The sequence below is a fragment of the Podarcis muralis genome, chromosome 17 (assembly GCF_964188315.1).
Source record: "Podarcis muralis chromosome 17, rPodMur119.hap1.1, whole genome shotgun sequence".
Lineage (NCBI taxonomy): Eukaryota > Metazoa > Chordata > Lepidosauria > Squamata > Lacertidae > Podarcis > Podarcis muralis.
In genome coordinates this window covers 4,154,973-4,219,741 of record NC_135671.1, presented here as the reverse complement: position 1 = coordinate 4,219,741, position 64,769 = coordinate 4,154,973, and the positions used below count along the sequence as shown (strand labels likewise).

The 64,769-nt window shown below is 43.8% G+C and overlaps 7 protein-coding genes across 7 annotated transcripts; all 7 read left to right on the top strand.

Annotated features, from left to right (window-relative positions):
* Nucleotides 1-134: 134 nt before the first annotated feature.
* Nucleotides 135-980, top strand: LOC144326006 (taste receptor type 2 member 8-like). Its single transcript, XM_077921594.1, has one exon. The coding sequence runs from the start codon at nt 135-137 to the stop codon at nt 978-980; it is 846 nt and encodes a 281-aa protein (XP_077777720.1).
* A 3,668-nt stretch (nt 981-4,648) lies between these two features.
* LOC114588006 (taste receptor type 2 member 1-like) lies at nt 4,649-5,560 on the top strand. The gene has a single exon (XM_028712921.2). It carries the CDS (start codon nt 4,649-4,651, stop codon nt 5,558-5,560), a length of 912 nt encoding a protein of 303 aa, XP_028568754.2.
* Nucleotides 5,561-15,407: 9,847 nt separating this feature from the next.
* Nucleotides 15,408-16,337, top strand: LOC114588004 (taste receptor type 2 member 1-like). The gene has a single exon (XM_077921593.1). It carries the CDS (start codon nt 15,408-15,410, stop codon nt 16,335-16,337), a length of 930 nt encoding a protein of 309 aa, XP_077777719.1.
* A 7,960-nt stretch (nt 16,338-24,297) lies between these two features.
* Nucleotides 24,298-25,230, top strand: LOC144326005 (taste receptor type 2 member 8-like). The gene has a single exon (XM_077921592.1). The coding sequence runs from the start codon at nt 24,298-24,300 to the stop codon at nt 25,228-25,230; it is 933 nt and encodes a 310-aa protein (XP_077777718.1).
* Nucleotides 25,231-27,029: 1,799 nt separating this feature from the next.
* LOC114588003 (taste receptor type 2 member 8-like) lies at nt 27,030-27,944 on the top strand. Its single transcript, XM_028712918.2, has one exon. It carries the CDS (start codon nt 27,030-27,032, stop codon nt 27,942-27,944), a length of 915 nt encoding a protein of 304 aa, XP_028568751.2.
* A 12,594-nt stretch (nt 27,945-40,538) lies between these two features.
* On the top strand, nt 40,539-41,450 carry LOC114587999 (taste receptor type 2 member 40-like). Its single transcript, XM_077921591.1, has one exon. It carries the CDS (start codon nt 40,539-40,541, stop codon nt 41,448-41,450), a length of 912 nt encoding a protein of 303 aa, XP_077777717.1.
* A 17,412-nt stretch (nt 41,451-58,862) lies between these two features.
* LOC114587998 (taste receptor type 2 member 40-like) lies at nt 58,863-59,768 on the top strand. The gene has a single exon (XM_028712912.2). It carries the CDS (start codon nt 58,863-58,865, stop codon nt 59,766-59,768), a length of 906 nt encoding a protein of 301 aa, XP_028568745.2.
* Nucleotides 59,769-64,769: the final 5,001 nt, after the last annotated feature.

Here is a 64,769-nt window from a genome sequence, read left to right as displayed (position 1 = left end):
AATATTCAACATTATAGTGGAAGAAACGCTCTTATTACGTGCTCAGAAATATGCCAACCTCATCTGAATTGTTCACCTTCATTCTTCTTGTTATTGAAACTCTCATAGGAATGGTGGGAAATGGATTTATCGCTATGGTTAACTTCATTGACTGGCATAGAAGCAGAAAACTTTCCCCAGCTGACATGATCCTGAGTTGTCTTGGCTTGTTCAGATTTCTATTTCATGAAGTTGTGATACAGTCGGCAATATTCAAGCTCTTTTTCTTGGACGCTGTTCGACCAACGGATGTAAAAATGGCACGCTACAGCAGCTGGACATTTGTTACTACTACTGACCTTTGGTTTGCCACTTGGCTCAGTGTCTTGTACTGTGTAAAAATTGCTAACTTCTCCCACCCTCTCTTTCTGCAAATGAAGCGGAGATTCCCTGGGCTGGTGCCTTGGCTGCTTCTGGGGACTGTGGGCTTCTCTGCAATCACCACCACTGTGGCAGTAATAGGCAGTAGCAAAATGACTAAATGTAATCTATTTGAATCATTCCCAAGCAATAACAGTGATTCGGAAATTAAAATGTCTAACGACTGTTGGTATGTTGCCCTCCTATATACTGCTCCAAATTTCCTTCCCTTCATGATATTTCTGTCCTCGTCCATCTTATTACTAACTTCTCTGTGGAGACACAAAAACCTTCTACAAAGCAGTGCTAGGGATGCCAGCACAGAGGTTCACCTAAATGCCATCAAAGCCCTGGCTTCTTTCTTCATTCTCTACATATCTAGTTTTCTCATGGAAATTCTGGGCATACTGAACAACTGGATAGGCATTACAGATGCTTGGGCACTCATACTTATTTTAAATGTGATAGCTTCATATTCCTCTGGCCATGCTGTTATCCTGATCTTCATGAATCCTAGACTGAAACAGAAATCAATAAGGATACTCCATCAACTAAAATGTTGGATGAAGCCTTCATCTTAAGGGTCTCCAAGACCTTATGGAAGTGACATCCCCTCGCAAGAACAATACCATCTGTGTAAGTGTGTGTGTGTGTGTGTGTGTGTGTGTGGGCACGCGCCCGCGCGCCCACATATGCACTGAGGATACAGTCTACCGGACATTCTCCCACACAAGACTGCCTGGCCATTGTAAGGAAGTTTGCACAGGAGAACTTCCTGCTGGGTATGCCCTTTTCTGCATTTTACTCTGTTTGCTTAATGATTTATTATTATGTCAAAATTTAACAACGATTGTTCTGCCAAATGGGGTTCCTTCCCTGTTCTGTGCTTTGATTTCAGATATCGATATTAACCTTATCTTAATTATTTACACAGAATTGTGGGGTGGCTGCTGTATGAGCCAACAGTGCTGTGGAAAAGTTGCTTCTGCCTCTCTCTTTGAGTGCTCAGTTCACCAGTGGAGTGAATGCCTCAGAGAGAGCAAGCAGCATTGAAATGGGAATTGACCGAGTAAGGTAGAAAGGGGGGACCCAGCACCTGGCACCTACAATTGGATACAGATGTGTTAAGGAAGGCAGTTAATGGGTTAAATCTCTATGAGTCAAATGGGCACATTTGAGTTACTGGGCACATTTGGTAATTAACTTTCTGTATAAAAGGGCTCAGTTTACAACATACTGTATGGGTCATAATAACAGTTATTGTTGAAGGCTATCTTTTGGAACTGTGGATTTGAGGGAAGACCTTTTGAAGAGATCGTCTAAGAAAGAAGTTGGAAAACTATCAGACATCAGAACTCAGAAAACTCTTATCAGTTGCAAGGCTGTTAAAAAATGGAATTTGGACTTAGCTGTGAACCTTAACACAGCAAGGACTTTGAAGCAAAAGGCCCTCTCTGGGCTCAGAGAGAGAAGGCATCATGTAACCTGTATAAAGTGTGTAAATAAAGTGTGTGTTTTGTTTGTACCAAGAAAACAACTTTGCTTAAAACAATTGTTTTGTGTTTGTGAGCTTAACTACTTGACTGAAGCATCTGTGGGGCATACAAAGATAACAAGATTTACAGCAGGAAAAACACACACCCCAACAAGCTGGTGTCAGGCATGCCTCCCTGGGGGTGAGCATTCTTTAAGTGAGAGAGCAGCACTGAGACACACCGCTCTTGTGTCTCCCCTCTCCAAATGACAAATGAAAACATCCCTGTCCCTTCTCTGGTCTGTGCATCAATAGAAAAATGTGCCTTGAAATGCAGGGGGAGAATAACCCTCCTGTATTTCAAGCCACTCATGTATATGTTATAACCCAACTCTGAGAAATGTGGTGGGGAAAAGGGTTAGGGTTAGTCGATCTCTGACAGGAACTTATAGTGCTCCCTCTCTCTCTAAAAATCTGATGGGGAACCAAGAGCTATGAGACATGTTAAGGTGTTTAATGTTGAGTTTTCACCTGTCTTCTAGCTGTATATTTCAAAACAAGAAAATACCAGCAAGCCCCCACTGACTTAATTCTTAAGGAGCCAGGCCAGCAAATCACTGGAACCTCTGAAGTGTCTCACTGCTTGGATAATTTGTGTGTATTTAACAGTATATTTCTGATTAAAATACCTATTGCAACGTCATTGCAAATCCCTGGTGCCTTTCTCACTCACTCACTCTCTCTTTTACCCAGACAAAACTGACATGGGGCTCTCAGAATGAGGAATGTGGCAAAAACAAAATAAACACTAGACCTCATTATCATGCACAATAAAAGGTTACTATCATCATCATCCTCATTTGTATATCACCCTTCATCCGAAGATCACAGGGCAGTTCACAACATAAGAATACAAAATGGAAACATAAAATACACAATAAAACAAAACATACCAATAACCCTCCTTCCATTGACACATTTAAGGGCAACAGAATGTTAATCAGCCAAATGCCTGGTTGGTGAGAAACACTTTCGCCTGGCATATAAAGATTTTGAAGGCACCAGGCGAGCCTCCCATGGGAGGGCATTTCACAAACAGGGAGCCACCACAGAAAAGGCCCATTCCTGTTTTCCCACCCTCCAGACCTCTTGTTGAGGCAGATGAAGATGGGCATTACGTGATGATCGCAAAGTTTAGGTCGGTTCACATGAGGAGAGGCGATCCTTGAAGTATTACACCCCTGAGACATTTAAGGCCTTCCTCCAAGGTCTTACTCCTAGCCAACCTGGAATTTAGGAGCAACAGCTACAGACCCGAGGCAAGGCATTCTGCAAGTTGGAAGAGGGGCTGGCATCCATCACAGACACCAATTGCCTGTGCTGTGTGCCCCTTACCCAGCCTGCCCCACTTCCCACACCATAGCTCCCCCTATCCCAAACCACTGTAATTAGGTCCCCCTTCTTCTCCCCAGCTCCTCTCTTGCCACACACACCCCCAACTGCCCTCCAATTTAATTATCTATTAGTTAAAACCAGTTTAAAAAATTTAAAACATTTTAGGCAATGGCAACAATAATAACAAACCTGAAACCAGCTGAACCATGTCCCAACCAAGATGCCTATTCAGCTGCCTCAGCTTTCAAAGCTGTAGTCAGTGTGGGCCCACCTTGCTAGGCCAGGTGGAAGAGGCCCGCAAGGCCGGGAGCAGGTCTCCCAAGACTCGTAGCCAAGATATATCAATACGTCAATAGTTATAAGGAAATTCAAGGAGAGCTCATATCAAGACTGAAGAGGAATGGCCTGAAACCCAACAGAGAGCCTGGGAGGGCTACATTTACTCCCTGGGTCTGATATTCCTTATCCATGATCTAACCCAGCACCCTTAATTACAATTACCAGGGCAGGGGAGGCATTTTCTTTTTGACCTCAGGTAGCAGTGTGGTGTAGTGGGAGAGCCAGTGTGGTGTAGTGGTTAAGAGTGGTAGTCTCGTAATCTGGGGAACCGGGTTCGCGTCTCCGCTCCTCCACATGCAGCTGCTGGGTGACCTTGGGCCAGTCACACTTCTCTGAAGTCTCTCAGCCCCACTCACCTCACAGAGTGTTTGTTGTGGGGGAGGAAGGGAAAGGAGAATGTTAGCCGCTTTGAGACTCCTTCGGGTAGTGATAAAGTGGGATATCAAATCCAAACTCTTCTTCTTCTTCTTCTAGCAAACTGTATTGGGCAGGTTTTGACTTCCCCTCTCCTTTACACGTCTGTAAAATCTCTCTACACTTCCTGATGTTTAATTCCACCAATTCCTGTTTACCAGGGAGTGTAATTGTAAACATTCCTCCATTGCCCTGACAAATATAACACCCTGCTTTAATTATTCAACCAATTAGAACAACTTGACGTAGAAACTAAGTCAACTTATTGAACCTTTGAAGAAGAAGAAAAGTATGTTTTTGGATGGATTGGAGACATTGATACTGGTGAACAAGCATTAATCAAAATAAACAAATTGTAAAATAATCACATATCCTTGTTTGTTAAGCCAGATGCAAAGATGATATTTAGCACCTCTGTAGAATTTGCAAATATGACAACAGGACAGATGATACAGATTTAGTAATAGAATCTTTCCAGGTGTGATTTGCATCTGAACAGAATCAACAAATGAAACTATCTCCCTCCTGTCTCTACAAGTTTTTCTGTTGTAAGGAGAAGGCAGGAGTAGACCTTGCAGATATTGCACATTACGGTGGAGGAAACACTTTCATTTCATGCTCAGAAAGATGCCGACCTTATTTCAATTGTTCATCTTTGTTCTTCTTGTTATTGAAACCCTCATAGGAATGATGGGAAATGGATTTATTGTTATCGTTAACTGCATCGACTGGTTTAGAAGCAAAAAACTATCCCCAGCTGACATGATCCTGAGCTGTCTTGGCTTCTTCAGATTTCTATTTCATGCAGTTGTCATACACTATGGAATTTCTATCCTCTTTTTCATGAAGACTGATCAATTCAAGCACCTAAAAGTGGCACATTACATCTCATGGTCATTTATCAATACAGCTGATCTTTGGCTTGGCACTTGGCTCAGTGTCTTGTACTGTGTAAAAATCGCTAACTTCTCCCACCCTCTCTTCCTCCAAATGAAGCGGAGATTCCCTGGGCTGGTGCCTTGGCTGCTTCTAGGAACAGTGGTCTTCTCTGCAATCAGCACCATTGGAACAGGTACATCCAAAGCCAATGTTTCTAAATGTAATTCTTTTGAATCACTTCTGACCAATAATAGTGACTCGGAAAATGAAATTTTCAACTCCTGTAAGTATCTTCTCCTTCTATATGTTGTTCCGAATTTATTTCCCTTCATGATATTTTTGTCCTCGTCCATCTTACTACTCACTTCTCTGTGGCGGCACAAAAAGTTACTACAAAACAGTGCAAAGGATGTCAGCACCAAAGCTCACCAGAATGCCATCAAAGCTCTGACTTCTTTCTGCATTCTCTACGTAGCTAGCTTTTTTGTGGAAATTTTGTCAATAGTTTTATTTCAGATGGGCATGAAAGGCATTGGGAAGCAATTTTTTCTTTTCAATTTGATTATTGCATATTCCTCTGGCCATGCAGTTATCCTGCTCTTCATTAATCCCAAACTGAAACAAGAATCAATCAAGATGCTACATCAACTAAAATGCTGATTGAAGCCACCGTCTCAAAGTCTACCAAGACTGTATGGAAGTGGCTTCTTCTTCTGCAAGAACAATGCTGCTTGCCTGCCTGCCTGTGGGTGTACATGTGACACATATGCAGTGAGGACAGTCTAGCAGATGTTCCTCTGTAGAAGACAGCCAAGCCATTGTATAGGCGTATGCACAGGAGAACTTCCATCTTGGTGTGGAATTTCTGCATTTTTTGATACTATATTCACTCTGTTTTCTTAATGATTTATTATTATATCAAAACCAGACAAATATTCTTCCAAAGGAGGTTTCTTCCCCCTTCTGTGTTTTGATTTCTGATATCCACATCAACATTCTCCTAATTATTTACACAGAATTGTTGGGTGGCTGCTGTATGAGACAACAGTGCTGTGGAGAAGTTGGTTCTACCTCTTTCTTTGAATGGTCAGTTCACCAGTGGAGTAAGTCAGCAGAGATTACTCATGCCCCACAATGCAGCTGCAGGCATTTCGTGACTCTCTTATCTGTGTTACTGGACACATTTGGCAATTAACTTTCTGTATAAAGGGGCTCAGTTTACAATATACTGTGTGGGTCATGGCAGCAGGAATTGTTGAAGGTTATCTATTGGAACTGCAGATTTGAGTGAAGAATTTTTGAAGAGATTGTCTAAAAAAGAAGTTGGAAAACTGACAGACTTCAGAACTCAGAAAACTCCATCAGTTGCAAGGCTCTTAAAAAAACTGAATTTGGACTTAGCTGTGAACCTTAACACTGCAATGACTTTGAAGCAAATTGCCCTCTCTGGGCTCAGAGAGAGAAGGCATCGTGTAACCTGTATAAAGTGTGTAAATAAAGTGTGTGTTTTGTGTGCACAACTTTGCTTAAAACAACTGTTTTGTGTTTGAGCTTAACTACTTGACTGAAGCATCTGTGGGGCATACAAACATAACAAGATTTACAGGAGGAAGAAAAACACACACCCCAACAAGCGGGTGCCAGGCATGCCTCACTGGGGAGAGCATTCTTTAAGTGAGAGAGCAGCACTGAGACACACTGCTCTTCTGTCTCTCCTCCCCAAATGACAAATGGAGGAGGTGGCACAAGGAGAGGAGTTTCTTCATGTCTGGAGACACCGTTAATGTGAGATGTGTTACCAGCTGACCACCTCTGCCCAACTGGCCGGTTTTTGAAACCAGATGTTGAGAACTAGCTCCTCATCAGAAATCTGAACATCCTACAATAACAAGCCCTGGAGAACCGTCCTTGTGCTGGCTCCAGCACCACTTCACCCACATGCAGTGCACCCAAAAACACAATAGAATAAGCTGCTGAAAAGAGTCTCGCCTCATAAGTGGATCAGCGAACAATTCTTAACTTGCTGCGCATCTTAGATAAAAGGACAAATGTGACTGGCTTCCTACCTGGCGACATAGGTGGCTGCAATCTACCCTAACCCTCCAGAGCCTTGCACACTACAAACTTTGCACAAGGATCTCTAGAATAAAAGGATTTACAGAAAAATAAAATGGCAGAAGACTGAATTCTAATGGACTTCACAGCACGACCCACGTACCACAATTGAGCCAAATACTGCAACACCTGATGCGTGGATGGCGACAAAGTATTGTCGATTGTCAAGTGCTGCAATTGAAATGCTAAGAAGTCCATCCAGGCCTTCTTATAAGCCCTCAAAGTGGAAGGAGAAACAGAAGCTACTACTTCCTGAAGGACTAGCTGCTGCCAAGGTTCCAAAGCTGAACCGGGAAATATTTTGGAAGCTGCTGGGCATCCGGAGCCAGCGATCTGAAGCGCTCCATCTGAAAACAGGATAGGGCATCAGCAATATCATTAGTAGCACCAGGAATAAATCAATCAGAAAACACAATATTGAATCTGAAGCACCACAGCACAAACATATGCAAAAGGGCAGAGACTCTGCTGGAGCGTGACGACTGCCTTGCCAAAATGCTCACCATGGCCTGATTATTGGATCAAAAACTGACCCACCGGTCCTTGAACTCCATGGTCCAGATGTGCACTGCTACTACAATAGGGAAAAACTCAAGAAATGTTAAATCACAGGTAATGGCTGTGCCCTGCCAGTGCTCAGGCCACGGCTGTACACACCAATGGCCACAGAAGTAAAGCCCAAATCCCAAGGATCCAGCTGCATCTGAATGGACCTGGAAATCAAAGTGTAGGTTCAAAGTATCGTGTCACAGTGATACCCCATTGAACTCTCTCAGGAATTCCAGCCACAACTCAAGGTCTGCCCTGACCTCGGCAGGCAATCACACCCGATGATGGGGTAACCGCAGGCCTACAGAAAGTCTGGGGCAACCCGAAGTGACCACCCTGCAGGCAAAATTTAAATGGCCTAATAGGGACTGAATCTGCCTCAAGGTAACCTTCTCCTGTGGCAAAAACTCCAAAACAATGTCACAGAGGGCCACCAATTTTTCCTCAGCCAATGAGGAAATCTGTGCCACAGTATCCAGCTGGATTCCAAGGTAAGGCATCCTCATGACTGGACCTTCAGTTTTATCAGCCACCAATGGAACACCCAATTCTGAGGTTAAATCATTAAATGCATGCAATAATAGCAAGCATTGGTCAGAATTGGCTGCAGAGCTTAATAAAAAATCATCGAGATAATGGGTCATGCCCCTTGAACCAGTCTTGGCACGCAAGGCCTAGTCCAAAAATGTACTGAAGGCTTCAAAAGCTGCACAGGATATTGAGCAGCCCATAGGCATGGCCTTATCCACATAATAAGCTCCATCCAACTGGAACCCAAGCAACTTAAAATAATGTGTATGAACAGGAAGTAAGCGGAATGCAGATTCCACGTCACACTTCACCAAAAGTGCATCCTTCCCAAAGCTCCTGATCAACTTGACCACCTGATAAAGGTGGCATACTTGACAGAACATAACTCAGGAGGAATAGCATCATTTACAGATGAACCCTTTGGGTAAGATAAATTGTGAATTAAGCAAAATTCCTCTGGAGCCTTCTTGGGTACCACACCCAAAGGGGAAAGGTGCAAGTCAGGGTAAGAAAGGCACTTACCGTATTTTTCGCCCTATAGGATGCACTTTTTCTCCTCCAAAAATGAAGGGGAAATGTGTATGTGTCCTATGGGGCGAATACAGGCTTTCGCTGAAGACTGGAGAGTGAGAGGCATTGGTGCACACCAACCCCTCTCGCTCTCCAGGCTTCAGGAAGCTATCCACAAGCCTTGCGAGCCCGGTGGGAGTTCCTCCCAGGCTCGCAAGGCTTGCGGGCTGCAGCCTGAAGCACGGGGCACGCTCCAGAGCGCGCCCCGTGCTCCGCGCAGATGTCTGCAAGCCTTGCAAGCCCAGCAGGAGTTCCCCCCGGGCTCACAAGGCTTGCGGGCAACAGCCTATTCTGGGGTCTGGGGTCGAGGGAAGCTCGGGCTTCCCCCGCCCCCAGCCCCGCAAGCTCCGAGAGCGATGGTGAAGCTGTGCACAACTTTGCCATAGCTCTCGGACCTGTTCTGGGGGCTGGGGACAGGGGAAGCTCGGGCTTCCCCCGCCCCCAGCCCCACAAGCTCTGGGAGCAATGGTGAGGTAGCGCAACCTCGCCTTCGCTCCCAGACCCCCAGCCCCGAGGCTAAAAACGATGCCAGGACAGCGAGCAGGATCCATCCCGCTCGCTGTCATGGCTTCTTTACTCTTTGGGGCTCAGAGGGGAATATTTTTTTTTCTTTATTCCCCCCCCCCCAAAAAAAATAAGTGCATCCTATGGGCCGGTGCGCCCTATAGGGCGAAAAATACGGTAAATGGGCCAGCCTTCCTTCACAAGGCTAGTTCCTCCCTGATCTTCTTCCTAGCAATATATGGCATCTCCCTCACTGATTTTTAATTTTCAACTTTTCCAGCCCTGGGCAGGAACACCACTGGAATATGAAAGCCCTCTGAAAATCCCAGCCACAAATATGAGGCAGCAGACGTGTCAGGATACCTGAGCAGCCATGCAGGCAATGCAGGCAACTTAAAGGGAGTGCGAGCTAGGGTCAATAAGACATCACTTAGCATCGCAGGATGCTTGGGGAGAGGCTCCTTTTGGTTCCTGCTGGGAGCCTCTCCTCATGCCTTGAAAGGGCTGCTTAGCCCCACATGAGGCAGCAGGGTGGACCCCAAAACACTTGCCGCATGCATGGGAATACCTACAACCCTGACGCTGACAAGACCCTTTATTGTATTCCCAGCAAAAGAGTCACATCCCTGACTTCTTAACATCCTGCTTCAGTTTCAGCTGCTCAGTGGACTTATGCTCAAAATTAGGAGAGACATAAGTAGTCCACACATCGAGATCCTTTTGATCCCATCGAGCAGAAGGGATCCTGGCGGCCAGACGTCTAAAGCTCTCATCATAGCTTATAGCTGCTGCTTCTCCGGCCAATGTGCAAGCCTTACGCATCAAAGATTGATAAATCCACAGGTGCAGGCTTCTTTTAGGATAGGCCGCAGAGAAGACCCCAGCAAATACCTGAAAGGCATTGAGCCATTTTTCAAAGGTTCTCTCCACTTTGTGAGAGCTGGCCTTACCCCTGCCCATTGACACCTGTTTATCTTTATCTGGGCATTCATTAGGGGGAAGGAGCTTAAAAATGTCAACGTAACAACCTTAAGTATTCTGTTACGCATTCTAGATGGCAAGTGTGCACCAGGAATATCTCTAACTACATTGGTCAAAACTTTGCCGTCCTTGACCATCAATACACTCCAAAGGAAGGCCGTATCTGGCCCTGTGTGTATTAGCTCTGTACTGCCACGCCTGAAGGCCTGAAGCACCTTCACCGTGACCCCAGTACAGACCCAGAACCACATCTGAGTCACCATCAGAGGTCTGAGAGGACGTACCGCTAGTTGAGGTGGAATCGCCATATCTGCACCTGTTGGCCCCGCTCTTGGAGCAACGACTCCACTGTCGTTTGCCACCAGATTAAGGGACTTTAGGCACTGGGAGATCCTCCTCTGAAGACTAGACACTGAGCGCCTCCCTCAAAGGAGCCGGCCCAACCCGCGCAGAACTAAAAACATGTGAGGTGCTTGGCTGGGCAAGGACTCCACCTCCCGCATGCGGTGCCAATTGAGGCCCCTATGGGTGCTGACTGCAAACAAGGCAGCCCAGAGTGAAAGGTCTGCTGTACCATAGCACCCAGATTCCTAGGACGACCCCTAGGACTAGGTGGTATTGGAATCCTGGAACTGAGAAAGCTAGGCCCCCGAAGGGTCATAACCCTCACTCGCCTTGCTCACGTCTGCAGGACCATGAGCTTCAAAATAAGTGGATGATGTGGAAGGGCCAGACTGCAACTCAGGCTGCCCCCAAAATTGTTGCACCAGCATCTCGAGTTCATTATTGAACCTTGCTATGGCAGCAGGGTCTGAACCTATATTAGCAACAATTGTCCCCAAGTGATCCAGCGTATGCTGGGGGACTGCGGAGGCTGGCACTGAACATAGGGATTGCAATGGGCCCCTAATTACCCTCTTAGAAGGGAGAGCAGGACTGGGATTCTGTTTAACAGACATCTCGATCCCTTCCTTACCAGGCGCTCCTGCCAAAACACGATGGCACTGGACCTCTCCTAATGCAGAAGGGAACCCAAAATGGTGGCCTGGCCAACAGCGGGGGGGGGGGAGGGGATTCCCACCCTTAGAAAATCCCAGCCAGCCTATGCAAAATGATTAGACAGAAATCACTGCTTTACAGGAGAGGGAACTCTCAAGCTTGGAAAGCAATGCGATCAGCTGGACGCAGCCACCCAAGGCAGCGACAATCCCAAATTCCCAAGGCTGCGCTAAGGCTATAAGCCCCAAAGTTGCAGCCGCAACTAAAATTAAACTAAGAACGAAGCCACTGTGAAATTGAGCCCCGTGGGCAGCAAATAACCAAGAAGCGGCAAGCTCCCTTAGCGAGGAGCACTCAGGGGCTCAAAGCCCAGTGGGGCAAAAGCCCCTCCAGAGGAAAAGAGAGGGGATAGGGGAAGGGATCAAAAACCAGGGAGAAACAAAACTAAACAATTAAACAAATGGGGGGGGGGAGGAAGGGGATAACAAGAAAGATATCACCAAAAGATGATCGTCGCAGGTGAATCTCTCGGCTGGACACAGGACATGCTGTTTGCTGTTCCAATGCATGAGCCGAAGGACGAAGCTCTGGGTCACGTGCATAGGTATATATAGGTCCCTCGATCCGTTTAGACTGCACCCCATTGGCCAGATTAAACCCTAGCAACAAGGGACCTATCAACCGGGTGTTGCAGCTGTCCAATATAACCACCCACAACCAGGAGGTCAGTCTCCAGGTCTAACTGCAACACATGCCCTCTTTTAGGGAGGACACGATTTAGTACACATGCTCATACTGTTTGTAATTTGGACCAATCATAGGGAGACAGCATGGAATATGCTTAAAGTGCCTTAAAGGGAAATGGGGTGAAGGAAACTAAGTGTTTTGATTGGATTGGAAATTTAAACTTTGTGCATTGTCAATTTCCAAACATTCCATTAAGTTTATAAAATGGTAGGGAATCTATTGGCACATGGCCAGTTAATTTGGGGAAATATCCCTGCTGGTCCTTTCTGCGCAGAAAAGAAAATACTCTGGACTGCTTTTTCACTCACTGTTTCATTTGGTTTTTGGCTATTTGTGAGACAGAGCAGGCTCTTGCACCAATTCCTATTTACCAGGGAGTGTAATTGTAAACATTCCTCCATTGGCCTGACAAATATAAATCCCTGCTTCAATTATTCAACCAATTAGAACAACTTCACATAGAAACCAAGTAAACTTCCTAAACCTTTGGAGGAAAAAGTATGTTTTTGGGTGGATTGGAAATGTTGATACGGGTGGAAAAATATCATTCAAAATACACAAATCGTAAAAGATTCACATATCCTTGTTTGTTAAGCCAGATGCAAAGATGATATTTAGCCAGATGCAAAGATGATATTTAGCACCTCTGTAGAAATTGCAAATATATTATCATAAGAGATATTACAGATTCAGCATTTGAGTCCTACCGGGTATAATTTGCATCTGAACAGAATCAACAAATGAAACTATCTCCCTCATCTCTCTCCAAGTTTTTTCTGTTGTAGGGAGAAGGCGGGAGTAGACCTTGCAGATATTGCACATTACAGTGGAGGAAACACTTTCATTTCATGCTCAGAAAGATGCCTACCGTATTTCAATTGTTCAACTTTGTTCTTCTTGTTATTGAAACCCTCATAGGAATGGTGGGAAATGGATTTATTGTTATCATTAACTGCATTGACTGGTTTAGAAGCAGAAAACTATCCCCAGCTGACAGGATCCTGAGCTGTCTTGGCTTCTTCAGATTTCTATTTCATGCAGTTGTCATACAGTATGCAATTTCTATCCTCTTTTTCATGAAGACTGATCAATTCAAGCACCTAAAAGTGGCATATTACATCTCATGGTTATTTATCAATACAGCTGATCTTTGGCTTGGCACTTGGCTCAGTGTCTTGTACTGTGTAAAAATCGCTAACTTCTCCCACCCTCTCTTCCTCCAAATGAAGCGGAGATTCCCTGGGCTGGTGCCTTGGCTGCTTCTAGGAACAGTGGTCTTCTCTGCAATCAGCACCATTGCCACAGGTACATCCAAAGCCAATGTTTCTAAATGCAATTCTTTTGAATCACTTCTGACCAATAATAGTGACTCGGAAAATGAAATTTTCAACTCCTGTAAGTATCTTCTCCTTCTATATGTTGTTCCGAATTTATTTCCCTTCGTGATATTTTTGTCCTCGTCCATCTTACTACTCACTTCTCTGTGGCGGCACAAAAAGTTGCTACAAAACAGTGCAAAGGATGTCAGCACCGAAGCTCACCGGAATGCCATCAGAGCTCTGGCTTCTTTCTGCATTCTCTACGTAGCTAGCTTTGTTGTCGAAATTTTGTCGATAATTTTGTTTGCGATGGGCATGCAAGGTATTGGGAAGCTTTTCTTCCTTTTAAATGTGATTATTGCATATTCCTCTGGCCATGCCGTTATCCTGCTCTTCATTAATCCCAAATTGAAACAAGAAGCAATCAAGATGCTACATCAACTGAAATGCTAATTGAAGCCACCATCTCAAATTCTACCAAGACTGTATAGAAGTGGCTTCTTCTTTTGCAAGAAGATTGCTTCCTGCCTGTCTGCGTGTGACACACATGCACTGAGGACAGTCTAGCAGATGTTCCTCTGCAGAAGACTGCCAAGCCATTGTATAGAGGTTTGCACAGGAGAATTTTCTGCTGCTTGTGCCCTTTTCTGGGGTTTTTTGATACCACATTCACTCTGTTTTCTTAATGGAACAGCAATTATTCTGTCAAAGGAATTCCCTTCCCATTTCTGTGTTTTGCTTTCATATATCCATATTAACCTACTCTTTACACAGAATTGTGACTTGGCTGCTGTTTGAGACAACAGAGCTGTGAAGATGTTGGTGTTTCTTAATGGCTGTGTCTATTTCCTTGAACGGTCAGTTCACCTGTGAAATATGTGCCTCAGGGACAGCAAGCTGCATTGAAATGGGAAAGGACAGAGTGAGCTAAAAGTGGAGGATCCAGCCTTTTTGTGTGATGTTCTACCAGTAATAGGAGAGCACTGAGTGGATCTCTGAAAGGAGCTGGTGGTGCTGGCTTTGTCTCTGAAAATCTGGTGGGGGAGCCAAGAGATATGAGACATGTTAGAATGTTTAAAGATTAGCTTTCACCTGTCTCCTACCTGTATGCTTCTAAATCGGAAAATACCAGCAAGCCCCCACTGACTTCATTCCAAAGGAACTGAACCAAGAAAACACCAGAATCTCTGAAATGTCTCATGCTTGGATATTTTATGTGTGTTTTAACAAATCAAATAGCAATTGTAAATCCCTAGTGCTTTTCTTTCCTTATTTACCCAAACAGATCTAAATCCACGATGCTCTCAGAGTGAGGAGAGTGGAGAGCATACAACGACCTCATTTTTCATATGACATTAAAGTCACAATATATCAATCTGTTGGTAGTTTTAAGTAATTGAAAACAATGTTATGAATCGGGTGGGCAGGAGAAACTCCTCAAAATATCTGCATTCAGTGAAGGGTCAGTGTTTGTGGATTCCTGGACTAAGCAAAGGCTGGGAATAACACCAGCTAACTTTCTCATGGGGCCAGCCTGGTGATGGTGGGACATTGACGATACAATGCAGCTGATGGTCAGCCATTAGCCCCTCAAGGGAAGGCATCAACCAGACCGAAGGCTCTGCCAGGCACAGAGGGAGGTTGCTAGGGTAACCACAGGGAGAGCGGTTGTTGCCTTCCAAGAGAGGTTTTGAGAGCACGGGTTTTGGGAAAGAAGAATGAGGAAGTGATGGAGAACTCCAGGTGGGGACTGAGGGGCAACTGGTTGGTTGGAGCAGGCTGCTACACATGTGGGTGGTGCCTCTGAATAGAATGTTGAGGAGGACAATCTTGAGATGTTAACATTAAAGTTTGGTGAACAAACTTTAATCAAAATATAGAAATCATAAAAGAATCATCTATCATTCTTTGTTAAGCCAGATGCAAAGAGGATATTTAGCACCACTGTCGAATTTGCAAATATGACAGTAGATAATATGATATAGATTTAGGAAGAGAATCTTTCCAGGTGTGATTTGCATCTGAGTAAAATGAACAACTGAAAATAGCTTGGTCCTCTCCCTGCAAATTGTTCTGGTCTTGAAAGAAGGCTGACGTATTCTGCTCTCCACTGCTCATATACAAGGCGGCATAAGCACCAGACTGTGCTAATATTACACTGGAAGAAACACTTTTACATCAGGCTCAGAAGGATGTCTACCTTATTTGAATTGTTCGGCTTCATTCTTCTGGTTATTGAAACCCTCATAGGAATGGTGGGAAATGGATTTATTGCTATCGTTAACTTCATTGACTGGCAGAGAAGCAGAAAACTGTCCCCAGCCGACATGATCCTGAGTTGTCTTAGCTTGTTCAGATTTGCATTTCACGCATTCGCGATACAGAATGCAATTTTTCTCCTCTTTTTCATACATACTTTTCTGAAGAAGGTACATATTGCATACAGTGCCTTGTGGCTATTTGTTAATTGTGCTAACCTTTGGTTTGCCACTTGGCTCAGTGTTTTGTACTGTGTAAAGATTGCCACTTTCTCCCACCCTCTCTTCCTGCAAATGAAGCGGAGATTCCCTGGGCTGGTGCCTTGGCTGCTTCTGGGGACAGTGGTCTTCTCTGCAATCACCACCACCATTGAGACAATCATGACCATTAGACTCATGTCTGAATGCAAGACAATTGAATCACTTCTAAGCAATAACACTGACTCAGGAATGAAGACATTTAACTTTTGTAAGTATTCCACGCTTCTATTTGTTGCTCCAGAGTTCTTTCCCTTCCTGATATTTTTGTTCTCATCAATTTTACTACTAACTTCTTTGTGGAGGCACAAAAATCTTCTACAAAACAGTGCAAGGGATGTAAGCACAGAAGTTCACCTGAATGCCATCAAAGCTCTAGCTTCTTTCTCCATTCTCTACATATCTAGCTTTTTTGTGGATATTTTGCAGTCGTACTTCTCTTGGATGGGCATGTCAGGCATTGGGATGAATATTTGGTTTACTGATGTTACTGCTGCATATTCCTCTGGCCATGCCATTATCCTCATCTTCCTTAATCCCAAACTGAAACACGAATCACTCAAGATGCTACGTCAACTAAAATGCTGGATGAAGCCACTATCTTAAAGGCTACAAATTTCGCCAACACTTTTGCAAGAACTATATTGCCTGCCTGTGGGTGTGCAGGTGCACACATGTGCTGAGGACACAGTTTAGCAGAAGTTCTGCTGCACATGACTGCCAAGGCCTTGCAGACATAGAATCCTAGAATCCTAGAATTGTAGAGTTGGAAGGGACCCCGAAGCTCATCTTGGCCACAGCTGCCCCTGGGTGGGTTCGAACCACCAGCCTTCTGGCTAACAGCCAGATGCACTCACCCATTGCTCCCTTGACCCATTGTGTCATTCTGCAGGGTATGCCATTCTGCTGGGTATGCCCTTGAAGTTAGGTTGGTAGTTTTAAGGAAATTCTTTATTAAAAAAAGTTTTAAGGAAATTCTTTATTAAAAAAGATTTAAAATAATGTTATAAATGGGGGGGGGGGGGCTTGTCATAATGTCTACATTCAGCGAAGGGTCAGTGTTCATGGATTCCTGAACTAAGCAAGGAATAACACCGGCTAACTTTCTCATGGGGCCAGCCTGGTGAAGGTGGGACATTGAAGAAACAATGCAGCTGATAGTCAGCCATTAGTCCCTCAAGGGAAGGCATCAACCAGACAGAAGGCTCAGCCAGACACAGAGGGAGGTTAGCAGGGTAAGATCGGTGCATGATGTCACCACAGGAAGAGGGGTCTTACAAGAGAGGTTTTGAGAGCAGGGGTTTCTGGGAAGAAGAATCAGGAAGTGGGGAGAACTCCAGGTGGGGACTGAAGGGCAGCTGCCATGTTGGCTGGCTGGAGCAGGCCGTTACAGATAGACATGTGGGTGGTGCTTTGGATGCCTCTGAATCCAATGCTGGGAAGGACATGGCCTTCTTGAGATGTTAATGCTATGAACTCCACTTCCATTGAAGACTTCAGGTGTAAACATGTGTGAATAAACCATATTTATAAGAGACTGCTGACTCCCTGTGCCCTTCCCCCACCCCCAAGATAACACAAACTCTGGTTAATTGCCAAGACCCCTGAAATCTCTTGCTACAGCTCAGCAGAGATTGGGGTGGCCCATAACAATAAAATTAAAGGAATAGCAAAACGAGGTGGATGACCAATGTCTGCTTTAACATTTTAGTTGTTTGATAATATTTTAATCACTTTTCTTTTCTTTAATTAATTGGATGGTTTTGAATGGGTGTATTCCTTGTATATCTTTCATATATATGTGTATCTTGTATATCTTATATATCTTTGTATATCTTATGATATCAGTTTAATAATACAATCTTTCTAGGTGTGATTTGTATCTGAACGCAATAAACGATTGAAAATAGCTTGCTCCTCTCTTGACAAGTTTTTCTGTTCTGGGCAGAAGGTAGAAGTATTGTGCTGTACACTGGTCATATAAATAAAGGGCAGTATCAGCGGCATCTTGTAAATATCCAAATAATTAGAACAACTTGCCTCACAAAAACGGTAAACTTATTAAATCAGAAAGACCAAAGAAGATTTTACAGGATTTTATTCATCATGATCAATGTGGATTTCTGCCTAAAAGACCATTAAGAGATAAAATTATAAATGTGTTAAATATGTGGGAGTACCTGGACTGCCACAATGAGAAGCAAACTGTGTTAATCCTTTTGGATGCAGAAAAAGCCTTTGACAATGTGAACTGGATGTCTTTGTTTAGAGATATGCAAGAAATGAATTTTGGAGATAACTTTATTAAATGGGGAAAGTTTTAAAAAGAAATATCAATTACAGGCCTTTGCGGGTGATTTGATGCTAGTTCTGGAAAACCCACTACAGGGAATAATAAATACTCTTATGGATAAACTCAGTGATTTTGGTATGTTACCAGGCTTTAAGGTTAACCACCAGATGATGAAAAAAACAGGATTTCAATTTGAAAAAAGTAAAATATTTGAATTTTGCTATAACAACTATGAATTCTATGATGTTTCAAAACAATTACAGTATGTTAAGACATGGACTGGAATGAAAAAATATATGTCAAGATGAGAGAAGCTAAAATTGTCATTGCTGGGTAGAGTGATAAAGAAGAATGCTTAGCCTAGAATGATATTTTGGTTTCAAACAATACCTACCTTGGCTACTGATTTACCATTTAAACAATCGCAAAAATAATTATCCAAGTTTTTATGGCATGGAGGTGGAACCATGAGCTAAATTTAAAGTACTGCAAAATGCAAAGGAATGGGGACAATTGATTAGTAATTGTATTTAGCAGCTTGTTGTTTAGTGTGGTTGAAGGAGTGGGTGACATTGAGAAACAAGAGACTTTTGGAATTAGAAGGGCATGATTGAAGGTTCGCATGGCATGTTTATTTGTGGTACAATAAAGTTCAAGCTAATTTGGATTTCAAAAATCACTTTATTAGACACACCATATTAAGAATCTAGGCTATGCCCAAAGACACCTGTCAGGGCTGCCTCAGGTCCCAGCTCACAGAGGACCAACGCCAGTCCGTTGCTATATTAAATAGTCTTTATTGAAGTCCAGTTTTTCATTTACAGCCACGGCGCGCAGCTCTACGTCTTAAACGCTAGACCGCTGAAGCTCCGTCTGAGTCTCCTCCCCCCAGACACCAGTTTAAGACCCTAGCCTTGCTCCACCTCTTTCTCTGCTCCCTTTTCCTCTGGGTCCGCCTGTCCGTCGGGGCTTTCCCCTTTCTAGACTCTTCTGACGCTGACTCCCCCGAGTCTTCCCCCTCCCTCCGGCGGGCTTTAGGACCTGGTTCCCAATCCGGGCTTCCTGCTGTCCGGCTCGCCTGTACATTTGAACTTGGCGCGCGCGCCCAGCCTGCCACCTTCCTTCTGACCGTTATACTGCTCCTGTCACTGCTCCCCTCTTCGGGAACGCTAGCTGGGCCTGACTCCTCCTCCCTGCTTGCCGGAGGAGACACTGGCCCTGACCTATGGGACTCTTCCCCACCACTACGCTCCGGTGGGGAAGCTGGTCCTGATTTCCAGCTACTGCTCTGGGAGTCTCCGCTGGCCCCCTGCTTCTGGTGTGTCCCCCCTGGGACCCCCCTTGCCCTGGCCATCGGCGCCCCCTTCTGGGAATCTTCTGATTCACTGGAGAGGCTCATGGAATCTCTCGGGTCACTGTCATTCTGCTCTCCGCTGCCCTCAGATTCCTCCCCTTCGCTCTCCATTTCCTCTCTCCCCTGCGCCTCTGCTCCTGAGCCCCTGACAACACCTTTATGGATTTCACCACAAGAAGCTCTCTATGGAAAAGAAGTGACCGGCAAAAAGAAATGGTTGACCTAGCAAGAATGACTACAGTTGCATCCAGGAAATTATGTATTTTGTGGTTTTATATTGTGACCGTCCTGAGACCTGTGGGACTTGGGTGGTATACAAATTCAATCAATCAATCAAAAGTTAAAACCAGGGAATAGTTGACAGTGGAAGGTTATAGATTTGAGTGGTTTTCGCATCTAGTAGAGAGATATAAGTTCAATTTTAAAAACTTCTGGTATAGAACAAAGAAAGATTTTGATCTGTATAACTATGCACAGATGAACATGTTAAAATTTGTTGAAATTTGAAATGCAAGAACAACTTAAATAATGTATATTAAATGGGCAAAAAATGGTTAAAATATAGAGATGGAACAGTAGGAACATATGCGGACTAAAGGGTTAAAAATTACACTACGTCATGATCTTAAACAGAATTTTTATAAAATGGCATATGATTGGTATTTAACTCCGGCAAAATAATTTAGAATGTATAAAGGTGTTTATACGCATAAAGATGGCAAGATTCATCATTACCCACTGTCAGGCTTTGGGGAAATCAAGTCCCTCCCACGGGGCAGCCCAGAATCAGAGAAACGAAGAGAAACGATAAGAGTTCTTACCAAGCCATTTATTCAATAATTCACAGAGAACGATGAAAGAATGCAGCCTTCCTAAAAATAGAGTTGCTCCAACTGAGCTCCTCCCCCCTCTCTTCCTAGTAACAGCACTTCCCATTATGGTGGCCACCAGGGGCTCATTGTCTCTGAGCCCTTCATTCTTCAACTTTCGATGCACACTGAGTTATAGGAGAAGGGGGCTCAGAAATGCTCTCCAGTGATAACATGTCAGCTGGCTGCAGGGCTGTCTTAAGCATATGCGGTGCTGGGGTGCAACCTTTTTTTAGGAAATGTTCCCCTGAGTTGTCAGGCGCCTAGGGGGTTGGGCAACCAATGCAAGCAGCAGAGGAGCCCAGAGCAACAAACCAGCCCGAGGTGTTGGCGTTGGCAACAGAGTGAAGCCGGGCACCTCATGGTGTAAGCAGCGTGCACTGGGCAGGCCTCTCCATGGCCCTACACCAAGCCCAGGGGCATAGGAGGGTGGAGCTGGCTGGCCACCTCAGTGCCTCGCTGCCTTGCTCGCCCCCAAACTTGCAGCACAGAGCCACCCGCAGCAGAAGAGCCTGATGCAGTGCTCTGACCGATGGACGGGCTCTTCCCCAGACTCAACTCTTGGGCCCCAGATTCTCGACCTGGCGCCCCTGAGAGCCCGGCACCTGGGTGCCCTGCACCCCTAGCGCCTATGGGTAAGACGGCCCTGGCTGGCTGCTCTAGCTCCCCCTTCTCTTCTCCCAACACCTCCCAACTCTTCTGTTCACCAGTCTCTGAGCTGGGACCTTCTTCAAACCACTGCTGTGCTTCAATACTGCCTTGCTCTTCTCTGGGAAGTTCAGGAGGAAGGGGGACAATCTTCACCATTCCTCCTCCGTCTCGTCTCCCTCAGTCTAGTCCCTGACACATTCTACAGAGGAACGGCTGCTGAAATTCCTGGACTTGGCTGAGATGGCAAAGTTAACATGTTTAACTAGAGAAAAATCATTGCTGATATTGATTAACGATTGGAAACGCTCTGTGGACTTTTTGCATGGAAAAGGAACTTATCACATTTGGGCTTGAGGAGTGAAGAAAATACTCGTTTATATAAAGTAGAATAGTTTGGTGTTGCCTTGGAGCAAAGGTTTTTTAAAAAATTAAACTATAGTTGACAGAGGGTGGATCTACATTGATCTTCTAAACATTATTAAATTGAACGTTCTGTAAGGTTCAATGGCAGTTTCCCCTTGTTGGTGGCTTGCACTCTGGCGTCACATTTTAATAACACACTATGAGTGTAGATCTATCCAGAGTTCCTTCTATGATTCTATTATTTTGAAGCCCTCCCTTCCCCCTCTTTCCTCTTTTCCCCCCTTTGTATTTGTATTTATTTATCTTAGTTTCTTTTATCTTTTTGCACCATAAAATATATTTGATATTATTTTTTGTATATTTTCTTTTAGGCTTTAATAAACTCTATTGGGGTGGAGAGGGAGGAAGCATTGACCACTCCCTTCACCCACTCAGCCAATCCCCTGCTGGCCCTTTCAATGAGTCATAAAGGGCAAGGATCTGGCACACGTGTAGTAGATCTCACAATTCCAGTGATCCTACCGCATTGGAAAGTATCCATTAGCACTGGACAAGCAGAGACCCAAGCTACATCCGGTGGATCTGTATCAACTATTGCTATTAGTTATAGTGCCAGTAGAAGATCTCTGATCTGACTCTTGCGCAGAAATCAAACTTCTTTAACACAAGTAATTATAAGGCTTTACTTGCAGGACTTAGTATTAAATGTTTACATTACAAAAGATATTGGTTTCTGTCTCACAAACTGCCTCACTCTGGTGCCAGTGTGAGCCTTTAAACCTCTTTTACTAAAAAGTAGCTTTCCAACTAAAAATAAAATCAAAATATTATTTCTCCCTCTTCCTCTTTCCGCATACCAGCCAACATTCAATGACCAAGCACCACACGGCATTCTATGTGTGTCTGTGTGATGCAAGCAGCTTCATCTGTATATAAAACACTAGCAAAGACATATAGTATGCTGGTCCCATGGGTTAACCATGAAGCGAGGTCCGAGTCCATTCTGAGGTCAAGGGTGCGGTATGGAGGCAGTCCATCAAAGCTGAAGCGGGGTCCAAGGCAGGCAGTCAGGTGAGGTCAGGAGCTCAAGCAGAAAAGCAGGACAGGGTGCAGGCAGGAACAGACAACCAACAATGTTGCTCCCGCAACCTGGGACTGGGCTGACTGGCCTTTATCTCCTCTGGGGCCTAGGGCAGTCCTGGCCCACAGGTGACTCGCCTCTCCTGGCCTTAAGGCAAGCACTCCTCCTAAGAGAACCTAGTTCCCTCCGCCTCTCTGCCCTGAGCCTCTGCAGCTCAGGAGAGGCTGGAGGGTTACCAGACCCAGAGGCAACCTCAGCTTCCCCTGACGGGGCTGAGAGTGGAGCCACCTGCAGGCAATGGGTCCTCCATCACCTCCGGAGCCAGAGCAGACTCAGCTGATGCCTGCACCTGAGGATCCAGCACAGGTGAGGACCCTTCAGGCTCAAGCCCCAGCCCCGGCTCAGCTGGTTCTGGAGGCGGGGAATCCTGTGCAGGCTGGGATTCCTCAGGTTCAGCCTCCGAGTCTGAATCCCAGGCCATCACATATAGCTTCTCTCATCACTGCCTTGTGATTTAACTCGTGATCCAGACATAAAACAAGGTAGCGTGCCACAGCCTTGAGTGGACAAACACCAGCCATCTGGGAAAATACTGCCTACATTCTTGAATACAATACTACTAAAATATAGCATTTAGTGTGACATTAAACATAATCTCCACAATAGTGTCTAAGTCAGAACAGATCTTAGTGATTCTGACAGTGAAGCGCTGAGCAAATTGTTCACCATGGGCCATCGTTTAGTCTAAATTCTCCTCATGTGGGCCAGAGGTTAAAAGGCCCCTGACCACTCGAAGCATTAATTCATTTCATTCATTTATTAAACATTAGTCACTTCTCATCCAAAGGTCTCCAAGTGACGTACAGCAACACACACACACACACACACACACACACACACACACAAACACACACACTACTATAGGGAGGAAAATGGGGGGAATAATATTATACATTAACATTTCATATATCATTTATATTAAAAAACTCTAATAATAAACAAAGCGATACTCAAATTCCCTGCTTAACAAATAAACAAAATAACTAAACCCTCAACTCCCCCTAGTCCAAAATTCATTCACATCAAACCATTTTATTTTTCTCCTTTAAACCTCTCCACCCCACCCAAAAGTCTGGTGTCAAGGCCAACTGTTATAAATCCGTGATAGGTGGATCCAGTGACCTTCAGGGATGACTCCTTGTTCCTGACGCAATGGAGGCAGAGAAAAAAGATTTTTCTTCACTCACTACCACAGAATAGGTCCTCAAAGCGGATCTATCCGGTGTTTGGTCAGACGCATTCTGAGTTTTCCACCAAATGTTGCTCTCATCACCATCTCACTTTATTGGCGTCATGATCTACAGAAATAAACCACAGAAAAAGTCCATATTGGCACATACCATTGCACAGCTTCCTTGTTCTTAATTCCTCTGGTTTCCACTTTTTAAAGAAAATATACTACTCTAAATATTTCACCTATTGGCCTACATAATTAAACACCCTGCTTTATCTCTTTAACCAATTAGAACAATTTCCCTCACAGACACAATAAATTTTATTAAATCATTTGATAAACATCTCTGTTTTCAGATGGATTAAAAATAAAAATACTGGTGAACAAACATTAATCAAAATATAGAAATGGTAAAAGAATCATCTATCATTCTTTGTTAAGCCAGATGCAAAGAGGATATTAGGACCACTGTTGAATTTGCAAATATGACAGCAGATAATATGATATAGATTTAGGAAGAGAATCTTTCCATGTGTGATTTGCATCTGAGCAAAATCAGCAACTGAATATAGCTCGTTCCTCTCCCTGCAAATTGTTCTGGTCTCGAAAGAAGGCAAAGTATTCTGCTCTTCACTGCTCATATAAAAGGCAGCATAAGTAGCAGACTGTGCTAATATTACCCATTACCTTGAGAAAACACTTGTACTTCGGTCTCAGAAGGATGTCTACCTTATTTCAATGGTTTGGCTTCGTTCTTCTGGTTATTGAAACCCTCATAGGAATGGTGGGAAATGGATTTATTGCTATCATTAACTTCACTGACTGGTTTAGCAGCAGAAAACTATCCCCAGCTGACATGATCCTGAGTTGTCTTAGCTTGTTCAGATTTGCATTTCATGCAATTGGGATACAGAATGAAATTCTTCTTCACTTTTTCATAGATAAATTTCTGATGAGGAACGTATATATTGCAAACAGTGCATCATGGACATTTGTTAACACTGCTAACCTTTGGTTTGCCGCTTTGCTCAGTGTTTTGTACTGTGTAAAAATTGCAAACTTCTCCCACCCTCTCTTCCTGCAAATGAAGCGGAGATTCCCTGGGCTGGTGCCTTGGCTGCTCCTGGGGACAGTGGTCTTCTCTGCAATCACTACCACCATCGAGGCAATAATGACCATTAGACTCATGTCTGAATGCAAGACATTTGAATCACTTCTACGCAATAACACTGACTCAGGAATGAAGACATATGACTTTTGTAAGCATTCCATGCTTCTATATGTTGTTCCAGATTTCTTTCCCTTCATGATATTTTTGATCTCTTCCATCTTACTACTGACTTCTCTCTGGAGGCACAAAAATCTTCTACAAAGCACTGCAAGGGATGTCAGCACAGAAGCTCACCTGAATGCCATCAGAGCTCTGGCTTCTTTCTCCATTCTCTACGTATCTAGCTTTTTTGTGGAAACATTGGCAATGTTCTCGTTTTGGACGGGCATGCAAGACATTGGGATGGAATTTTTGTTTACTAATGTGGTTGTTGCATATTCCTCTGGCCATGCCATTATCCTCATCTTCCTTAATCCCAAACTGAAACACGAATCACTCAAGATGCTACGTCAACTAAAATGCTGGATGAAGCCACTATCTTAAAGGCTACCAATTTTGCCAACACTTTTGCAAGAACTATATTGCCTGCCTGTGGGTGTGCAGGTGCACACATGTGCTGAGGACACAGTTTAGCAGAAGTTCTGCTGCACATGACTGCCAAGGCCTTGCAGACATAGAATCCTAGAATCCTAGAATTGTAGAGTTGGAAGGGACCCCGAAGCTCATCTTGGCCACAGCTGTCCCTGGGTGGGTTCGAACCACCAGCCTTCTGGCTAACAGCCAGATGCACTCACCCATTGCTTCCCTTGACCCATTGTGTCATTCTGCAGGGTATGCCATTCTGCTGGGTATGCCCTTGAGGTTAGGTTGGTAGTTTTAAGGAAATTCTTTATTAAAAAATGAAGTTTTAAAATAATGTTATAAATGGGGGGGCTCCTCATAATCTCTACATTCAGTGAAGGGTCGGTGTGATGGCCTGGGATTCAGACTCGGATGCTGAACCTGAGGGATCCCAGCCTGCACAGGATTCCCCGCCTCCAGATCCAGCTGAGCTGGGGCTGGGGCCTGAGCCTGAGCCTGAAGGGTCCTCACCTGTGCTGGATCCTCAGGTGCAGGCACCAGCTGAGTCTGTTCTGGCTCCTGAGGTGATGGAGGACCCATTGCCTGCAGTTGCTCCACTCTCAGCCCCGTCAGAGGAAGAGGAGGTTGCCTCTGGGTCCGGTAACCCTCCAGCCTCTACTGAGCTGTAGAGGCTCAGGGCAGAGAGTTGGAGGGAACTAAGTTCCCGCAGGAGGAGTGCTCGCCTCCAGGTCAGGAGAGGCGACTCACCAGAGGATTGGGGCCGTCCTATGCCTCAGGGCAGATAAAAGCCGGCCAGCCCCAGTTCCAAGTTGTGGGAGCAACACTGTTGGTTACTAGTTCCTGCCTGAACCCTGTCCTGCTTTCCTGCCTGAGCTGCTGACCCACCCTTGCTCCCTGCTTGCAAGCCTGTTCCTGACTTCACCTAGCTCCCTGCCCTGCACCCAGCTTCAGCTACTACGGACTGCCTCCACGTTGCACCTTTGACCATGGACCGGACTTGGACCTCGCCTCTCGGGTAACCCACGGGACCAGCACAGTCAGTGTTCATGGATTCCTGGACTAAGCAAGGAATAACACTGGCTATCTTTCTCATGGGGCCAGCCTGGTGATGGTGGGACATTGAAGAAACAATGCAGCTGATGTCAGCCATTAGTCCCTCAAGGGAAGGCATCAACCAGACAGAAGGCTCTACCAGGCACAGAGGGAGGTTACCAGGGTAAGATGTCACCACAGGAAGAGGGGTCTTACAAGAGAGGTTTTGAGAGCAGGGGTTTCTGGGAAGAAGAATCAGGAAGTGGGGAGAACTCCAGGTGGGGAGTGAAGGGCAGCTGCCATGTTGGCTGGCTGGAGCAGGCTGTTACACATGTGGGTGGTGCTCTGAATCCAATATTGAGGAGGACAATCTTGAGATGTTAAATAGTGGTGAACAAACAATAATCAAAATATAGAAATCATAATAGAATCATCTATCATTGTTTGTTAAGCCAGATGCAGAGAGGATATTTAGCACCACTGTCGAATTTGCAAATATGACAGCAGAAAATATGATATAGATTTAGGATTAGAATTTTTCCATGTGTGATTTGCATCTGAGTAAAATCAAGAACTGAAAATAGCTCGGTCCTCTCCCTGCAAATTGTTCTGGTCTTGAAAGAAGGCAGACGTATTCTGCTCTCCACTGCGCATATACAAGGCAGCATAAGCAGCAGATTGTGCTAATATTACACTGGAAGAAACACTTTTACTTCGGGCTCAGAAGGATGTCTACCTTCTTAGAATTGTTTGGCTTCATTCTTCTGGTTATTGAAACCCTCATAGGAATGGTGGGGAATGGATTTATTGCTATCATTAACTTCATTGACTGGTTTAGCAGCAGAAAACTATCCCCAGCCGACATGATCCTGAGTTGTCTTGGCTCGTTCAGATTTGCATTTCATGCAATTGGTATACAGAATGCAATTCTTCTCCTTTTTTTCAGAGATATTTTTCAGATGAGGAGCGTACAAATTGCATACAGTGCCTCATGGACATTTGTTAATACTGCTAACCTTTGGTTTGCCGCTTTGCTCAGTATTTTGTACTGTGTAAAGATTGCCAATTTCTCCCACCCTCTCTTCCTGCAAATGAAGCGGAGATTCCCTGGGCTGTTGCCTTGGCTGCTTCTGGGGACTGTGGTCTTCTCTGCAATCACTACCACCATCAAGGCAATAATGACCATTAGACTCATGTCTGAATGCAAGACATTTGAATCACTTCTAAGCAATAACACTGACTCAGAAATGAAGACATCTGACTTTTGTAAGCATTCCATCCTTCTATATGTTGTTCCAGAGTTCTTTCCCTTCATTATATTTTTGTTCTCATCCATCTTACTACTAGCTTCTCTGTGGAGGCACAAAAATCTTCTACAAAACAGTGCAAGGGATGTAAGCACAGAAGTTCACCTGAATGCCATCAAAGCTCTGGCTTCTTTCTCCATTCTCTATGTATCTAGCTTTTTTGTGGAAAGAATGGCAGTGCTCTTCTCTTGGAATGGCATGCAAGGCATTGGGATGCACCTTTTTCTTACTAATGTGGTTGTTGCATATTCCTCTGGCCATGCCATTATCCTGATCATCATTAATCCCAAACTGAAACAGGAATCAGTCAAGATGCTACATCAACTAAAATGCTGAATGACGCCACCATCTCAAAGGCTACCAAGACCTTCTGGAAGTGGCATCCTCATTTGCAAGAACAATGCTGCCTATCTCTCTGTTCGCTACCAATTCTGCCTTCTCTTTTGCAAGAAAGACTCTCCTCCCTGGAAGAGAGGGGAGTGGTTGTGGGCGGGAGCCCGAGCTCCGCCCCTGGCCGGGGGCCTTAGCCCCCGCCCCTCCTCACCTGGGTGGCGCCCACGCCCACCGGAGGCAGCCAACCAGGTGTCTCCGGGGGGCGTGTTTAGCAGCTTAATGCTGCGGTTCCAGCTCTGCCTCCTCCTCAGTTGTTGTCATCCTGCAGCGAGTCACCCACCCTCCACTCCCATTTAGCTCAGGGTCTAGGTTTTTTGGCCTTGCTGTGGACCTTAGGTTGGTCGCCCCGGTTGTCTGGGGGGCCTGGTAGGAATTTTTCCATTTGGCATTAGGCTTTTTGGTTTTTTCGCCTACCTCGTAGCAATCGTCACAACTTTTGTGGTATTGGTGGGTAGGTTAGGCACTGGATTCATGTGTGTCAAGGGCTAGGTGTGGCCATCGCCTATGCTATCTACCGTGGGTTATTCCGTTAAAGGAATCTGGCGGTCGTGTATTCCGTCCGATGCCTGCTTGGCGGGAGGCCATGGCACGACCCTTGGTGACATCAGGGGGTGAGCCTATAGTTGGATTGGCATCAACAGGCTCTACCTACTGTTGAATAAACCCACCTCCTATAGTCATCCAATGCCTAAGCCAATACCTTTTCACTGTTGTAATCAATAAAGTTGTGGCCTTTTCTTGCCCATCAACCTTATATCACGTGTCCTTGTGTGTTTATTTCACATAGCGGGGGTCAGGCCCTCGATCCACAACTATATTGTCTGCCTGTGAGTGAGCAGGTTCATGCATGTGCTGAGGACACAGTTTAGCAGAATTTCTGCTGCATAAGACTGCCAAGCCCTTGCAGACATAGAATCCTAGAATTGTCGAGTTGGAAGTGACCTTGAGAGGCATCAAGTCCAACCCGTTGCAGTACAGGAATCCTGCCCACAGCTGTCCCTGGGTGGGTTCGAACCACCAATCTCCTGGTTAACAGCCAGATGCACTCACCGATTAGACTCACTGACCCATTGTGTCATTCTGAGGGATATGCCATTCTGCCAGGTATGACCTTGAAGTCTGCCTTTGTTTTTATACTCTGTTGCAAAGGTTCTGGTACTGTGTACCCTTGAGCAGGGACACCCTCTTATGCCCCAAATTATGTGTGCCCAGCGGCGCATGTGATTCAACATGACATCATAATTTCATGTTACAACGTGACGCCACGGTGTCACATTACGTCATGTGCGCCACAGTGGCACCTGAGACCCCTGGAAGTTGTGTCCAAAGTTTCTTCTGGGGGAAACCAGACATGATCTCTGAGGTCCCACAAGGCCTTCGATGCAAATTTTGGACACAACTTCCAGTTTCTCCCGAAAGTTGCATTGGAGGCCTTGTGAAGCTTCGGACAATATCTCCAAGGCCCTGCAAGGCCTCGGATATGGATTCCAAGGCCCTATGAGGCCTCTGATTTGACTTTCGAGGCCCCACAAAGCATCAGAAGTTGCATCAAAGGCCCCACGATTTGGGTGCTAAGCACCAACCAAATAAATGTTGTGGGTGTATGGGCCACCAACACTCCCTTTGTTTGCCCTAGAGTGCCCCCCAGAAAAAAGCACTGGTGTTTACTGTGTTTGCTTAATGATTTATGTGGAAACTGAACAGCAATCATTCCAGCAGTTAATGTTACACTTCAGTTCCATCTTTTGCTATCAGATAGCCATATTAACGTTCTCCAATTTACACATTTTGAGGTGGCTGGCGTATGAATAATCAGAGCTGTAAAATTGTTGGCATTTCTTAATGTCTATGACCCTTTCCTTAAATGGTCAATTCACTTGTGGAATATATGCCTCAAAGAGAGCAAGCAACATTGAAATGAGAATAGAAAGAGTGAGCTGAAAGTGGGGAAATCAGCCTTTGTGTGTGGTGGATCTTCAACTTGAACACCCCGGTTTTCTTCGGATGCCAAATATCACATTGGCATCTGCCTTGTTATAAGAATTTTAAGGAGATATATATATATATATATATATATATATATATATATATATATATTCATAAATGTACCAAGCAAGCACATACATAAATGTATAAACCACATGTCTGAAACCTCACAGAAAAAGTTCTGAAACCATTTGTCTCTTCCAAATTGTCCTCAAATATTTCTCTGCAAGGTCAAAGGAAATGGGGAACCTCCTCATTGTCTCTTTGCTCACAAATCCTGTCTCAAGGGCACAGTTAAGACATGAATAAAGTAAGCCTGTGACCTGGATTCAGGAATTGAGTAGTTATCATAACAAAAGAGTGGCCAGGATGCCCAGGTAATCCAATCAGGTAACCTGGCAGACAGGTTAAAAACGCACTCAGATTTCTGTTGTAGTCCGTCCCTTCTCTGATGTACTGGGGGGTTGGTCTTGGGCTACACCCCTTCTGTGATGTACTGTATTTTTTGCCCTATAGGACACACTTTTTCCCCTCCAAAAATGAAGGGGAAATCTGGGTGCGTCCTATGGGGCGAATGCAGACTTTCGCTGAAGCCTGGAGAGGCTTCGCTCTCCAGGCTTCGCGGACCTCTCCGCAAGCAGCGGGAGCACTCCCCAGCCAGCGCTGGGCTCCTACAGCTTGCAGAGAGCTGCCTGTTTGGGGGCTGGGGTCGGGGGAAGCTCGGGCCTCCCCCGCCCCAGCCCCGCGCCTGGGGGGGAAATAATTTTTTCCCCTTTATTTCCCCCCCAAAAAAACTAGGTGAGCCTTATGGGACGGTGCGTCCTATAGGGCGAAAAATACGGTATGTATGATGTATGGAGGGGTGGTCTTGGGCTCCAGGGTGGGCAGTTGAAAAGTCTATATAAGGGCTTGTGCTCATGGTTTGGTGTCCTCCTCCTCTGTCCTGTGTGTGGGGGGAGATCCTGTTGCAACAGCTTTAATAAAGATCAGGCTTACTAGCTGCTTTGCTTCTCAATATTCTCTGGTTGGCCTCTGTTATTTTCTCCTACCGATGGAGAACCTACAAAGGACTCTATAAGGGCTCTTGTGTACAGTGGTACCTTGGGTTACATACACTTCAGGTTACAGACTCCGCTAACCCAGAAATATTACTTCGGGTTAAGAACTTTGCTTCAGGATGAGAACAGAAATCGTGCTGCGGTGGCGCGTCAGCAGCGGGAGGCCAAATTAGCTAAAGTGGTGCTTCAGGTTAAGAATAGTTTCAGGTTAAGAACGGACCTCCAGAACGAATTAAGTACGTAACCAGAGGTACCACTGTACCTCATAAGGGAAAGGGAGCAGTTTTTGTTTACAACAGGCTTAACAAAGAATGATATCATTCTTTGTTAAGCCAGGTGCCAATATGATATTTAGCACCACTGCGGATTTTGCAAATATCAGAAGAGATGATATTGAATTACTAAGAATGCTTCCAGGTGTGATTTGCATCTGAACAGAATCAACAAATAAAAATAGCTCCCTTCACTCTCTACCAGTGTGGTGTAGTGGTTAAGAGCGGTAGTCTCGTAATCTGGTGAACCAGGTTCGCGTCTCCACTCCTCCACATGCAGCTGCTGGGTGACCTTGGGCTAGTCACACTTCTCTGAAGTCTCTCAGCCCCACTAACCTCACAGAGTGTTTGTTGTGGGGGAGGAAGGGAAAGGAGATTGTTAGCCCCTTTGAGACTCCTTCGGCTTGTGATAAAGCGGGATATCAAATCGAAATTCTTCTTCAGCTTCCCGATCTACACAGACGGTTTCTACATTGCTCAAATAAATAAAGGGCAGCATCAGTAACAGACGGTGCAAATTTAACATATTACAGTGGGGAAAAACACTGTTATTTTGTACTTACAAAGATGTCTACCTTACTTGAATTGTTCAACTTTGTCCTTCTCGTTTTTGTGACCTTCACAGGAATGGTGGGAAATGGATTCATTGCTATCGTTAACTTCCTTGACTGGTTTAGAAGCCGAAAACTATCCCCAGCCGACATGATCCTGAGTTGTCTTGGCTTGTTCAGATTTGCATTTCTTGCCATTGCGATACTGACGGCTATTTTTTTCCTCTTTTTCAAGGACACTTTTCAGAAGAGGGACGTATTTATTGCATTTGATGCCTCATGGCTGTTTGTTAATACTGCTGACCTTTGGTTTGCCGCTTGGCTCAGTGTTTTGTACTGCGTAAAAATCGCTAACTTCTCCCACCCTCTCTTCCTGCAAATGAAGCGGAGAGTCCCTGAGCTGGTGCCTTGGCTGCTTCTGGGGACTGTGGTCTTCTCTGCGATCACCACCACTGTCACAATAACAGGCAGTACTGTCATGTCTAAATGTAGATTATTTGAATCACATCTAAGCAATAACAGTAATTCGGGAAATGTAATGCCTGACTTCTGTAAGTATCTCATCCATCTTTATATTGTTCCAGATTTCTTTTCCTTTGTGGTTTTTTTGTCCTCATCTGTCTTAGTGCTAATTTCCCTGTGGAGGCACAAAAATCTTCTACAAAACAGCGCAAGGGATGTCAGCACAGAAGCTCACCTGAATGCCATCAAAGCTCTGGCTTCTTTCTCCATTCTCTATGTATCCAGTTTTTGTGTGGAGTTTTTGAACATAGTCCTGTCCTTGATGGACATTAAAGATGACTGGGTAACAATAAATTTGTTTAATGTGCTTGCTGCATATTCCTCTGGCCATGCCGTTATCTTGATCTTCATGAATCCTAAACTGAAACAGGAATCAATCAAGATGCTACATCAACTGCAATGCTGAATAAAGACACCATCTTAAAGGCTACCAGGACCTTATGGAAATGGCATCCTCATTTGGAAGAACAATACAGTGGTACCTCGGGTTACAGATGCTTCAGGTTACAGACGCTTCAGGTTACAGACTCCGCTAACCCAGAAATAGTACCTCGGATTAAGAACTTTACTTCAGGATGAGAACAGAAGTTGCGCGGCGGCAGCATGAGGCCCCTTTAGCTAAAGTGGTACCTCAGGCTAAGAACAGTTTCAGGTTAAGAACGGACCTCCAGAACGAATTAGGTTCTTAACCCAAGGTACCACTGTACTGCCTGCCTCTCTGTTGGTGTGCATGTGCACATGTACACTGAGGACAGTCTACCAGATGCTTTCCTGGTCAAGACTGGCAAGCCATTGGAAGGAAGTTTGCACAGGAGAACTTCCTGCTGCGTATGCCCTCGTAGTCTTCATTTTATGATACTATATGTACTCTGCTTGCTTAATGATTCACTATTATGTCAAAACTGAACACTTATTATTATGCCAAAGGAATTTCCAGATCGCAACCTTGCCTGTAAAATGGCCCATCACAGGGAGGTTGACAAACAGTGCCTCTCCAGGGAAGGGTCCAGCCACATGGGCAAGCATTGCTTGGGTCTGCACCAGGGGAATAAATAGTGCATCTGGCAGGGCCCCTGCACCCAGTTGGCAGAGATGCTGAGTTCCGCCTGACATCGGGAACCTCTGGCGTGTGTGTGTGACATCACATGTGTCAGGAGGAGACCGTGAGGTACTATGAGGCTCAACGCCACCCTGGGGATGCCTGGGGAGGCCTGGCCCCTCAAGATTGGGGGGAGGGCTTCACCCTGTCCCCACATCTTTGGGAAATGTGCTGCAACAGAAGAATGTGGCTTGAAATGCAGTGGGAGACGGGAATAAACTTGCTGCGTTTTAAAGCGTGAATGTGTACGTAGACCAACTCTTTGAAATGGGCTGGGTCTGGGGGAGAGACAGAGAGTGGACAGACAGCTGCTCTCTGAAAGGAGCTGATGGTGCTAGCCGTCTCTCTGAAAGTCTGATTGGGGAGCCAAGAGCTATGAGACACGTTAGGGTGTTTAATGCTTTCACCTGTCTTCTGCCTCCATCTTGCTAAATAATAAAATACCAGCAAGCCGCGACTGACTTCATTAGAAAGGTATCAAACCATGAAAGCACTAGAACCTCTGAAATGTCTCACTGCTTGGATACTTCATGTGTTTTTAACCTTATATGTCTAAATAAAATAGCTATTGCAAAGTCACTTTGCTTTTCTCTCTTTTTACTCACACAGTATTCGCACCGTATTCAGTATTTACCCACACTGTATTCACACAGTGAATAGTAGACCCCATTTTCATGCACAATAAAAGTTCACAGTCTATCAATATGTCAGCAGTTTTAAGCATATTTTTTTTAAATGAAGATTTAAAATAAAATAGAGGGAATAGCAAAAGGAGACGGAGGGCCAATGCCTGTTTTAGTAAAAAAAATTGGTTATTTAATAGCATTTTAATAATTTTTGTTTTGAATAGGTACCGTATTTTTCGCTCCATAAGACGCACTTTTTTCCTCTTAAATTCTAAGGGGAAGTGTCTGTGTGTCTGATGGAGCGAATGTGTAGTTCCTTGAGCTGGGGGGGGGGATCTTGGGCTTCCCCCACCAGCCCCGACCTGCTCTTTGAGGCTGGCGGTGGGGGAAAGCCGGGCTTCCCCCACCGCCAGCCCCACTGCTCAGGGAGCAGTGGGAGAGTCCCGCTTTCCTGGCTTCAGCGAAAGGAACCCAAAGCCGCATTCTGGAGGCTTTGGGTTGCCTTCGCTGAAGGCGAAGGCAATGTGGGAGAGGGAGAGCTGCGCAGCACCCCTTCAGCAAAGCGTGGGGAGAAATGGAAGGGGCTCCATTTCTCCTGCCACTTCGCTGAAGGGGTGCTGTGCAGAGAGAGGGAGTTTTTTTTTCTTGTTCTCCCCCTCTAAAACAAGGTGCCTCCTATGGTCGGGTGCGTCCTATAGAGCGAAAAATACGGTATGTTCTTTGCATATCTTATCTATTGTGTACATGTTTGATGGACCACTGGTCGAAACACATTTAATTATATTTTGGTTTATTTCACTTTCCCAAATGTGTATTTAAAGGTTATGTTAGTTTGAATCTGTCTCCGAGGCAGGCTCCCAGCTTTGCAAGGAAGTCACTTCAGTCTTCAGCCAGTAAGCCATGGTGCAAATGCGGGAGAGAGGTCAGTCAGCAAAATGGAAAGAGGAGGCATATTGGGGAGGGGGCAAGGAAGAAGGGCTGAGATGAGTGCTGTCCCACCACCTTTGTACTTTCTCTCCATCCAAAGACACATTAAAAAAACACCCTTAAAAAGAATGAACGGATAGTGAAAATCAGAAGTAGAGATGGGTGGCCTGAGAAAGAGGCTTGGACAGCTGCATTGGGTCCCTGAGACTGATATTCCCTATCCTTGGTCTAACCTGGCACCCTGAATGTACAGTGGTACCTCGCAAGACGAAATTAATTCGTTCCGCGAGTTTTTTCTTCTTGCGAGTTTTTTGTCTTGCAAAGCACGGTTTCCCATAGGAATGCATTGAAAATCAATCAATGCGTTCCTATGGAAACCGCCTTCAGACCAGGTCCGGGGACAGTCTGTCCCCCGACCTCTTCTGAAGGCTGGGGGGGGGGACAAGGGCTTTTCTTCCCACCGCCAGCCTTCAGAAGGCTGTTCTGAAGGCTGGCGGTGGGAAGAAAAGCCCTTCTCCCCACCTCCCGCCCCGCAAGCTCCGGGGACAGGAGGGCTTTGCTGCCGACCGCCAGCATTTTAAAAGCCCCCGGGACAGCGGAGACTTCTCCACTGTCCCGGGGCGATTTTAAAATGCTGGCGGGCGGCAGCAAAGCCTCCGCTGTCCCGGGGTGATTTTAAAATGCTGGCGGGCGGCAGCGAAGGTTTCGCTGCCGCCCGCCAGCATTTTAAGATTGCCCCGGGACAGCGGAGAAGTCTCCGCTGTCCCAGGAAGGCAGGCGGGGGGGAGCAAAGACTTTTGCCCCCCGCCGGCCTTCAGAAGAGGTCCAGGACCTCTTCTGAAGGCCGGCGGTGGGCAAAAGTCTTTGCTCCCGACCGCCAGCATTTTAAAAGAGGTCCCCGGAGATTTCCCTATGGGCTTTCTTCTTGCAAAGCAAGCCCATAGGGAAATTTGTCTGGCGAAGCACCTCGAAAAACGGAAAACTCTTTCTTCTTGCGAGTTTTCCGTCTTGCGAGGCATTCGTCTTGCGAGGTACCACTGTACTACAATTCCCAGGGCAGGGGCATCACCTGTATGCTTCCATAAAATCTCTCTATAAAGGCAGAGAACTTGGAGAAAGAATTATGTTGGATTTACACTTCCTGATGCTTAATTCCTCCAATTCCTACTTTTCTAGGAAGTGTAATTATAAACACCCCTCCTACTGGCATGCACAAATTAACATTTTTATTATCCAACTAGTTAATCTTTTAGTTATAAAACTAATTAGAACCACTCACAAATGCAATAAACTTATCATTTGATAAACAGCTTGTTTTTGGATGGATTGAAACTACTAATACTGGGATGGGGACATTAATCAAAATAAACAAATCCTGAAAGAATCACAGGTCCCTGTTTGTTACACCAGATGCAAAGATGATATTTAGCACCTCTGTAAAATTTGCAAATATGATGTCAGAACAGATATTATAGATTAAGCAACAGAGTGCTTCCAGGTGTGATTTGCATCAGAACAGAAATCAACAAATGAAAATAGCTCCCTCCACTCTACAAGTTTTTCTGTTCTAAGGAGAAGGCAGAAGTATTGTACTCTGAACTTCTCATATAAATAAAGTGTGTCAGTGGCAGCAAACAGTGCAAATAATACATATTACAGTGAATGAAACACTTTTATTTCATGCTCACAAAGTTGACCCATTTTGGTCATTAAAATAATTAAAGAATGGGGTCCACGTTTCTTGGAAGGTGTCTCTTTCTTATGCCTTTAATTGCCCCCCTGTGTCTTGTGAGACATCCAGATATTATTTTTCCATATGTTCTGAGTTGTTTCAGTCTGGTTCTTCAATTGCTAAGCTATCGGTAATCATGTTGCAATCAATGCTAATTCTCTGTGGTGCAGGGTGGGGCTTCAGTCTGTTGGACTCAGCTACACAGCTGCAATTATAACTCAGCAGCCAAACATCACAATATTCTGATATACAATCATTGAACGTCTGCCCCCTCGATCATCCATTTTGGCGGATGTCTGTGGCAAATCCGGAAGTACCGGAACGGGTTACTTCCGGGTTTGCTGCTTCGCGCATGCGCAGAAGCGCTAAATCATGCTTCGCGCATGTGCAGAAGCGCTAAACCGCTCCACGCGCAGAGTGACGCTCTGTCAAGCATCTCTTTCGTTGAGCGTCCAGGGCTCCGGAACGGATCCCAGACACTTGACGAGGTACCACTGTATCACAATGTCTGAAATTGGAGATGAGGCATGGGGATGAGGGATGGGTCAGTCACGGAGATTGGATGTGTAGAGGGTGAAGAGGAAGCAGAGTCACCTCCACCGCCATGGTTTGAATGGAAGGGAATGGGGGATGCATCAAGCTGCTGTCAGTGGAGCAGCCAGAGGTGGCAGCCAGCGAAGATGCACGTCCACTGTGGCTGCTGCTGCTTTTCTGCTGACTGAGAAAAGCTGCTCTGCCTCAGTGCTGTGGGGAAGATTAGTGAGGCAGGAGAGGATATATTATTTAATGATATCCTTCCCAGCTTGTGCTAGCAAGTTCCATATTCTAGCAGAGTTCCAAACATCCCCCTTTTTAAATTACGCAGCGATCAGCTTGTTGCTGACTCATCTGAGTCTTACTATTAAAGATTCCTTCCTGGTAAAATCCCTTCTACTCCCTCTTAAAAAGAATAAACACAAGAATCTGATTAATGTTAATATAAAAGTAGTTTACTCACCGATTCATTCAGGTTCACAGACATATCCCTGAAGGCAGGCTTAGGTTACATAACAACTAGAACTATGCCATAAAGAAGTTAGTCCCAAGTGACTGCGACTAAGTAGTCACTTTTCCAAACACACAGCAACATACAAAATGGAGAACACACACTGATGAGAACATGGAGGCCGTATGCTCCTCCATGCTAGTACAACAGACCAGACCCTCTTCAAGTCGCATGTAGTGGAAGTCTGTCCCAGCTCAGGAGGAAACAGGAAGTCTTCTCCTGAGCATAGCTGTCCACGTTTTCCTTTTTTTAAAGGAAATTCCCTTATTCCGAATAGGATTCCTCGCAAGAAAAGGGAAAAGTTGACAGCTGTGCTCCTGAGTGGTACAAAATATCCCCTAACATGTCCACTGTGGGACTGTTGTATTTGTCTGCAGTTTTACATCCCACAAGTGCCAGGGGAAGGTAGTGCCATGGTGCCTTGAAGTGAGGGTAATCAGCTGCCCTGTTTTCCCTCAGCATGAGGGAAGGCAGCTCAGATAATAATAATAATAAATAATAATAAATCTTTATTGTCATTGCGCCCTCTCGGGGACAACGAAATTACAGATCAGCAGTGTTATTGGCTGAGATCACAGTGGAATATCCGGGTGCCCTGCAAGTCTCCCTCATGTGAGGAGCGATACATTGCTGCATATTGCCGGGTCGAAATTGCTATTGTGCTGTGATTTCAAAACCAATTTTGGCCAATATCTTGCAAAATTGCATGGTGCTAAAACAGACCATATGCCTGTTCTCAAAGCTACCAGCATGAGTTTGACCAAACTGTGGGAGGCAGTGGAAGACAGGGGTGCCTGGCTTGCTCCGGTCCAGGGGGTCACGAAGAGTCGGACATGACTAAATGACTAAGCAACAACAACAAAACAGATCATAAAATTTGTGATATTGCAATGCAAAAATGACCCCAAAAAAGTTGTTTGGAGGCAAGGGATGGGGCCACGAACCCCCAGTGTGCGTTCTGCAGACCACCAGTGGTCCCTGTACCCCTAATTGGGAACTGCAATAGATTGCTATCTATTAGGGAAGGAGGACCCTTCAGGTCATATGCTGGCCTGTTGTATAAGGATTCAAACAAGGTAAACCTGCGTAGGGCCTCTCCCCTGCGCTCCAAACAAAGTGCAAAAGAATGAGCCTGAGCTACCTGAAACCAGGTAGTACGAATGCCTTTTAATTTACCTTGCAGTTCCTCTTGGGAAATTGTTTTCTCTCTGGGAAGCAGGTAATGTGGATTGTATAAATGCCTACATCTTCCCAATCCTTGAACTGTTGACATTGATCTCTGTGTTTGAAAGCTGGATGATCCAGGAACAGGAATGGTGGTGAAGGGTCAGAGGCCAAGGTTTTGCTCCACGTTCTCCATGCCATCGGTTCTGATCTTGTAAATGGATTGTCCATTTTCCTTACCTCCTTCAAGGACAAAGGTAAGAAAGGGTGGCCTCTTATAGAAAGTGTGGAAGGGACCATCACGAGTTGGATCGGAGGGTCCTCTGTTCTTCCCCTGAGCAATGGGATCAAGGATTTGATTTGAAAAGCATCATAGTATGACATTAACTTAGGCAATTCCCATTCCTTCTTTTGTTCTATGTCCATAGAGAGTTTTGTTGCTTATCCTAGATTTTTGCATCCCAACACAAATGCATTGAGTTTGTTTTGCCATCTCTTTTGCTAAAGAGGAGGGATAGGGATACACAGAACTTGAAAAAATGTAAGAACTTAGGTAATATTTACATTTTTACCATGGCTGTTCACCAAAGCCAGCTAAGGCCCTGCTGGGTGTCCCTTAAGAGGTTGATAACCTGAGCATCAAATCCATTGATTGCTTAAAGAGGGGCAAGAACATAGAAAACAATGAATCAATTCTTTAATTTAATAGACACAATTAAACACCCTGTTTTATTTCTCTGACCAATTAGAAACACGTCCCTCACAAACACAATAAATTTATGAAATCATTTGATAGAAATCTCTGTTTACAGATGGATGAAAAATAATCATCCTGATGAACAAACATTAATCAAAATAAACAAATCCTAAAAGAATCATGTATCCCTGTTCGTCAAGCCAGATGCAAAGATGATATTTAGCACCAGTGTCGAATTTGTAAATATGACTGCAGAATATATGATATAGATTTAGTAGTGGAATCTTCCAGATGTGATTTGCATCTCAACAGAATCAACAAATGAAAATAGCGCACATCCCTCCCTGCAAGTTTCTCTATTCTTGAGAGAAGGCAGAAGTATTCTGTTCTCCACTGGTCATATAAAGGGCAGCATCAGCATCAGCCTGTGCTAATATTACACATTACTCTGGAAGAAACGCTTCTATTTCATGCTCAGAAAGATGCCTAGGTAAAGGTAAAGGTACCCCTGCCCGTACGGGCCAGTCTTGCCAGACTCTAGGGTTGTGCGCCCATCTCACTCAAGAGGCCGGGGGCCAGCGCTGTCCGGAGACACTTCTGGGTCACGTGGCCAGCGTGACATCGCTGCTCTGGCGAGCCAGAGCCGCACACGGAAACGCCGTTTACCTTCCCGCTTGTAAGCGGTCCCTATTTATCTACTTGCACCTGGGGGTGCTTTCGAACTGCTAGGTTGGCAGGCGCTGGGACCGAACGACGGGAGCGCACCCCGCCGCAGGGATTCGAACCGCCGACCTTTCGATCGGCAAGCCCTAGGTGCTGAGGCTTTTACCCACAGCGCCACCTGCGTCCCTCAGAAAGATGCCTACCTTATTTGAATTGTTTGGCTTCATTCTTCTGGTGATTGAAACCCTCATAGGAATGGTGGGAAATGGATTCATTGCTATCATTAACTGCATTGACTGGTTTAGAAGCCGAAAACTATCCTCAGCTGACATGATCCTGAGTTGTCTTAGCTTGTTCAGATTTGCATTTCATGCCGTTATGATACAGGTTGCAATATTCAACCTCTTTCTCGTGAACCCTGTTCTGATGCTGAAGATAAATATTGCATATGATTCCTCATCGGTATTTCTTAATACGGCTAGCCTTTGGTTTGCCGCTTGGCTCAGTGTCTTGTACTGTGTAAAAATCGCTAACTTCTCTCACCCTCTCTTCCTGCAAATGAAGCGGAAATTCCCTGGGCTGGTGCCTTGGCTGCTTCTGGGGACAGTGGTCTTCTCTGCAATCACCACCACTGTGGCAATAACAGGCAGTATCATTGTGTCTAAATGTAATCCTTTTAAATCACATCTAAGCAATAGCAGTGACTCAGGAATTAACACGACCAATTCCTGTGAGTTTCTTATCCTACTATATATTTTTCCAAATCTCTTTCCCTTCACGATATTTTTGTTCTCATCCATTTTATTGCTAACTTCTCTGTGGAGGCACAAAAATCTTCTACGAAACAGTGCGAGGGATGTCAGCACAAAAGTTCACCTGAATGCCATCAAAGCCCTGGCTTCTTTCTCCATTCTCTACGTAACTAACGTTTTTGTGGGAAATTTGTCAATAGTTTTTTCTCGGATGGGCATTTATGACATTGGAGTGCATTTGGTTTTTTTAAATGTGATGGCTGCATATTCCTCTGGTCATGCTCTTATCCTGATCTTCATCAGTCCCAAACTGAAACAGGAATCAGTAAAGATGTTACATCAACTAAGATGCTGAATGAAGCATTGAATGAATGAATGAATCAGGTAGATAGCAGATAATGACTAAGGAATATACAGATATTGTACCTGAAAACCAGGGACTGGCAGGAACACACATCACTCGCAGCTCGTCTAAGTATCTGGCTCTTCCTCCGGTATGGACATCTATCTCTGACTGTTATTGATTTTCTGTGCCAAAGACAGCTGAGATTCGAATAGCAGAGCCAACAACAGTTTCTTTTTTAAAATTTGTAAACCATATCTATAATCTAATCTCATTGTCATGGGGGCTGTCTCCATTAAGGCAGCCAGAACTGGAAGCCGTATCTGCAGTGAAGTTAATACCTAACTACTTAAATTCTCCGTGAGTTATGGCAAGTGGAGAGTTAGCTAGTAACCAGCCTCTTGTAGTGCTTCTAAATTGATAGGAAGGATCACAGATTTAGAGTAGTTGATTGGCAATCCTGCTACCCTATGATACATTTCTAACTGCCGCTTAGGTGCCTAAAGGCTGTTATTGGATTTTGCAAAGATGAAAGGGTGTCATCTGCCAACATACTCACTTTGTGTACCTCATCCTGCACAATGACACCCTCTATAGAAGGCGTCTTTGTATAGTTGGATGCCTAGTACCTCCACGAACAATGCAAACAGCAATGGCCACAGAGGGCAGCCCTGCTGGGTGTCTCTTATGTGGTCGATAACCTGAGTATGAAATCCATTGATTGCTTAAAGAGGTGCAAGAACAATGAATCAATTCTAATAAAATTTCTTCTATTGGCCTGCACAATTAAACACCTTGCTTTATTTCTTTGAGCAATTAGAACCACGTCCCTCACAAAGACAATAAATTTATGAAATCATTTGATAGACATCTCTGTTTTCAGATGGATTAAAAATAATCATACTGGTGAACAAACATTAATCAAGATAAACAAATCCTAAAAGAATCATGTATCACTGTTTGTCCAGCCAGATGCAAAGATGATATTTAGCACCACTGTCGAATTTGCGAATATGACAGCAGAATATATGATATAGATTTAGTAATGGAATCTTTCCAGATGTTATTTGCATCCGAACAGAATCAACAAATGAAAATAGCTCGCTCCTCTCCCTGCAAGTTCCTCAATTCTGGAAAGAAGGCAGAAGTATTCTGTTCTCTACTGGTTATATAAAGGGCAGCATCAGCATCAGCCTGTGCTAATATTACACATTGCACTAAAAGAAACGCTTCTATTTCATGCTCAGAAAGATGCTTAACTTATTTGAATTGTTTGGCTTCGTTCTTCTGGTGATTGAAACCCTCACAGGAATGGTGGGAAATGGATTCATTGCTATCGTGAACTGCATTGACTGTTTTAGAAGCCGAAAACTATCCTCAGCTGACATGATCCTGAGTTTGCTTGGCTTGTTCAGATTTGCATTTCATGCCGTTATGATGCAGGCTGCAATATTCAACCTCTTTTTGGTGGACCCTTTTCTGATGCTGAAGATAAAAATTGCATATGATTCCTTCTGGTTATTTCTTAATACGGCCAGCCTTTGGTTTGCCGCTTGGCTCAGTGTCTTGTACTGTGTAAAAATCGCTAACTTCTCCCACCCTCTCTTCCTGCAAATGAAGCAGAGATTCCCTGGGCTGGTGCCTTGGCTGCTTCTGGGGACAGTGGTCTTCTCTGCAATCACCACCACTGTGGCATTAACAGGCAATAACATTTTTTCTAAATGTAATCCATTTGAATCATATCTAAACAATAATAATGACTCAGGAATTAACACATCCAATTCCTGTGAGTTTCTTATCCTTCTGTTGTTCCAGATTTCTTTCCCTTCGCGATATTTTTGTTCTCATCCATTTTATTACTAACTTCTCTGTGGAGGCACAAAAATCTTCTACAAAACAGTGCGAGGGATGTCAGAATAGAAGCTCACCTGAATGCCATCAAAGCTCTGGCTTCTTTCTCCATTCTCTATGTATCTAACATTTTTGTGGAAATTTTGTCAACAGTTTTGTTTCGGATGGGCATTAACGACATTGGAGTGCATTTCGTTTTTTTAAATGTGATTGCTGCATATTCCTCTGGTCATGCTCTTATCCTGATCTTCATGAGTCCCAAATTGAAACAGGAATCAGTAAGGATGTTACATCAACTAAGATGCTGAATGAAGCATTGAATGAATGAATGAATGAATGAATGAATGAATGAATGAATGAACTATCGTGTCAAGACTGAACAGCAAGTGTTCTACCAGTATAGGTTCCTTCTTAGTTCTGTGCTTTACTTTCATATTAACTTCCTCCCCATTATTTACACCGCATTGTGAGGTGGCTGGTATATGGTTAATCAGAGCTCTGAAGATGTTGTTTTTTTCTTAATGGCTGCAGCTCTTTCCTTGAATGGTCAATTCACCTGTATGTTATGTCCCTCAGAGAGAGCAAGCAGCCTTGAAATGGGAATGAGCTGAGACAAAATAAGCTGGAAGTAGAGGATCCAGCCTTTCTGGGGAGAATCTTCTGCCTGAAGTAGGAGATAATCTTCTGGGACACGTTCCAATCCTGTAATTTTAAATGTGGGATCTGCTAAAACCAGTCTAACTAAGTAGAATGTTGAAGTTTACTTTCATAGACGTATCATTTGTTACAATGTTTGCAGGTAGATAACAGAGAATGGCTGAGGAATATACAGATATTGTACCTGAAAACCAGGGACAGGTGGGAACACACATCACTCGCGGCTCATCTAAGTACCTGGCTCTCGCTCCGGTATGGATTGTGGGAGGCACTGAGTGCAAAAGCACTTTGCCTGCCGATAATCCTCCCATGCTGCCATTAAGAAACAGAGGTTCTCCTGTTAATTAGAGCTTAATTTGGACTAATGTACAGGCGCATGCGAGAAGAGATGAGCTCATAAACTGCGGAACTGAACCAGCTGCAAGGTCTTTAAGGTCTGAACTTGAGAGAATGCGTCATTCAGTACATAAGGCAGTGGGGAGAGGGGAGCCTACGGCTTCTTTATATGAAGTTTTCTTCTCTACGTTTATGATTTGGCAACCCTCCCTTGAATGCTAGTTGAGATTGTATATGTGCAAGTGAGGAGGGATGAAACTGGATTGTAAGATATGGAATATAACATGAAATGGAACTGTGTGTGTAAAAAAAAAAAAAGGAAAAAGGAAGGGAAGCTCTATGTTGCAAGAGGTTTGCGATGGAAGCTTACAGCTGACTCTTCCCCATCCTTTATTATTTACGGACTGAACTGAATAATGTTAAAAGGACTTGGAATTCATTTAATTGGAAGTACAACTGCTCAGTTATCTCCAGCCGGACAGAAGGATGAAAGGAATCTGCAAACTTGCCAAGGAACTGATAAAGTTCATTACTGGGACAGTGTGATTTTTGCAGCTGTTGTCAAAGTTGCAAAACAACGAAGCACGGGACGGAGCAATGGAGAAATTTCTGAAACAACAATAGGATATTAGCTCCACCCAAGGCATGATGGAGAACAGCAACAACCGGGAAAAGAGAGACATAACATTTTACAAGCACAAGAAGAAACATAATGAACAGAATAACTGTCACATACAGGAAGAACAAGTTACAGATGGGTAGCCGTGTTGGTCTGCCATAGTCAAAACAAAAAAAATTCCTTCCAGTAGCACCTTAAAGACCAACTAAGTTAGTTCTTGGTATGAGCTTTCATGTGCATGCACACTTCTTCAGATACACTTCAGATCTGAAGAAGCGTGCATGCACACGAAAGCTCATACCAAGAACTAACTTAGTTGGTCTTTAAGGTGCTACTGGAAGGAATTTTTTTTGTTTTGAGGAAGAACAAGGATATAGTTTGAGTGCCTCACTTGTAGATTCATAAATCTTTTAATGTATCAACATGAATAGAAATAATTAATACTGCAGCTGTTGCATTATTATTTTGAGTGGAATGCAATTGAAATTAATAACATTTTGGAAGGCAGAAATAAATAAAATCATCATACCATCAATTCTAGCATGCGGGGGGGCACCTAAATTGTATAATTTGGTATTTGAATGATTGGTACTAGTAATAGTATTATAAGTTGGCATTGTTATAATGGACTATAATTGAAAACTAATTAAAATTATTATCAAAAAGAAAGAAAGAAAAGTCTGGTCTCTTGTCTGTTTCCTGTGAAAGCCTGCTAGTGGTGGATAGTCTTAATTGCCATTACAGTGGTATCTCAAGTTACAAATGCCTCAGGTTACAAACTCCACTAACCTGGAAGAGTTACCTTGAGTTGAGAACTTTGCCCCAGGATGAGAACGGAAATCGTGTGCTGGCGGCGCAGCGGCAGGAAGAGGCCCCATTAGCGAAAGCACGCCTCTATTTAAGAACAGTTTCTGTCCTCTCTTTTGCTTAGTTGAATAAACGAGTGTTTGTTGGATCTCCTATGTCTCTGGCTATTATTGATTCTCTGTGCCAAAGACGGCTGAGATTCGAAAAGCGGAGCCAACAACCGTTTCTTTTTTTTATTTGTAAACCATATCTATAATCTAGTTTGCTCCCACTCTGCTTGTTGCTTTAAAATATTAATTTGGCTTCTAGGGGGTTTGCTGAGTCAGCTATGAAAATTTAAAAAAATATGAAGAATCCATTTTTAGCATGCCCCCCCCTCCACATACTGACTTTTCTAGCATGCGTCTATACATTACTGCTAATTAAACTTTTAATGAGCGGAAGAATCCCTGCTTCTTAATGATGGTGTAGGAGGGTTACCAACAGGCAAAGTGGCTTTGCACTCAGCGCCTCCATGCCTCCCGCATTCCATATTGGAGCAAAAGCCAGGTACCAAGATGATCTGCAAGTGAAGTCTGTTCCCCCCTGGCGCTGGGGGGACCTTGCAAGGATAATTACCCTCAATCAGCCTTATTTTTTCCTTCGCCAACGATCTCCCATTGTCATGGGAGCTGTCTCCATTAAGGCAGCCAGAACTGGAAGCCGTGTCTGCAGTGAAGTTAATACCTAACTACTTAAATTCTCCATGCGCTGTGGCAAATGGAGAGCTAGCTAGTAACCAGCCTCTTGTAGTGCTTCTAAATTGATAGGAAGGAGCACAGATTTAGAGTAGTTGAAGTCTGTTTCCCCCTGGCACTGGGGGGACCTTGCAAGGATAATTACGCTCAATCATCCTTGCTTTCTCCTTCGCCAACGATCTCCCATTGTCATGGGAGCTGTCTCCATTAAGGCAGCCAGAACTGGAAGCCGTGTCTGCAGTGAAGTTAATACCTAACTACTTAAATTCTCCATGTGCTATGGAAAATGGAGAGTTAGCTAGTAACCAGCCTCTTGTAGTGCTTCTAAATTGATAGGAAGGAGCACAGATTTAGAGTAGTTGATTTGAAATCCTGCTACCCTATGATACATTTATCGTTTCCACTTAAGTGGTTGAAGGGCTGTAAATGGATTTTGCAAAGATAAAAGGGTGTCATCTGCAAACATACTTTGTGTACCTCATTCTGCACAATAACACCGTCTGTAGATGCGTCTTTGCATAGTTGGATGCCTAGTACCTCCATGAACAATGCAAACAGCAATGGCCACAGAGGGCAGCCCTGCTGGGTGTCCCTTAAGAGGTCAAAACCTGAGCGTCAAATCCATTGACTGCTTAAAGAGGTTCAAGTACTACATAAACAATAAATGAATTCTTTTAAAAAAAATTCTATTGGTCTGCACAATTGAACACCCTGTTTTATTTCTCTGACCAATTAGAACAACATTCCTCACAAACAAAATAAATTTATGAAATCATTTGATAGACATCTCTGTTTTCAGATGGATTAAAAATAATCATACTAGTGAACAAACATTAATCAAAATAAACAAATCCTAAAAGAATCATGTATCACTGTTTGTTAAGCCAGATGCAAAGATGATATTTAGCACCACTGTCAAATTTGCAAATATGACAGCAGAATATATGATATAGATTTAGTAATGGAATCTTTCCAGATGTGATTTGCATCCAAACAGAATCAACAAATGAAAATAGCTCGCTCCTCTCCCTGCAAGTTCCTCAATTCTGGAAAGAAGGCAGAAGTATTCTGTTCTCCACTGGTCATATAAAGAGCAGCATCAGCATCAGCCTGTGCTAATATTACACATTGCTCTGGAAGAAACGCTTCTATTTCATGCTCAGAAAGATGCCTACCTTATTTGAATTGTTTGGCTTCGTTCTTCTGGTGATTGAAACCCTCACAGGAATGGTGGGAAATGGATTCATTGCTATCGTGAACTTCCTTGACTGGCATAGAAGCCGAAAACTATCCCCGGTTGACATGATCCTGAGTTTGCTTGGCTTGTTCAGATTTGCATTTCATGCCGTTACGGTCCAGGTTGCAATATTCAACCTCGTTTTCGTGGACCCTGTTCTGATGCTGAAGATAAACATTGCATATGATTCCTCATGGCTATTTCTTAATACGGCTAGCCTTTGGTTTGCCACTTGGCTCAGTGTCCTGTACTGTGTAAAAATCGCTAACTTCTCCCACCCTCTCTTCCTGCAAATGAAGCGGAGATTCCCTGGGCTGGTGCCTTGGCTGCTTCTGGGGACTGTGGGCTTCTCTGCAATCACCACCACTGTGGCATTAACAGGCAATAACATTTTTTCTAAATGTAATCTATTTGAATCACATCTAAACAATAACAACGACTCAGCAATTAACACATCCAATTCCTGTGAGTTTCTTATCCCAATATATATTTTTCCGTATCTCTTTCCCTTCACGATGTTTTTGTTCTCATCCATTTTATTACAAACTTCTCTGTGGAGGCACAAAAATCTGTTACAAAACAGCGCAAGGGATGTCAGCACACAAGTTCACCTGAATGCCATCAAAGCCCTGGCTTCTTTCTCCATTCTCTACGTAACTAACGCTTTTGTGGAAATCTTGTCAATAGTTTTGTTTTGGAAGGGCATTAACGACAATGGGGTGCATTTAATTGTTTATAATGTGATTGCTGCTTATTCCACTGGTCATGCCATTATCCTGATCTTCATGAGTCCCAAACTAAAACAGGAATCAATCAAGATGCTATATCAGCTAAAATGCTGTATGAAGCATTGAATGAATGAATGAGTGCACTTTCGTGTCAAAACTGAAAAGCAAGTTTTGTACCAATATGGGTTCCTTCTTAGTTCTGTGCTTTACTTTCATATATCCATATTAACTTCCTCCAAATTATTTACACAGCATTGTGAGATGGCTGTTATATGGTTAATCAGAGCTCTGAAGATGCTGTTTTTTTCCTTAATGGCTGCAGCTCTTTCCTTGAATGGTCGATTCTCCTGTATGTTATGTCCCTCAGAAAGAGCAGGCAGCATTGCAATGGGAATGAACAGAGACTTGAGAATGAACAAAAGTAAGCCGAAAGTAGAGGATCCAGCTTTTGTGGGGGGAATCTTCTGCCTGACGTAGGAGATAATCTCCTGCGGCACTTTCCAATTCTGTGGTTTTAAGTCTGGGATCCGCTAAACCGCTTTAACTAGGAGGAATGCTGAAGATTACTTTCATAGACGTATCACTTATTCAAATGTTTCCAGGTAGATAGTAGAGAGTGACTAAGGAATATACAGATATTGTTCCTGAACAGCAAGTGCTGCAAGCAAGGGATCTGTATAAATAACAAAAGTCTGACAGTTTTGACTCAGGCTGTGTACGCATAACCATTTTCCCCCAGCTCTAATTCTACCACACTCCCACCACTGGTGTTTGAATCCAAGCACACGTGACTTAAGCCACAATCCGTATGTGTCCTGCAGCTTCTTGAGAAGTGCTGGTGTTCAATATCTTTCCCCTCAAACCAGCTTCCATCTGATAGAAAGCTGTAAGTTGCGGTATCTTTTTTAATTTTATTCAGTTATTATATTTGCTAGTCCGTTTACTTACCAAGTAATTCAGAGAGACTTACACTAAAAAAACCTTCAAACTAAAGCCCAGGCGTAAAGAAAAGACTTTACAGGGGTACCTCAGGTTAAGAACTTAATTCGTTGTGGAGGTCTGTTCTTAACCTGAAATGGTTCTTAACCTGAAGCACCACTTTAGATAATGGGGCCTCCTGCAGCCGCTGCGGCATGATTTCTGTTCTCATCCTGAAGCAAAGTTCTTAACCCGAGGTAATATTTCTGGGTTAGCGGGGTCTGTAACCTGAAGCATATGTAACCCGAGGTACCACTGTACTTGGGGGCTAAAACTGGGGAGAGCATTCCACAAGTGAGGGGCCACCACTGAGAAGGCCTGTTCTCATGTCACCACCCTCCAAAGTTTCTATGGAGGAAAAACACAAATAAAGGCCTCAGATGATGACATCATGATCCACTTTGGTTCCCCTGGGAAGAGGCAGCTAAGCTGAGATGTATATTTTTCGAACAGCTCTTCAGCATGCACACGACACCCCACTGAATTTGAGTTGGGGGTGACGCAGGTGCAGGAAAACAAATCAGGTAATGCAAAATGGTTGAAAGACATCCCCACCCGCTTTTGATTTGAGATGTAGCAGTGCGAGTGAGGGACAAACCACTAATTTGTACCTAGCTCAAGTCTAGGAAATGAGAGCGAGAGAGTGCTGAATTGATTTCTAAAAGGATCAGATGGTGCTGGCTGTCTCTCTGAAAATCTGACGGGGGAGCCGAGAGCTATTAGACATCTGTTGGAGTGCTTAATGCTAAATTTTCACCTGTCTTCTACTTGTATATTTCTAAGTAAGCACAACTATTTCAAAATGCCATCAAGCATCCCTCTAAGCCTATTCCAAAGGAAACCAAATGTCTGAAACTTCTCACTGCTTAGAGACTTTATGTGTTCTTAACAGTATAAGGTAAAGGCAAAGGGACCCCTGACCATTAGGTCCAGTCATGACCGACTTTGGGGTTGCGGCACTCATCTCGTTCTATAGGCCGAGGGAACAGGCGTTTGTCTGCAGACAGCTTCCGGGTTATGTGGCCAACATAACTAAGCTGCTCATGGTGAACCAGAGCAGCGCACAGAAACGCCGTTTACCTTCCCACCAGAGCGGTACCTATTTATCTACTTGCACTTTGACGTGCTTTCGAACTGCTAGGTTGGCAGGAGCAGGGACTGAGCAACAGGAGCTCACCCCGTCGCAGGGATTCAAACCACAACGTCCTGATCAGCAAGTCCTAGGCTCTGTGGTTTAACTAGCTATTGCAAAATCACTAAGTTCCTAGTGGTGGTTGTTTTTTGGGGGGTGAGGGTTGTTGTTGTTTTATTATTATTATTTCCATCCAACGCAACAGCAATGGTGACAGAGGGCAGCCCTGCTGGGTGCCCCTTAAGAGGTCAAAACCTGAGCGTCAAATCTATTGATTGCTTAAAGAGATGCGAGTACTACAAAAACAATGAATCAATTCTTTAAAAAATCTTGTGTTGGCATGCACAATTGAACACCCTGTTTTATTTCTCTGACCAATTAGAACCACGTCCCTCACAAACACGATAAATCTATGAAATCATTTGATACACATCTCTGTTTTCAGATGGATTAAAAATAATCATACTGGTGAACAAACATTAATCAAGATAAACAAATCCTAAAAGAATCATGTATCACTGTTTGTCAAGCCAGATGCAAAGATGATATTTAGCACCACTGTAGAATTTGCAAAAATGACTGCAGAATATATGATCTAGATTTAGTAATGGAATCTTTCCAGATGTGATTTGCATCTCAACAGAATCAACAAATGAAAATAGCTCGCTCCCCTCCCTGCAAGATTCTCTATTCCAGAAAGAAGGCAGAAGTATTCTGTTCTCCACTGGTCATATAAAGAGCAGCATCAGCATCAGCCTGTGCTAATATTACACATTACACTGGAAGAAACGCTTCTATTTCATGCTCAGAAAGATGCCTACCTTATTTGAATTGTTTGGCTTTGTTCTTCTGGTGATTGAAACCCTCATAGGAATGGTGGGAAATGGATTCATTGCTATCGTGAACTGCATTGACTGGTTTAGAAGCCGAAAACTATCCCCGGCTGACATGATACTGAGTTGTCTTAGCTTGTTCAGATTTGCATTTCATGCCGTTTTGATACAGGTTGCAATAATAAAGGTCTTTTTTGTTGACACCTTTCAGATAAGGAACGTATATATTGCATACAATGCCTTGTGGCTATATCTTAATAAGCCTAGCCTTTGGTTCGCCTCTTGGCTCAGTGTTTTGTACTGTGTAAAAATTGCTAACTTCTCCCACCCTCTCTTTCTGCAAATGAAGCGGAGATTCCCTGGGCTGGTGCCTTGGCTGCTTCTGGGGACAGTGGTCTTCTCTGCAATCACCACCACTATGACAATAACAGGCAATATCATTGTGTCTAAATGTAATCATAATCTATTTGAATCACATCTAAACAATAACGTCTCAGCAATTAGCATGACGAATTCCTGTGAGTTTCTTATCCTACTAGATATTTTATCAAATTTCTTTCCTTTCATGATATTTTTGATCTCATCCATTTTATTACTAACTTCTCTGTGGAGGCACAAAAATCTGTTACAAAACAGCGCAAGGGATGTCAGCACAGAAGTTCACCTGAATGCCATCAAAGCTCTGGCTTCCTTCTCCATTCTCTACATAACTAACGTTTTTGTGGAAATCTTGTCAATAGTTTTGATTTGGAAGGGCCTTAACTACAATGGGGTGCATTTAATTCTTCTTAATGTGATTGCTGCATATTCCTCTGGGCATGCCATTATCATGATCTTCATGAATCCCAAACTGAAACAGGAATCAATCAAGATGCTACATCAACTAAAATGCTGAATGAAGTATTCTATGAATGAATAGAATGAAGTGTTCTACCAATATAGGTTCCTTCTTAGTTCTGTGCTTTACTTTCATATATACATATTAACTTCCTCCCCATTATTTACACCGCATTGTGAGGTGGCTGGTATATGGTTAATCAGAGCTCTGAAGATGCTGATTTTTTCTTAATGGCTGTAGCTCTTTCCTTGAATGCGCAATTCACCTGTATGTTATGTGCCTCAGAAAGATCAAGCAGCATTGAAATGGGAATGAACAGAGACAAAATCAGCTGAAAGTAGAGGATCCAGCCTTTGTGGGGAGAATCTTCTGCCTGAAATAGGAGAGAATCTTCTGGGACACTTTCCAATCCTATAATTTTAAATGTGGGATCTGCTAAACCAGTCTAACTAGGTGGAATGTTGAAGTTTACTTTCGTAGATGTATCGTTTGTTACAATGTTTGCAGGTAGATAACAGAGAATGGCTAAGGAATATACAATGGTACCTCGGGTTAAGAACTTAATTCGTTCCGGAGGTCCGTTCTTAACCTGAAACTGTTCTTAACCGGAGGTACCACTTTAGCTAATGGGGCCTCCCACTGCCGCCGCACAATTTCTGTTCTCATCCTAAAGCAAAGTTCTTAACCCGAGGTACTATTTCTGGCTTAGCAAGAGGCCCCATTAGTGAAAGCACGCCTCTAGTTAAGAACAGTTTCAGGTTAAGAATGGACCTCCGGAACAAATTAAGTTCATAACTAGAGGTACCACTGTATCAGCTTTCGTACTTGCCGAAGAATGGAACAGAGAAGGTACCTACGTTAGGATAGAATAATAGTATTGAAACAGGCATTGAGGAGTTTCCTTCCTGTGTCTTGTCAGCTTGCTCAAGGTCTCTAGTTAGGCTGGTCTGATGGGGGGCCGCTAGGGGCGCCTTGGAAGATGGCCGACAATACCAGCTCACATGAGGTAATTAAGAGGCTGATATGGGAGTAAACCAGCCTCCCAAAATTCTTCCCAGGGAAGGGAAGATGCAGCCTCGTTCACGGTTGCCCATAAATCGCCCCCGGGTTCGAAAGAATGAGGGGGTGAGGGCACTGGATGGAAAGCCCTTGAGTGAGCTTTGGATCTCCCAGACACTGCTTCTGAGAGCGACGCTAGTTGCATTACTTAAGAAAAAACATTGGATATAAAAGTAATTGCACATGCTTCAAGCGAAGAAAAGGGTATATCGGCTGCTAATTAAACCTGCCACTGAGAAGTTAAGAGTGATGGAATGGACCAGAGATAACATCAAAGAATAACAGCTATGTTGGTATGTTGAAACGGAACGGAAAGTAGGGGGAGCTTCTTCTTCTTTTTATTACGATATTACCTAACAACCCCTCTCCTAGAAGAACCGTCACACGACTGATAGCAAGTGAGATTGGAAAACAAACTGTGTGGAAATAAAAATATTAACTAAAGGCTCTGTTTTTTGGAAGATTTAGAAAGAAAATAAAGGCTCTCTTGTGACGCAGCCATTAATCGGGATCCACCATTAGGAGACAGACTATGTTGCGAGATTAACAGTCAGAGGGGGAGGTGAGCCATGCTCTGTTATCATGCTTGGATTGTATGTTTGATTTGGCAAAATCTCCCCTGGAAAGGCTGGTTCATGGTGCAACTGGTCTGGGAAAATTAGTGAGCAGACGCTTAGATTTTATTTCATCGGAACTGACAAAAATGGCACCTGCCGCCCGAACAGGACTTTTGGATCAGCATGTGATGATTTACTGCAAACAAAAGACTGGAGAGCCTTACAGAGTTCACACAGAAACATAATAATGCTTGCTTTAACTCGCCTGTGGAAACAACTCAGAGGTTATTAAGAAGAAAAACGATAACAAGAAGATCGGAAGATGGTACTTGTAAACACCAAAAGCAGCAGATATATGAGAGGATTGGACCCTTACTGAACTTGAAGCATGGAAACCCCCAACAAAAATTTAAAATTTGGCAAAATATTTGGACTTCATGATATGTATTGGTACAATTTGGAATAACTAATGTGATAGGATTGGATTGTTGAATGGAAAACTTAATAAAAAATTATTTTTTAAAAAAGTTAGGCTGGTCTGATTACAGCCAGGAGGCCCCGAAAGGGAAGGGGAAAGAGGGAAGGGGGAAAAGAAAGAGCTTATAAAGAAATAAGAATCATCTCCTTGGCGCGGGACTTCCATTCCTTTGTTTTGGACGTGTTCTGCCCTCTCTTTTGCTCAGCTGAATAAACGAGTATTTGTTGGATCTCCTCTGTCTCTGGCTATTATTGATTCTCTGTGCCAAAGACAGCTGAGATTCGAATAATTAAACTATTAATGAGCAGAAGAACCTCTGCTTCTTAATGGTGACGGAGGAGGGTACTTAAAAAATACGGTACTTAAATTCTCTGTGAGTTATGGCAAATGGAGAGTTAGCTAGTAACCAGCCTCTTGTAGTGCTTCTAAATTGATAGAAGGGGCTCAGATTTAGAGTAGCTGATTTGCAATCCTGCTACCCTGTGATACATTTCTAATTGCCGCTTAGGTGGCTAAAGGCTGTTATTGGATTTTGCAAAGATGAAAGGGTGTCATCTGCCAACATACTCACTTTGTGTACCTCATCCTGCACAATGACACCCTCTCTAGAAGGCGTCTTTGTATAGTTGGATGCCTAGTACCCACATGAACAATGCAAACAGCAATGGCGAAAGAGGGCAGCCCTCCTGGGTGTCCCTCAAGAGGTTGATAACCTGAGTATGAAATCCATTGATTGCGTAAAAAGGGGCAAGAACATAGAAAACAATGAATCAATTCTAAAAAAAAATTCTTCTATTGGCCTGCACAATTAAACACCTTGCTTTATTTCTTTGAGCAATTAGAACCACATCCCTCACAAACAGAATAAATTTATGAAATCATTTGATAGACATCTCTGTTTTCAGATGGATGAAAAATAATAATAGTGGTGAACAAACATTAATCAAGATAAACAAATCCTAAAAGAATCAGGTATCACTGTTTGTCAAGCCAGATGCAAAGATGATATCTAGCACCACTGTTGAATTTGCAAAAATGACAGCAGAATATATGATATAGATTTAGTAATGGAATCTTTCCAGATGTGATTTGCATCTGAACAGAATCAATAGCTGGCTCCCCTCCCTGCAAGTTTCTCTGTTCTTGAAAGTAGGCAGAAGTATTCTGTTCTCCACTGGTCATATAAAGGGCAGCATCAGGATCAGACTGTGCTAATATTACACATTACACTGGAAGAAACGCTTCTGTTTCATGCTCAGAAAGATGCCTACCTTGTTCGAATTATTTGGATTCATTCTTCTGGTGATTGAAACCCTCACAGGAATGGTGGGAAATGGATTCATTGCTATCGTGAACTGCATTGACTGGTTTAGAAGCCGAAAACTATCCCCGGCTGACATGATCCTGAGTTGTCTTAGCTTGTTCAGATTTTCATTTCATGTCGTTTTGATACAGGCTGAAATATCCAACCTCTTTTTCGTGGACGCTTTCCAGATACTGAACCTAAAAATTTCATCTGATTCCTCATGGGTGTTTCTAAATACAGCTAGCCTTTGGTTTGCCGCTTTGCTCAGTGTTTTGTACTGTGTAAAGATTGCCAACTTCTCCCACCCTCTCTTCCTGCAAATGAAGTGGAGATTCCCTGGACTGGTGCCTTGGCTGCTTCTGGGGACAGTGGTCTTCTCTGCAATCACCACCACTGTGACAATAACAGGCATTATTATGACTAAATGTAATACATATGAATCACATCTAAACAATAACAATGACTCAACAATTGACACTACCAATTCCTGTGAGTTTCTTATCCTACTAGATGTTTTTCCAAATCTCCCTCCTTTAATGATATTTTTGATCTCATCCATTTTATTACTAACGTCTCTTTGGAGGCACAAAAATCTTCTACGAAACAGTGCAAGGGATGTTAGCACAGAAGTTCACCTGAATGCCATCAAAGCCCTGGCTTCTTTCTTCCTTCTCTACGTAACTAACGTTTTTGTGGAAGTCTTGTCAATAGTTTTGTCTTGGATGGGCATTAACGATCATGGGGTGCATTTAATTCTTTTTAATGTGATTGCTGCATATTCCTCTGGTCATGCCATTATCCTGATCTTCATGAATCCCAAACTGAAACAGGAATTAATCAAGATGCTACATCAACTAAAATGCTGAATGAAGTATTCTATGAATGAGTGCACTTCCATGTCAAAACTGAAAAGCAAGTTTTGTACCAATATGGGTTCCTTCTTAGTTCTGTGCTTTACTTTCAGATATCCATATTAACCTCCTCCCCGTTATTTACACAGCATTGTGAGGTGGCTGGTATATGGTTAATCAGAACTCTGAAGGTGCTGTTTTTTTCTTAATGACTGCAGTCTGTCCATGAATGGTCGATTCACCTGTATGTTATGTGCCTCAGAAAGAGCAAGCAGCATTGAAATGGGAATGAACAGAGACGAAATAAGCTTAAAATAGAGGATCCAGCCTTTCTGGCGAGAATCTTCTGCCTGAAGTAGGAGATAATCTTCTGGGACAGTTTACAGTCCTGTAATTTTAAATGTGGGATCTGCTAAAACCAGTCTAACTAGGTAGAATGTTGAAGTTTACTTTCATAGACCTATTGTTTGTTACAATGTTTGCAGGTAGATAACAGAGAATGGCTAAGGAATATACAATGGTACCTCGGGTTAAAAACTTAATTCGTTCCGGAGGTCCATTCTTAACCTGAAACTGTTCTTAACCGGAGATACCACTTTAGCTAATGGGGCCTCCCACTGCCGCCGCACGATTTCTGTTCTCATCCTGAAGCAAAGTTCTTAACCCGAGGTACTATTTCTGGCTTAGCAAGAGGCCCCATTAACGAAAGCACGCCTCTAGTTAAGAACAGTTTCAGGTTAAGAACAGACCTCCGGAATGAATTAAGTTCATAACTAGAGGTACCACTGTATCAGCTTTTGTACTTGCTGAAGAATGGAACAGAGAAGGTGCCTATGTTAGGATAGAATAATAGTATTGAAACAGGCATTGAGGAGTTTCCTTCCTGTGTCTGGTCAGCTTGCTCAACGTCTCTAGTAAGGCTGGTCTGATTACAGCCAGGAGGCCCTGAAAGGGAGCGGGAAAGAGGGAGGGGGAAAGAGGGAAGGGGGAAAAGAAAGAGCTTATAAAGAAATAAGAATCAACTCCTCAGTGCGGCACTTCCATTCCTTTGTTTTGGACGTGTTCTGACCTCTCTTTTGCTCAGCTGAATAAACGAGTATTTGTTGGATCTCCTCTGTCTCTGGTTATTATTGATTCTCTGTGCCAAAGACAGCTGAGATTCGAATAATTAAACTTTGGATTTGGATTTGATATCCCGCCTTTCACTCCCTTTAAGGAGTCTCAAAGCGGCTAACATTCTCCTTTCCCTTCCTCCCCCACAACAAACACTCTGTGAGGTGAATGGGGCTGAGAGACTTCAAAGAAGTGTGACTGGCCCAAGGTCACCCAGCAGCTGCATGTGGAGGAGCGGGGAATTGAACCCGGTTCCCCAGATTACAAGACTACCGCTCTTAACCACTACACCACACTGGCTTTTAATGAGTGGAAGAACCTCTGCTTCTTAATGGTGGCGGAGGAGGATTACCAACAGGCAAAGTGCTTTTGCACTCAGCATCTCCCTGCCTCCCTCATTCCATATTGGAGCGGAAGCCAGGTACCGAGACAATCTGCAAGTGAAGTCAGTTCCACCCTGGCCCGGGGGGACAGACTTGCAAGTATAATTACCCACAATCATCCTTGTTTTCTCCTTCGCCAACAATCTCCCATTGTCATGGGAGCTGTCACCCTGTGATACATTTCTAACTGCCGCTTAGGTGGCTAAAGGCTGTTACTGGATTTTGCAAAGATGAAAGGGTGTCATCTGCCAACATACCGGTACTCACCCTCTGTAGAAGGTGTCTTTATATAGCTGAATGCCTAGTACCCCCAGCAATGGCGACAGAGGGCAGCCCTGCTGGGTGTCCCTTAAGAGGTCGATAACCTGAGTATGAAATCCATTGATTGCTTAAAGAGGTGCAAGAACTTAGAAAACAAGGAATCAATTCTTTAAAAAATTCTTCTATTGTCCTGCACAAGTAAACACCTTGCATTGTTTCTTTGAGCAATTAGAACCACGTCCCTCACAAACAGAATAAATTTATGAAATCATTTGATAGAAATCTCTGTTTTCACATGGATGAAAAATAATAATACTGGTGAACAAACATTAATCAAGATAAACAAATCCTAAAAGAGTCATGTATCACTGTTTGTTAAGCCAGATGCAAAGATGATATTTAGCACCACTGTCGAATTTGCAAATATGACAGCAGAATATATGATATAGATTTTGTAATGGAATCTTTCCAGATGTGATTTGCATCCAAACAAAATCAACAAATGAAAATAGCTGGCTCCCCTCCATGCAAGTTTCTCTATTCTGGAAAGAAGGCAGAAGTATTCTGTTCTCCACTGGTCATATAAAGAGCAGCATCAGCATCAGCCTGTGCTAATATTACACATTACACTGGAAGAAACGCTTCTATTTCATGCTCAGAAAGATGGCTACCTTATTTGAATTGTTTGGCTTCGTTCTTCTGGTGATTGAAACCCTCATAGGAATGGTGGGAAATGGATTCATTGCGATCGTGAACTGCATTGACTGGTTTAGAAGCCGAAAACTATCCCCAGCTGACATGATACTGAGTTGTCTTAGCTTGTTCAGATTTGCATTTCATGCCGTTCTGATGCAGGCTGCAATATTCAACCTCTTTTTCATGGACTCTTTTCTGATGCCGAAGATAAAAATTTCATCTGATTCCTCATGGCTGTTTCTAAATACGGCTAGCCTTTGGTTTGCTGCTTGGCTCAGTGTTTTGTACTGTGTAAAAATTGCTAACTTCTCCCACCCTCTCTTCCTGCAAATGAAGCGGAGATTCCCTGGGCTGGTGCCTTGGCTGCTTCTGGGGACTGTGGGCTTCTCTGCAATCACCACCACTATGTCAATAACAGGCATTATGACTAAATGTAATATATATGAATCACATCTAAACAATAACAATGACTCAGCAATTGACACTACCAATTCCTGTAAGTTTCTTATCCTACTAGATGTTTTTCCAAATTTCCCTCCTTTCATGATATTTTTGATCTCATCCATTTTATTACTAACTTCTCTGTGGAGGCACAAAAATCTTCTACGAAACAGTGCAAGGGATGTCAGCACAGAAGCTCACCTGAATGCCATCAAAGCCCTGGCTTCTTTCTTCATTCTCTATGTATCTAACGTTTTTGTGTTAATCTTGTACATTGTTTTCATTTGGATGGGCTTTAACAACAATGGGGTGCATTTAATTCTTCTTAATGTGTTTGCTGCATATTCCTCTGGCCATGCCGTTATCCTGATCTTCATGAGTCCCAAACTGAAACAGGAATCAATCAAGATGCTACATCAACTAAAATGCTGAATGAAGCATTGAATGAATGAATGAATGAATGAATGAATGCACTATCATGTCAAGACTGAACAGCAAGTGTTCTACCAATATAGGGTCCACCTTAGTTATGTGCTTTTCTTTCAGATATCCAGTGGCGTAGCGTGGGGGGTGCAGGGGGGGCCGGCCACACCGGGCGCAACATCTGGGGTTAGGGCAAATCCACGGGTTAGGGGACGCAAATCCACGGGTTAGGGGGCGCAAATTACTTGCCTTGCCCCGGGTGCTCACAACCCACGCTACGCCGCTGCAGATATCCATATTAACTTCCTCCAAATTATTTACACAGCATTGTGAGGTGGCTGGTATATGGTTAATCAGAGCTTTGAAGATGCTGTTTTTTTCCTTAATGGCTGCAGCTCTTTCCTTGAATGGTCGATTCACCTGTATGTTATGTCCCTCAGAAAGAGCAAGCAGCCTTGAAATGGGAATGAACAGAGACAAAATAAGCTGAAAGTAGACGATCCAGCCTTTCTGGGGAGAATCTTCTGCCTGAAGTAGGAGATAATCTTCTGGGACACTTTCCAATCCTGTAATTTTAAATGTGGGATCTGCTAAAACCAGTCTAACTAGGTAGAATGTTGAAGATTACTTTCGTAGACGTGTCGTTTGCTACAATGTATGCAGGTAGATAGCAGAGAATGGCTAAGGAATATACAATGGTACCTCAGGTCCATTCTTAACCTGAAACTGTTCTTAACCGAAGGTACCACTTTAGCTAATGGGGCCTCCCACCGCCGCCGCACAATTTCTGTTCTCATCCTTAAGCAAAGTTCTTAACCCGAGGTACTATTTCTGGGTTAGCGGAGTCTGTAACCTGAAGGGTCTGTAACTTGAAGCGTCTGTAACCTGAAGGGTCTGTAACCTGAAACGTCTGTAACCTGAGGTACTACTGTACAGATATTGTACCTGAATACCAGGGACACGGGGGAACGTGCTCCACTCGCAGCTTGTCTCAGTAACTGGCTCTTGCAACAGTATGGATTGTGGGAGACACAGAGGCACTGAGTGCAAGAGTACTTCTCCTGCTGATAACCCTCCTACACCGCCATTAAGAAACAGGTTGTCCTGTTAATTAGAGCTTAATTTGGACTAATGTACATGATCGTGCAAGGGGAGATGGGATCATATACTGCGGAACTGAACCAGCTGCAAGGTCTTTAAGGTCTGAACTTGAGAGAAGACGTCATTCAGTACAAAAGGCAGTTCGGGGAGGGGAGCCTATGCCTTCTTTATATGAAGTTTTCTTCACTATGTTTATGATTTGGCAACCCTCCCTTGGATGCTAATACAGATTGTATATGTGCAAGTGAGGAGGGATGAAACTGGATTGTAGATATGAAATATAACATTAAATGGAACTGTGTGTAAAAAAAAAAAAAAAACCAGGAAAATGGAGGGAAGCTCTTTGTTGCAAGAGGTTTGTGATGGAAGCTTAGAGCTGACTCTTCCCCAACCTTTATTATTTACAGACTGAACTGAATAATGTTAAAAGGACTTGGAATTCATTTAACTGGAAGTACAACTGCTCCGTTATCTCCAGCTGGACGGAAGGATGAAAGGAATCTGCAAACTTGCCAAGGAACTGATAAGGTTCATTACTGGGACAGTGTGATTTTTGCATAGTTGCATAGTTGCACAACAACAACGAAGCATGGGACGGAACAATGGAGAAATTTCTGAAGCAACAATAGGATATTAGCTCCACCCAAGGCATGAGGGAGAACAGCAACAACCAGGAAAAGAGAGACATAACATTTTACAAGGACAGGAAGAAACATCACGGACAGAATAATTGTCACACACGGGAAGAACAAGTCAAAACAAAAAAATTCCTTCCAGTAGCACCTTAAAGACCAACTAAGTTAGTTCTTGGTATGAGCTTTCGTGTGCATGCACACTTCTTCAGATACACTTCAGATCCATGCCCCCGGGACGTGCGCCAAACACGCCCCCGCCTATTCTCTGGTCTGGGGGCTGCCACTCTTCCACCACGGCCTCCTCGTCCACCTCTCGGGTGTCTTTTTTCAGCTTGGGGCCTTGGCAAAAATCTCTGCAGAGGGAGCAATTTTGCTGGATCGATATAAAACTTTTGCAACTTTTTGAAGGAAGCAGCTTTCATGTTTTCCGACAATTTGACTGAAAAATAAAAGTCTCTGAGCTGCCCAAAGATTTCATCCACTTTCCCAATCTGTTCCTTATTTTCTAAATAGACGGGTGCATTGAAATAAGGTACTTTGCTCTCCTGAGTTACACATTTGCAAACAATGTCATCTTCACAGCGGTACATAAACTCTCCCAGGATGACTACACTTTCTGGAGGTCCTTGGTCATGTGATCTGTTTAAGCCTCCTTGTCCACCACCTCCATGGCAAAATCTACCTCTCCCACCACCCCATCCACCTCTATTGAAGCCCCCACCGCCACGATTGAAGCTTCCGCCACCTATAATGCAAACACATTATCCATCTATAAAACTTGGGGTGGGGTGGGGGGTTCTTGGAATCCAGCCACAAAATGAATAAAAACAATTTCCAAAAAATCCCCATATGCTTTATTGCCTTACCACCACTTCCCAGTTCAGAGAATTGGCTGGCCCAGCAAATATGTTCTATGGGTTGAAAAGCTGATTAACCAAGAAAGCCTTTGAATCAAGCATAATAATAATAATAATAATAATAATAATAATAATAATAATAATAATAATTTACACACCCAGCCACTCTGTGTTGCTTCCAACAAAATATTAAAAATACAATAAATCATCCAACATTTAAAATTTCCCTAAACAGCCTTCAGATGTCTTTTAAAAGTCATTTAATATTTTGTGGCAGCAATAAGAACTAGAGAAGGAAGGACTGTATTAAAGGATTTTGTGGGCCCATTCAAAGTGAGTCCCAGATGAGATGGGACGGGTGATGATGAGACAAATAACAGACACCACAACAGATATTTGGAATTGAAAATGGCCACAATTTTATTGATTACAGATGACGGTAAGTATTGGCGCAGGCACTGGATGTGTATCCTAAACCAGCCTTGTTTTCCAGAAGGGTGATGTTGAACAGGGTCATGGCTGGGTTAAGGGTCACCTCAAGATGCAGGTCCACAGTTGTGAACCCCCCAGGCCACCACTGGGAAGCTCTATGGCTCGTCTGCTCTGGACAGATTCTTCCGCCCAGACCCCTTTACTAGGGTACCTTGAATATCGTCCTCCTTGTAATGGGAGGAGGGAGATACACCATCTCACCACCCATCCAGGAATAGACTAAGAGTTCCACCCAAAGCCTTAACTGCCAAAGTTGTGACTATTGCTATAAGGAAGATAAAAACCTCCAGACAGGCCCAATTTTTTTTGCAGGCGCAATTCCTTCACAGCCCCTAATATGGTGACCAATGATCTCCACAGCAAGGTCTTTAAGACAAGCAACCTACAGAGCCAGAAGGCACAGCCCGTGTACAAGGTGGGCGGGCGGGTTGACCTGCTGCTGACTGCACTGCGGGTGTCCAGCTTAAATACCCCATTAGTGGACCAGAGTGAAGACTTGCTCCCTCCGGTTGGCTTCTGAAGCCCTGCCTCTCATGTTGCCCCCTCACTGGACAGTTTAAATCTTATATTTTGGCAGCGTATCCTGTCGTCCTCAGCGGCAGGCTGGCGCTTCAAGAAACAGCCAGCCACGAATACAGAGGGGCCACCTTCTGTGGGGTGTGAAACACAGAGCAGTCAAATACAACATTACTAGAGTGGACATGTTTAGACATGGGGAGGGATGTTTGTTCAGCTAGTAGATAGACTTACTGTTTCCTCCTGGGCTGGGACAAACTTCCTCTACATGTGGCCAGAGGTGGGCGTGACTTCACCTGTGCAAGTAACAAAAGTACAGGACTGGCCAGTACATCTCCCGCTACTCCATTTTGTTTTCATCGAAGAAGCATCAGCCTGAGATGCTCTCTTGGCTTCCAGCCAAGACAGGACAAAGGAACTATCGTCTTATGGGATAGATTCCAGGTGTATATATTTTGTAACTTAAGTCTGCCTTCTGAGATCCTTCTGTGAACAGAATGTGAGTAAACTATTTGATATACTTTTATACAAGACTGTGTCGTGTCTATTCTTCTTGAGGAGGGAATAAAGGGGAATTACCAGGAAACTTATTTTAGAAGCATATACAAGCCTGGCAAAGACATTATCCGCTGTGCATGTTTAAAAAGGGGGAATGTTACTCTGCTTAATTATAGAACTTGTTAACACAAGTTGGGAAGGGTATAATTGATCAATATATCCTCTCCTGCCTCCTTGAACATCCCCACACCTTCCCACCCCCCAAACCCATGCTAGAAGCCATGCTAGGTCACAACCATTAACCTCCCCAAGAAGGGTGTAAGTGATTTTTCTCCCCTATCCTGTCTCTCATGGTGCAGGCTACTGCCTGTGCTGTCATAGGTAACATGAAACTTCACATCCCTAGATGATGCTATAGGGCAAGGACCACCAAGGCCACCTTCTGGAATCCATACACCACCACCCCCAACAAAAATGGAACAAAACACAGTGCTCCCAAAGATGATATTTAGCACCTATGTGGATATTGCAACTATGACATCGGAACACCTGATATTGATTTAGTAATAGAATATTTCCAGGTGTTGTCTTGGTTGTCTTCAATCCTGCCCTGGTTATATTCTTATGGGGTTGAGGTTGTGCTAGATGATCTCCTTTGATTTTTAAGACTGGGATCTGCTAAACCAGTTGAAGCAGTTGGAATGCTGGATGTTGCTTTCATAGAAGTATCCCTTTTGTATACAGTTTGCAGGTAGGTAGCAGAGAATGATTAAGGAACGTGTAAATCAGGTCCTCCTCCCAGAGGGCACGTGTTGTGGTGAGATCATCAGGACTGACCTCACCGTTGTGGTTGGGAATGATTGGGCAGCCACAACGACCCAATTGGAAGTCCCAGGTTGCTAAGCAGATCT

Excerpts from the sequence above, each read along its gene's own strand:
- LOC114588003 (XM_028712918.2), top strand. The coding sequence starts at position 27,030 with ATGTCTACCTTCTTAGAATTGTTTGGCTTCATTCTTCTGGTTATTGAA.
- LOC144326005 (XM_077921592.1), top strand. The coding sequence starts at position 24,298 with ATGTCTACCTTATTTCAATGGTTTGGCTTCGTTCTTCTGGTTATTGAA.
- LOC114587999 (XM_077921591.1), top strand. The coding sequence starts at position 40,539 with ATGCCTACCTTATTTGAATTGTTTGGCTTCATTCTTCTGGTGATTGAA.
- LOC114588006 (XM_028712921.2), top strand. The coding sequence starts at position 4,649 with ATGCCGACCTTATTTCAATTGTTCATCTTTGTTCTTCTTGTTATTGAA.
- LOC144326006 (XM_077921594.1), top strand. The coding sequence starts at position 135 with ATGGTTAACTTCATTGACTGGCATAGAAGCAGAAAACTTTCCCCAGCT.
- LOC114588004 (XM_077921593.1), top strand. The coding sequence starts at position 15,408 with ATGTCTACCTTATTTGAATTGTTCGGCTTCATTCTTCTGGTTATTGAA.
- LOC114587998 (XM_028712912.2), top strand. The coding sequence starts at position 58,863 with ATGGCTACCTTATTTGAATTGTTTGGCTTCGTTCTTCTGGTGATTGAA.